The sequence below is a fragment of the Mytilus galloprovincialis genome, chromosome 14, assembly GCF_965363235.1.
Source record: "Mytilus galloprovincialis chromosome 14, xbMytGall1.hap1.1, whole genome shotgun sequence".
Lineage (NCBI taxonomy): Eukaryota > Metazoa > Mollusca > Bivalvia > Mytilida > Mytilidae > Mytilus > Mytilus galloprovincialis.
In genome coordinates this window covers 3,697,538-3,769,626 of record NC_134851.1, presented here as the reverse complement: position 1 = coordinate 3,769,626, position 72,089 = coordinate 3,697,538, and the positions used below count along the sequence as shown (strand labels likewise).

General features: G+C 32.8%; 2 long non-coding RNA genes across 2 annotated transcripts; both read left to right on the top strand.

Annotated features, from left to right (window-relative positions):
- The first annotated feature begins 17,439 nt into the window (after window positions 1-17,439).
- LOC143059688 (uncharacterized) lies at window positions 17,440-21,149 on the top strand. The gene is made up of 4 exons (XR_012973557.1): window positions 17,440-17,721; window positions 19,267-19,560; window positions 20,424-20,582; window positions 21,074-21,149. It is a non-coding gene; the product is annotated as an uncharacterized LOC143059688 (long non-coding RNA).
- A 46,999-nt stretch (window positions 21,150-68,148) lies between these two features.
- On the top strand, window positions 68,149-69,741 carry LOC143059136 (uncharacterized). The gene is made up of 3 exons (XR_012973397.1): window positions 68,149-68,510; window positions 68,894-69,025; window positions 69,537-69,741. It is a non-coding gene; the product is annotated as an uncharacterized LOC143059136 (long non-coding RNA).
- The last annotated feature ends 2,348 nt before the right edge of the window (window positions 69,742-72,089 follow it).

The window sequence follows — 72,089 nt, the reverse complement described above, 5'->3', positions numbered from 1 at the left end:
TATCTCCAGTGATAAACACGACACATCATGGTATAGTTCCTATGTGTTTTGCCGAACAATTGATACTCTCTGTGAGCAATCATTACGTCATGTGCAAATGCCTTTTACATTATGTGCAAACAACTTATACGTTTTGTGCAAACCTCGTTTACCTTATGGGCAAACATCGTTCCTATATGTGCAAACATCGTTTACTCTATATGCAAACAAAGTTTACCTTATGTGCAAACACCTATTACGTTATGTGCAAATACCTATTAAGTTATGTATAACAACTACATCATTATGTGCAAACACTATTACTTTATGTGCAAATACCGCTTACATTATATGCAAACACCGATAACGCTTTGTGCAAATGCCTGTTACATTATGTCCAAACATCTATTATGTTAGGTGCAAACTCCTATTACGTTATGTGCAAACACCTATTACGTTCTGGTAAACGCTTTTTTTGACACAGATTAAAACAAAACGCATCAGTGATAAACACTTAGAAAATTATAAGGTTTAGGTTTCTAAAAAGCTCTGAACTACTTCGCTGTATTCTTTTTCAAGGTAATATCTATTAGATGCTGAATGTGAACTGAAGATAATATATGTGCATCCGGTTGTTGATTTAGTATTGGAAATGTAGTATTTATATATATTGATTGATATAAAAATGTTATATAAATATTAAGTTTTTTGTTCTACTTAAAGGGTGTGTTCTACATCCATTCTTTTTTATATTTTGTTCACTTTACTTGTTGAAAATTATAATATTTACAAATATATAGACACGTCTTGAGGTGTGTCTCTCTGGAGGTGTGCCTAGATTGACAAAAGTCATAAAATACATTTAATGCATTTTTGAAAACATTACACAAGAACATTTTTTAGCAAACAAATCGTGCATATTGCAGACAAGTTAGCAATGCAAATAAAGACATATTAATGATTGATATTTCAATTTTCAATTTCAGTGTGTAATATATGCATAATAAAACGACCATGAATTAATAACATTTGATCTGAAATGTAATACATATAGTTAATTTTCCGACATTTGATTGCTTTTAAAATATCCTCAGAAGAGAACAGTCTGTAATTATTTATCTCATTTAAGCCAGTAGTTGTTGCTGAATATCAACCACATCATGAAGCAAACAAACAGAATGTATATGTGACTAATTATTCAAGATGGCGTGTATATCGACTGAAACTAAAAGTTTGCTCTGTTATTCGAAGCAAAAAGAAAGCTACATGTAAAAAAATTGCAACCTCATTTCTTAACGGAAAATGTGAACGGAAAATAAGTTGACATAAAAAAAGAAGACGTGGTATTATTGTCAATGAGACAACTCTCCACAAGTGACCAAAATGACGCAGAAATTAAAAACTTTAGGTCACCGTACGGCCTTCAACAATGAGCAAAGCCCATACTGCATCGTCAACAATAAAAGGCACCGAAAAGATTATGTAAAACAATTCAAACGAGAGCACTCACGGCCTTATTTATGTTATGTTCTCTTTTATCTGCACCAAGCGGGTCATTTCATAGGTGGTCATTGAATGAGAAAACAAAAAGAGAAAAAAAATAGGTCCGTGTGTTTGTTTATCTAATGATATTTTAATGAACAACTTCTCTATTCATTTTACATCGGATGACCATGAGGGCATTCATGTGTCTTGCTGTCGCCTAAATTTCTATTACGTAACCTTCGTTTTGAGATTGTCACCGATCTGTAAACACGATAATAATAAATACACGGACATTATCGAGTGCAAAATTACATTCCTTATCACTCGTTCTTAATTCATTTCAAATGGATACTCCTAAAAATATATCTTTTTGAACATAAATTAATGATATGAAATTGTCGTTAAACTCGTTAGAAACATAAATAAAGTAAAACATCTTTAATGTTTATACACACGTACAGAAAAAGTGTGTTACCCCATGCGGAAGAATATCTCAAGAACGTTTGCAATTTCCTATGCAGAGTTATCTGTCTTTGCTCCCTCTCTCTTCGTGGGACATTGAATGTTTTGCTGGAAAATATGAATGCCCAGTCAAATTCAATCTATCAGAAAAATCGAATTATTACAGAAGAGTGTCCACCATGCACTTGCACAGCACTATAATTAATATAGTACAATAGAATGATATACAAATGGATAAAATTATATATACCTGTAACTGCAATTTACAAATATCAAAATAATGTATAAAAAAAAACAAAGTTTACTGATTTGTATCACTTCTACGATGAGGTTGAATTTATCATCAACGCACAGAAAACATATATATCTGTACTTTAACGTCACTTTTAGGTAAAGAGATGTGATTTGGTTTCTGAAACAAGTGCTTGTGACCGTCCACAAGAACTTGCGGTCATCCGATGTTCAGTACTTCAGTACTTTGATTAATATCTTTAACATAAAGATATTCTCAAAAATTAATAAAACATAACAAGGGTTTTACATTTTTTTTAAATGTTTTATTATCCTTATTTTATTTTGATTCATTTTGAGAAATCAAATCGTATCAATGACATACTGCACATTTAAAGATTTTTGAAAACTGGGAGTTAGCTGGCAATTGTTTCATGGTGCTTTAAACGGTAGAACAAGAGGGTTCCGAAATTCCAACAATACAAAACATGACAAGTGAACTTTCTTAATTTATAATCAGAAGCAGCAAAATTGCAGAAGAATTTAAGCCTTCCCTTTCTTGTTAAAGTCTGTCACAGTTTTCTTTTCGTTATATAGGTGATTTTTTTAAAGAATTTTGACTAAATATGTTACGTCGATTTCAAGGCGAACAAGATTGCATCAATTCAAGATTGTTTCCGCACTTTGAGGATAATTTGGATTGAATCAAATGAACTTCATGCCTCGCTAGCTATTAATAAAAAAACCGTCTCGCTTTAACAGAAGCCGAGAAAGGGGGACCGATATATCTAAAAATGGCAATATTTAACGGAAACTGTCAAAATATATTTTAGAATGATAACAGTCAGATCCAAAAGAATATATTAGTATGAAATTTTATATTTTTTAAAATAAGATTTCTCAAAATAATGATGTGCAGCAAATCCCTTTTATGAACATCTGGCTTAATTGTGTATTTAGCTATATTTATCGAACCATTCGCGTTAATAACTAAACGCATCGAAGCTTATCGTTTATACCGTATACGTATATCCCGCAATAATATTCATTGAATTTATGACTCTCCGTTCGGAAAATAGGTTGATGTTTCTAATTTATACGACGATATTCGTTGAAATATTGAACAAAAAGATAAATTCATATCAACAACTGTGGAATAATGTATTGATAATAAATGTACTTTGTCGGTAAACGTGAAATTCATTTGTACGAGCTATAGAAACAGGACGAAAAGCGAGGCTTACCGAATTTTCTCCTGTTTCGCGGCGAGAACTAATCATTTTATATTTCTGACAATGTATTTATATTGTTTACAATTTACACCTGGGATTTGAGCATAAGTTGTTTAAATCTTAACCATTGTCTCTGATTTTTACATTTATTGAAACGCGGACTCGGAGAATACCCCAAAATGAACTATATTACCCAGAAAGAAATATCCATATTACCGATTGATCAACATAGAAGCGGGTAGCAGGAAAATTTATTTGTACATGTACAAACAAAGCAAAAAAAATGTTGTTTATCCGTTATTTGTATACAGTAACTTGCTAATTGCAGAATAAAAGCGAATTACTTAACTGTTACCAGTTTTTTTTTAAACTGGTGAAAAATTAAATGGAGTAGAAAAATAAATAGATTAGATGACTATGCGGTATGGGTGTTTTGTTAAAGGCCATAAGAAGATCTATTGTTATTTATTTCTTTGTCATTTGGTCTCTCGTGGAGAATTGTCTCATAGGCATTCATACCACATCTTTTTTTTTTTTGAAAATCAAAGGGAAAATTATGTTATGATGACCATTTTAGCAACGAAATTGTTTATTTATTCTTATAGACAACAAAATAAACAATATGCATATCACTTATACAAAAAATAATAGAAGAAAACAATTACAATTTACAAGAATATATATTTTTTTGTATCGTTCTTGATGACACGGTTCGAAAAGTAACCGGACCAAATACGGATAAATGAAAGTCATTATCTGTAGTTTCAAGTTGCGGGACTTAATTTCGAGTATGGCCAGTGATAGTGAAATAAGGCTGATAGCCCTTTCATTCAGAAAAAAATATGTGTATGCGTCATTTTTGTGGATTACAGGATAATGCAGTTTTTAATATGAAAATAATAGTTTTTCTTTGAGAAATTGCAGCTTTTTGTTACACCCTTCTACCTGTCTGATCCAAAATCGGATCATTTTTTTCCAACATCCCTATTAGTTTAAAAAAAAATTGTCAGATAAGAGGGGAGGGTCACCTGACCACCCCTTTTCAGGGACGGAGGAAATAATAAGTCTTAGGAAAGTTATTCAGAATAATATTCACAACTGTTAAAGGAAATGAACGCAAATAAAATCATTTTGTAGGATACCTTAGCTGCTACATGAATCGTTGGAGACGTCATTACATTTGTAGCATTAATCTAGTACACGTTTCTCGCTAGACAAAAACCCTACTGGGAGGGTAATAACAAATCATCCTGGTCTCTTGTGAAGAGTTGTCACATTGGCATTCGTACCACATCTTCCTTTTTATATCGTATTGTTCTTTTCCGTTGCACCTCTTGTAAACTAAAGTCGTGTTTGTATATTTGTTACAATTTTCAACAAGTAAAGTGAACAAATTTTCAAAGCATTGATGCATAACGCACACTCTTAAAGTAGAGCAAAATACTTTCCCATAAAACTAGATACATTGTATGTATATAGCATTTTTACACCAATCAATATAATTGATATAAAATCCACAGTTTGGTCAAACTTTTAATTTTCTTCATTTTCAAAATGCATATCATTGATGCGTTTTGGTTTAATCTGTGTCAAAAAAGCGTTTACCAGAGCGTAATAGGTGTTTGCACATAACGTAATAGGTGTTTGGACATAACGAAATAGGTGTTTGCACATAACGTAATAAATGTTTGGACATAATGTAATAGGCATTTGAACATAACTTACATGGTGTTTGCACATAATGTAAGCGGTATTTGCACATAACGTAATAGTGTTTGCACATAATGATGTATTTTTTATACATAACTTAATAAGTATTTGCACATAACGTAATAGGTGTTTGCACATAAGGTAAACGATGTTTGCACACAGGGTGAACGATGTTTGCACATAAGGTAAACGAGGTTTGCACAAAACGTATTAGTTGTTTGCACATAATGTAAAAGGCATTTGCACATGACGTAATGAATGCTCACAGAGAGTATCAATTGTTCGGCAAAACGTATATGAATTATTCCATGATGTATTGTGTTTTTCACTGGAGATACATATGTATAAACACAACATAACGCCAAAAGACTATAATATCATGAGATTGACATAGAACAAAGGTGTATCAAAACAAAACCTTTAGAACATTTGACATAACAATAACACTTGAGACAGGACGCAATTATTAACTGACTTACGTAAAAGAAGAATAGACAAAGCATAGATAAAATATGAGAGAATATAAATGTGGTTGATCATAAAGTTTCGAAGTATTCACAGAATATATAGTAGTTACAGCATAATGTAATGCATATTTTACACAACAAAGTTTAGCAATGACATATTATACAATTGTTTGACCAAACAAATAACTTATTTAACATAACAAAGAGATGCCGTGTCAGGAAATAAAGGTATCTGCACATAACATAAAGAAGAAATGATAGGACGTAAAGGCAAATCGACAAAACACATTAAATATATACACTATAAGACAGTTCCGGCGTTCCATTTGCAACACCTTGAAAAATAACTGTTTAATACAAAGCACGAACTATCTTCAATGCAAATTCGAAAATTTATAATGGGCCTGGGTATATGCATATCTGCCTAAAATATACCGATTAAATGAATCGCAATTAGTAAAAATCAATAAATATGGATTTAATATTGATAACATAATGCCGCCATGTCGGCCAATCATATTTCAGATTGGTACTGTCACAGAATTTATTGCACGCTATATCAATTATTTTTTAGTACCTATGGTACAAAAACAACACACGTATATAAAGGATACGTCTGATCTAATATACAAGTTAGAAAGAATTAAGCCTAATGCAGATTTCTGGCCGTGTACTTCTGATGTAGTATATCAATGTACACTAATTGCCCGATTGATGAATTATTATCAGCAGTTAGAATTTCAGATGATCAGTTTGATAAATCAGATTACAAAATTAAATGCCCACCGACGGATGTTTTAATCTATCTCCTAAGATCAATTTTAGAGAACAACATTTTTGATTTTAATGGACAGCTATATAAGCAAACAATAGGCGCCGCAAAAGGAGCCGTGGCTAGCCCGGAAATCTGTGATATACTCATGTATAAAATTATGAAAGAAATTCTTACTTAGTTTGAAGATAGAAAAAATATACTTTTTTTTGGAAGGTATCGTGATGATATTATATTAATATATCACGGTGATTCGAAGGAAATAAAGGATTTGCTAGGGTTAGCAAATAATCATCATCCGTTCCTGAAATTCAAACTAGAATTCTCATCTAAAGAAATAACATTTTTTTATGTTAATATTTTCAAAGGAAGTAGATTTTTTAATGAAAATATTTTGGACATGAAAACACACTTCAAACCGACGAACGCCTTCCTTTATCTAGATCGTTAAAGCTGTCACAGTAAACATGTGTTTGCCGGGTTTATCAATGGCGAAGTAATTGGTCGGGCTGTTGACTCTTTGACACATTTTTTTTATGTTCGCTAGTTATTATAACTAAACATTCTTTCCGTACCAGACCTGAAAGACAATTTGTCTCTCTGTTGAATAAATTGTGTTTTCAAAGATAATGAACGTAATTAATAAACTGAACAATTGATAGGTCAAATTAATTAACATGAAAATAAATATGTATGATTTCAAAACAAATATATAACAAATTAACTAGTATTGAATACAATTTCCGGTAAACTGGTAGGTTTTTGTGGTATTCGATATTTGGTCTTTTTGACGGTTAACTGCTTGACCGATTAACGGTTGACAACACTAAAAATAGAAAATTGATGGTAAACTGAGAAAATCTGCACCCGGAGGTGTACTTCAGGTGAACCCAAAACCCTTAAGATTAAAAAAAAACAACAGTGGAGACTTCAGTTTAAAATGTATAGCTCGACGTTAGAATAAACGACCCATTCTTTATAAAAAAAACAACATTTAAATGCAAAACTTACAAAAAGTAATCAATTATTTGATCAAAACATATTCCTCAATGATAAAGAACAGACTAGGAAAACATATGCTTATTTAACGATTGTAATACGTAGTTTTGTTGAAAGAAATGACAGTTACCTATAATATAAAACAGAGGATGAGGAATGATTGCCAATGAGACAACTCTCCACAAAAAACCAAAATGACACAGACATTAACAACTATAGGTCACCGTACGGCCTTCAACAATGAACAAAGCCCATACTGCATAGTCAGCTATAAAAGGCCCCGATAAGACAATGTCAAACAATTCAAACGAGAAAACTAACGGCCTTATTTATGTAAAAAATAAATGAACGAAAAATAAATATGTAACACATAAACAAACGACAACCACTGAATTACAGGCTCCTGACTTGGGACTGGCACATACATAAATAATGTGGCAGGGTTAAACATGTTAGCGGGATCCCAACCCTCCCCTAACCTGGGACAGTGGTATAACAGTACAACATAAGAACGAACTTTAAAAATTAGTTGAAAAAGGCTTAACTCATCAGATGGACAAAAATACAAGTATAAGTCCATATACTAGAGGCAAGTTTAAATACAATAGTCTTATTTCCATCTATTTCAATATGTTAAATGATTTAAAAGTTATAAGGTGTCAGCGAATTTGTAAAATAATAGAAAAAAAAAGAATGTGGGATATCTATTCACTATCTTAAAATCAATACGTGTACAACAACAACAAAAAATTAAACCGGAAAAAAAGAAACTGCGCTTTTATTGCTGTTCTTCATCTGAAATTATAATTAGGCCTTCAAACCGGTGCTACAAATATTTTCACCTCACTGCAAGTTTAAGATGGCATCTAGCACCGGCTTGAGTGGATTTATTTGCACAAAACATTGGTTATTCTTTACGAGACTTTTAATGCATTTCCTATAATTTAATATTAATGAACGTTAATTTTATTCAATGCACTATTGAAAAATCAAATAATATCAAAACATTATTTTCAGTAAGACATACGAAGAATTAAAAACATACAAATCGTTTGTATCAATTGTGTATACAATCGTCTATTCTCATTTTGATAATCTTAACTCTGCACTGGCATTTGGTCAAACTAAACAAGATGGTAAATGTATAGTATTACAGGCAAACGATGGAATCTCGACAATTAATGGTTTATTTACCACTCATTTAAAATGTGTGTAATAATACCATGTAGAGAGATGTTTAAAAATATGTACATGTATTTGGTGTTTAGGAAATGATCTATTGAACTATAAATACTTCATCCGCGTGTTCCATTTAATTCCGGCTTAAATCACTTTAAATCGATGAATAATTTCCGACATCAATGTTTTTTTTGATAATTCACTAACGGATATAATGTTCTATTGGTTAGGTTGGAACTTGTTTTATAAATTTTATGTGTACATCCTTTAATAACAAAACCAGGAAGATAGAGTAATCACCATAGCAACAAACATTCCATTTATGCTTATTTCGTTGTCATTTTATGGATATTCCAAAATATGTTATTTATTGTGACACGCAATTATCAAAGTAGTCTGGAAACAAACTCCGATCAAATCGGGTGAGTGATAATACAAGTAAATTATTGAAATTGAGTTTGTATGAAATAAAGTTTCAAATTGAAACTATCAGTTTTTGGTAGACGAAATGAATAAGAAAAACGTATTCACACAAATACATTGCTTAGAGGTTAATTCGAAGAGTAAAAACCATACAGCCGGACATAATAGAACAGTTGACCATACAAGTTAACCGAATTGAAAACAACTTTCAAATGCCTGCATAGGTACTGGCATTTCCCTAGTCAACGAATAAGCTCAAAATAATTCTGGGGTTAATTTAGCCTTCGATTTGTATGAAATTGTTTATGATTTGCTCCCTTTAAAAAAAAACCAAAACAAAAAACACATTTTGTACTTTGTTACTACAATTAGTTTACAGCAGCAAAATTATGTAAATACACAATAAAGACAAACAAAATTAAAACAAATCTGACTATGTCACTAACACATTAAATGGTCTGTAGTTGGTAGAGCATAGCAAATAGTACAACATTACATAATACTTTGCCGAAAAAAGCAAAACATATGTACATTATAAATACAAGGACATCCACGTAAAAACAGAATTGTAGAAAATTAATGCGTCTGAATCATACACATTAATCCACCAGCATCACGAACAACCTAAACCCATATCTTACCTCTTCTAATTATAATTTCATTACAGCAATGCATTTGATTCGCTATATTTTGACGTTTCTAGTAATATGCGTACTCTTTGCCTCGGGTAAGTTATATTATTTTTGAACATACTGTAATTATAACCCATAACGAAACCGTATTATACTTGAATCTGCAGTCATATAAACTGTTGAATTAAAGTAAAAGTACAAACATGTTCATTAGTAATCGCAATGTTAAACTGTTTGAGTTGGTATTAAACAAATCAAGACGTGTATTACTAATTCGTCACATGTGATCAACTGCTCATCTTTATGGAGAAAGTATTTCCATCTCGTTTTCAAGAGGGCGATGTTATCCCCGCGTACCTCATGTTCTTCATCAGTACAATCGTAATACATAGTTGAAAGTAATTTAAAAAAAAAGTAACTTACAGGAGTTTAGTACATAAGTTTCGTAAGGATTTGTAATCACTTTTCATTTGTGGTACTTTAAAATCTTCTTAACGCATGCTTTAATCCTTTTCGCGTCATAAATCAGTTAAACACTATCTTCTTGTCGTTAAACATTTAGCAATATGTTCCAAATCATTTCTGTTTTTTTATATATCATAATTGGTTCTATATTATTAGTGTCACTATCAACATCTTCAAAGATAACAGTACAAGGAGCAATTATCAGAAACGGAGAGAAAGTTGTTCGCGCAATAGAAGGCGATGATTTTAATATCGTTTACAATACTGTTAGTGTTATACCAACAATCAAATCATTTATGAATATCAATGGATTACAATTTACAATATTTGGTAATGGTAGCCTTACGTATCATTTTAAACCATCGAAGAAAGACAACAGGAAATCATTTCTATGTTCTGCCTACAGTCCCTTACTAGATAAACCTCTGTCATCTAAAGTATTGTTGGATATTCAGTGTAAGTACCATTTATAAATTGACTTTTAACCGTTACACTTATAACAAAACACATATTTAAAAGGGATGAAGTAGTTTGTCTCATACACATTGCCTGCTTCTTTCATTATACATGTTATATAAATCATGCGGTGTCCATTGTTATACATTTAATGTTGTAAACCTTTTTTTTAAATATCTATAAATTCGTTAATCACCGGTATATTTTTTTCTGATACAGTTCAAAATAAAAAATATCAAAAAATACCTAAATCTGAGGAAAACTCTAAGCGGAATGTCCCTAACCACATTGCAAAATCAACACATCAAAACATCAACGAATTGACAACAAATAAAGAAACGCAAAGGCAGCTTGATATCGGTATTGTTAAGGTCAGAAATCACCTTTAGATTGTAGCCAACAAAAGACACAAGTCAATTATAAGATTTCACAAGATTTATTATACAAAATTAAATTGAGAATGGAAATGGGGAATGTGTCAAAGAGACAACAACCCGACCATAAAAAACAACAACAGAAGGTCATCAACAGGTCTTCAATGTAGCGAGAAATTCCCGGACCCGGAAGCGTTCCTGTGCTGGCTCCTGAACAAATTTATACTAGTTCAGTGATAATGAACGCCATACTACACAAGAAACTAAAATTAAAATAATACAAGACTAACAAAGACCAAAGGCTCCTGAATTGGGATAGGTGCAAAAATGCGGCGGGGTTAAACATGTTTATGAGATCTCAACCCTCCCCTATTCCTCTAGCCAATGTAAAAAAGTAAACGCATAAAAATACGCACATTTAAAATTCAGTTCAATAGAAGTCCGAGTCTCATGTCAGAAGATGTAACCAAAGAAAATAAACAAAACAATAATAATACAGAAATAACAACAGACTACCAGCAGTTAACTGACATGTCAGCTCCAGACTTCAATTAAACTGATTGAAAAATTATGATTTCATCATATGAATATCAGGTTCAATTCTTCTCGTTAGGGGTTTATATCATACAACCATAACATAAATGAGAAAAACATAACCTGTGTCATGCCAATAACTGGTTTTTGAATACATGTGTTTAGTTCCGATGCAAAGATCCTATAAGTGAATCAATATTAACGCCAAAATATGCAATCATTAATGACCTGACAACAGCATCGTAACTATATCCCTTCTTAATAAGTCTATGTAAAGGCTTTGTTAGTTTCTGAGGTGAATACTGGCATTTTTGTGCTTTATAAAGAATATTTCCATAAAAAAAATGGATGTGGAATACCTGAACGTATAAGATGTTTGCATGTTGAGCTATATTTACGAATGATGTCCTTATACCGATGATCAAATTTAGTAAATGTTTTGACAAGTTTGTAATATCGAAAACTCTGGTGTAATAATTTTTCAGTAATACATAAATTTGTCCCGTTAATATCTAAATCATTGTTACATACACGAGCGAATTGTACAAGTTGAGATATTTAAACACCGTACGACGTAATGATATAGATATCTAGATCGAGGAAAGGGAAAGGGAAAGGGTAGTAGTCATTGTTAGTATAAAATTTATTTTAAGTAAGTTCAACAGAATAATTTCTTTAGTATCCATACTGAAGTCGTCATTATTGAGAGCCAAAATATCATCCAAATATCTTAAAGTATTATTAAATTTGTTTATCAGATGTTGTTTCGATGGGTCTTTGCTGATTTTTGTCATAAATTGTAACTCATAGCAATAGGGTCCGTAATAAACGGTGCACAGTCAGTCCCCTTTGGAAATCAGATAACCTGACGATATACGAACTCAAAAGCGAACAAAAATGTTATCTAGTAGAAATTCAAGGGTATATATAGTATCAAAGCATATCCAATTGACATAGTTTATTGTGTATTGCTACTAAAAAATGACATAAAAGAGTTTGAACATATATATTTTCATTCTGAGTTTTTAAATGTCCATTTAATTAGGTGTGTGAATTTTTCTTAATGAGAATGTGAGGCAATGTGGTATACAGAGTAGAAAAATCAAAACTTTGAACTGATTCAAAATCACCAATATAAGCATGCAATTTATCAAGTACTACCAACGAGTTCCTGACACTCCAAAAGTAATTAATTCCACTATTTTCGAAGGCTTTATTTGAACAATTTATTATTAGGTTTTTGATTGTACCAAGTGTACTGGTAAGAAGAATAGACACTTTAGTATAGAACAATGGCTTGAAGACGAAATACCTCTATATTTGCAAGGTGGTTTGTGTAGCTTTGGAAGCCAATACATAGTTGGGACTTTCATTGTATTTGGTTCTGCTTGTAAAATGGTAGCTAAAAGTTTATGTTTGTTACAGATGTCGTTTTCTGAAAATGGAGTCAGTTGGAATGTTGGTGAACTGTTTTTTTTAGAACTTCAATGTAAAAGTTACGTCAAACAATAATAATATTATTAGCAGCTTTATCGGACTGGACAAAAACAAATTCCTTGGCTAGTTCTCTTAGTTTATGTTTGCTACGAGACATAAGTTTATTGTGGTTATTGTTAATAGTAAAACGTTCTTTAAAATTTTGAATACGTATATCAACTATGTTCATTACTGAATTGAAAAAAGAGTCCATTGATTTTTGTCAGCTTTTCCCCGTGTTATCCATTTCATACCGTAAGTACAGAGTCAGTCGTGGATGATATTACGATACTCATTCCAATTAATAATTGACGGTGGACGATATTTAGGTCCTTTACTTAGGAATGATTTTAACCCTCGGTCTTAAACGATGTTAAGATCTCCTATTATAACATGGGAAATGGGTCCATAAATGTATTCGGAAAAAGTACAATTACATGAAGTAGGTGTATTTTCACTGATATTAACATCTTTACACAATTGGTTATAATTAAACGCAAATTTCCGGGTAGATATCTTGTAAATATAATAAATGAATGGGAGCTCAGTATTCTCAAAATATCCAGGAATTTGTTCTTCAACAGAATGTTCATTAAATATACCGGCAAAGTTTAGAATAACAATATGCCATAATAACTTGAAATATTTCATACTTAGGACTGTTACATGAAATTGTGTTGCAATCCTCTAACATTTTATTTAACCTATTAACCGGTATTAAACAGAGCTTTGCTATCAGTAAATTAAAAGCTAACAACATATTCCTAGTATGCTATATGTATATACATATTCATGGATCTACAATCTGTCGATACCTGTAACTTGGCATTGCATAGGGTCATGTTTTTTCTCTGGCTGTTTATGACGTCTTTACACTAAATTCATTGGATGTTGGATGTGTACGGATTGATAGGTTAGTCTTAGTTGTATGATTTTTTATTAGTGGTTAGTGGCTTTGAACTAGCTGTGAGATAACTGCAAGTACTCTCAGATCTGTTCATTGTGTCTTTTTCATGTACCGGGCCACGTGCACTTGTATTTTTGTCCATCTGATGAGTTAAGCCTTTTTCAACTGATTTTGATAGTTCGTTCTTATGTTGTACTGTTATACACTGTCCCAGGTTAGGGTGAGGGTTGAGATCCCGCTAACATGTTTAACCCTGCCTCATTATTTATGTATGTGCTTGTCCCAAGTCAGGAGCCTGTATTTCAGTGGTTGTCGTCTGTTTATGTGTTACATATTTGTTTATCGTTGATTTTTTACCTAAATAAAGCCGTTAGTTTTCTCGTTTGAATTGTTTTACATTGTCTTATCGGGGACTTTTATAGCTCACTATGTGGTATGGGCTTTGTTCATGTTGTAGGCCGTACGGTAAACTATAGTTGTTAATGTTTGTGTTATTTTGGTCTTTTGTGGATAGTTGTCTCATTGGCAATCATACCACATCTTCTTTTTTATATTTGTTAACAGATAAGGTCTGCCGTCGTTTTTTTAAATAGAAATTAAGTCCGAAATATTGGTATGATTGGTCCGAAATTTTCTATGTTTGCGATTTTTTCTACGACGTGAGAACGGTTTTCATGAACAGGTTAAGAAACTATATCCAAAATGTTAACGAAATCAGTTCTTGATACATTACCAATTCCCATGATATTATCATTAAGACCGAGAGGGTAGACTTAATTTTTTTAATCCAATTTAATCAACTATTTTCCGTGATCGTACAAGCTTTGAATGAGATTCACTAAGCTGCCTATTTACTACTTCTAAAGGTTAAACTGCTAAATATCTAATAGGATGATTGTGCTCCTTAAGGTAAATGATACTTTTGAATTTATTGGCTCTTTTAAAACGATACAAATGTTTTCGAGTGCGTTTAGATAAATATCGTCCAGTTTCACTTACGTACTGAATACCACATCCCGGTTTGTTTCATGTGAGTAAATAAATAAGACTGTTTGTTTTTCAAGTTATATCTGTTTCAAAATTTAAAGAAAATGTGCGACCATTAAACGTTGACCTTACCGTATTGTTGGTGGAAAGACGGGGACATGTAAGTCATTTTTTGCCATGACACTTATCGATAGAGTTTACAAGAAGTATTACACAAATATTACTGTCAACTTAACTGTCAAAACATGAGTCTAATCTTTTATCGTTATCTGTATCCGGAAATCTTCCCGAAATCCATTCTGAATATTACGTTCACTACTAAGGTCACAATCCAGTATGATGTTGTGTGAAGAATAAAAGTGTCAATCCAAATGCATTAAATACTAATGTCTATCGATGTCTTAGTCTAAGTCTAATTTTAGTGTCTATATATATTTAGTTATCACGGGAATACTGTGAAAACGGAAGGTCCTAGTAAACTACAACGGAAGCTTCTGGAAAAATGTAGAATTTTAAATCGCGCATCTTTTATTGGAAACATTCTAGAATCGTTTTGTAAGTCAAATGGAAAGTTCCAATCATTCTGTGATTGTTCCAGTGATTTCTTAACTGCACAGTTATAACATTATTTTGTAAACAACTATCAAACCACACAACACATATTAGGCCAACATAATAAAATATAATAATTACAATATCATAACAGTATTTTCAAAATAAACCCACAGAAAAAGTATGATCTGTATGATTTGTGACTCTCGTGTATATTTACTGACTGTACCCTCTTTAGATATTTTGATATTTTGATTGAGTGTGGACATGATTTTTGCTCAATATGAGACGTTTACATCTTTGACATATCAAATTTTGTGACTCCACCAATTTGGGATTTGATTTTATGTCATTGTATTGGGTGATGTAACACTGTATAATCTTTGGACCTAAATGAAATTAAACAAATTTTGACTGCATTAAGTCACGATGTTTAAAATCATCATTTATATTCTTTTATACGCAGTAAAACACCTGTTTTTACGAATCTGACTAATAAATATCTTTATTATTTTTTGCAGATGCACCAATTGTCAAGATAAGAAAAAAAGTTACAAGAAAAAAACTAAAACTCATTTGTATTCCAAGAGGAAATCCTCAAAGTTATACTTTTGACGATTGGGAACATTGGTCCGCATTCAAACAACATATTCGAAATGTTAAAGGAACAACTGACGGTAAATTAACCTTTCTGAAATATAACAACAACAACAGCTTTCATGAAAATGACGGTATTTACAAATGCAAAACATCAAACGGTATTAATGGTACAAATGGAAGATTGTACCAGACAGGATTAATTCTCTTCAACAATACAGGTAATATACTCACAACTCACATTTGTCGTTATATTTATCGTACGTATTCATATAAAAGTCTCCAAACATATGAAAGTTAATTCGAAATGCCCTTCAATTTATATCTTATAAGCTATTTGTATACATTTGTTTAAAATGGTTTAATAAAAAATATGCACTAAATTAACATGAAAAAAGGATGAATTTCCTTTTTGTAAGGAAACACTCTTTTGTGCTGTTAATCATCCATGTTCACAATTATAGGATAATCTTCAATGATAAACCTAAAATTGTCATGAACAAGACATGATACAAGTAATCGGAATATTTGGCAATTACTTAACGAATCGGTGAAGCATCGTCACGAGTTTATATTCATCCTTGACTTCATTCATTAAAGTCAGCATCAAATCCCAAACGCCATTATCATGATTATCTTATATTATTTAATTTTAGCGCCACCAATATTTGTGAGTGCAAATAAACCAATTCAATATGGTCGATTCGGTGAACAGACTAATTTGAGGGTGCATTTGTACACTACGAATGGCACAATACAAACAAATATTTCAAAACGAAACAAAATTTTGAAAATACATGGAAGACAGAAGAGGATTTTAACACACGACATGTTTCATGGTGTATACGTAACAGTATCTGGTATAAAGATAACATTCCAACTGAAGCTAGCTGACATAGACGATTTTACAGATTATACAATTGAGGCTTGTAACAACAAGGGTGTAATGTTTTTACGGTGAAGGTAACATCACATTGTAAGTTGGTAACAAGTATACGATAAAATAAAAATCTTTATCATTTGTTATTAGACTTGTTTAGGAATATATTATAGCTGAAAGCACCAACATAAAATCTTTACGTAACGGTATACTGCAAACTTGCTCATCCATCTTGAATTATGGCAGAGTCCTTTATGTTTTTTAAAATTAACATTCCTTATGATAAATTTTCAAACTGCTGGTATTTTACAAAATCGATATTAACCAAAAAAGCATTACCTTTTATTTCGAGATACGGTTGGTTTAAAAAGCACAAAAAATCTATCTAGTCATATAAGAATTCCTATTATTTTGTCACCAGTATAGTGTATACAATACTGACGCAATCATTACATTATTAACCACTTCTTTTGATAATTTCTTGTTTGTGTTTTTATGTAATGAGACTACGATTGACAGCTTGGTTAGTGTTTTAATTGGACGAATAGGTAACGTCTGATATTTTTAAATAGTTGGTTTAATTTTCATTTAACTTCATTGGTAACTTAAGTTATATTTTGTTTCAAAACAGGATGTCCTGAGCCTCCATCGAATGTGTCAGTATTTCCATATGCTAGATATATCGAAGTTGTGTGGAATCCTGGATTTGACGGGGGTTACAATCAGACATGTTTCGTCGAATATCAACAAGAAGGCGAAAGTATATGGAGACGCTCTGGACCAATTATTGATAACAGACAGGTTAAGATGATAACATTCATACATGAATTGAATCCAAAAACTCGATATCATGTTCGGGTAGTGTCAAACAATGACATTGGAGAAAGCAATACGACGGCTGTGACTTCTGTGATGACTTTAGGTGAGTAATATACATATTGTTTATCATATGAGCAAATTTTATTATTATTTATGTTAGATTATAGGTCGTAAATCGGGAGATGAGACTACGACAAATTACACAAATCCACTTCAAAATATTTGATACGATTATTTAGTAAAACGTAAACTAAACTATTTATGTGATAGAGTACCTGCGTAAAAGCTTTATACATTGTGTTTATTTTGTTCACAAAAGTGTTAAATTCACAGTTAAATACAGTACGTTCTTTATTTCGAATTCGGTTTGAAAATATATGAATAATGTCATTGCTTTAATTACTTGTCATCACTTGAGAGAACATCTATTTATTTTTCGAAGGTTATTTTTAGTCTACAATTTTTTACAAAACCCGGTTTGGATTGACCTTTGGTCCTTAATGCTGTAAACATCACTTCAACGTATGCTTTAAGCTTTGAGTACTTCGAAGATCACTGCAGAGACTCGCGTATCTGATGCAGTACCGGGATCCATATCTCTGTTTGGAGTTTATATGTATCTGAGTATAGCAAACCATGCAGTAGTCATGCATTCGGTTCTTGAATGCATAAACATACGGATAATTATTAACTTACACTATGGTGTATTACAGGATCTAAATATTCAGGAACATTGAGGAACGTATCTCCACTATAAACACCTCTAATTTCTGTGTTTGATGTTTGATTTATATGTTTGATCACATTTTGGTAACACTTATAGGATATGTATCACCCTCTGTACTGAAAAATCTACACGTTTTTATTTACAATGAAAACAATACATTTACAAATGTTTTCCTGTATAAGCCTTTATTAAGAACGCACGAACCTAAACATGTATAAGCATGTAATGAATAAATACGTAGAAGAGTTGGGAACTTTTTTAACCAAACATGAATTAATTCTATTTCTCCTTAACTACAAATTACATAGTAACATAATAGAATATAATGTATATGTATTAAAAAGTACATGTAAAAAAAAGACAAACATAAACATTTAATTAAAAATTAACCAGGAACAGTGATCCTCACATTTATAATTCTAATAAATCTAGATACGCGTTTTGTCTAAAAATGCTCTTATACAAAAAGTTCAAAAGGCAAATAAAGCACGAAGTCACAGAAGATAGCAGATCTAGACTTTCACAAATATTTTGAAAAGAACCTCACGGAAATGTCATCATTCATCTTAGGTCAAGTTTGTCTGAATGATTACGGACGACAAGTTGGGAGTTTGCGAAAATATATCAGAAATTTTGTCAGCACCATGATACGCAACTCTAAGAGCTTCGCAGGGTGTTACAGACAGTGGGACGACCGATAATAATCGTTTTAATGAATATTTACTATTTTCAACATTCCAGCGATCGGTATATTATAAAAGTTAAAATAAATATATGAAATAATTGACACCAAAAGAAAATTCCTCGAAAAACCGTGTTTTTTATTTGTCTCAACACGTTGATAACGTTCGAACTGAAACAATACTTAAAAAAACAGTGATTTACTGAATTACTTTAGTATGTGCTAATTTTTCTACATAGCGGACCGCCCAGAATCTCCTACAAATTTGTCAATAATTCCATATGAAAGACATCTAACAGTATCATGGTGTCCTGAATATAATGGGGGAGACTCTCAGACATTTTTCATAGAATATCAACAAGAAGCCGATGAAATGTGGACACGGTCAGGACCCATTATTGATAACATGCAAGTTATGATGTCAAATCTTCTGAATAACATGACTCCAAATACTCGATATTTAGTTCAAATGTTCTCAAGAAATAAAATTGGTGAAAGTAACAAGACGGCTGTCACTTCTGAGATGACGTTAGGTGAGTAATTGTACAATGTTAAGTGATTCAACACATCATTCATACCATGAACTACAAAGTTTCTAAGTGGTATTCGTTCATAACACTTCGTCTACATTTATGTTACCTTGAGATAAACATACGTTATTTCAACTCTTTATGCAGATACGATCGTCAAAAACATAACGTTTTTTAACAATATCATGTCAAGGTCATATTCGTCTGTGTTATAAGGAGGGACTCCGAGTTGTTCAACATCCCCAATTGTTTAAGGATGCCTCTTGAATGTTTCTTAATTTATTAGATATATAGTTCCCATAGTTAAGACAATACTTTTATAGTCGTTTGGTCTTTTATTTTCCAATGGTATCCTTCTTTCTATAATGACTTGTCTTATATCTGAACCTACATTATTCAGTAGTATTGCGGGCATAGTATTAGACAAATTATCAATAGGTAGCCAGTTTTTGTTTTGCGTTTACACGGCGTTCTCGGGTTTTTACATTTGGTTTTGTTTAATCATGATTTATTAGTTTGAATATACCTCTAGTATCTTTCGTCCCTATTTTACAATAATTGTCAGCATTAACCTACTAAAGTCAATTGAATATATAACAAATAGTTATCGTTGAAATGAAGAAATTCTTCAGATTTACATAAACAAAGAAAGATGTCTTTGAGATTTAGGTTTTGCAATCTGATAACCGACTTTTCCGTTTATTATTTATTGTAGAGTTTTTTTATGTTGTTTTACTTTTAGTTATAGTTAACAACAGCTTTGCGACTGTGATACCAAGGATTTAGAATCTTTGTTTTGGTTTTGAATCCGTACATTTTTATGAGCTAAATTCTTTTTTGACTGTATATTTGTATCTTTTTAACAGAGCCAACGATTAACATGCATCGTGTAAAGACTGTGTTGGTAGTTGTACTGTTCGTTATAGCAGCTGTTCTATCCAAAGATGTTTTTGTAGTTGCAGTGCTGGTTTTATCAGTCACTTTAGCTGTTTACGGACTGATTACTTTTTTCTGTCTAAGAAAAGGTTAGATATGTAAAGTATATTGTAAAATAAAAAATACAAAAGTAACTTTTGTCCGTTTTTCTCTCTACTCCGTATCGAAGATATCACTATTTCATTATTAATTGGTGTTTGCCTTACGCGGTCTTAGCACACAAAGGTGAGTTTAATTTCATCCTGAACTAGAAACAATTGTTTTCAAATGAAAATATATATTAAAATATAACAGCGAGTTGTTGTCACAAGTTCTCAGGTATATCAATATATAAATTGTTTTGCTTTTATCATATAATTCATAACCTTTGCATAATTCGTAAATCATGTCCAATATATTCGTTATTTATTTATTTTTTCAACTCGTCAGGAACAAGAAAATGTATGCTGCTAGTAAAATAAAACTTTCTGCTTTTTTATTTTTTTTGTTTGTGGTTGCGCATTATATTCCATATTTTCTTAATAATGATGATATGTAGTTTTCCTTTCTCAGTTTTATTTTATATTTTTATTTATGGCAGATAAAGATGCATCTGACAAGTGTAATCCGTATGTATATTTGTTTCCCACTCTGATATATATATATGTGCTACGTCAAATAGAACTTGACTTTATGATAATGAGTAAACTTATTTTACGAAAAGTCTGTTACTGTTCGAAAATTGAGCTATTATAAGAAAATCTTCAAAACAATCCAACACTAATAATTTATTTCGTTTTCAAATGTTCAAAAATCAATCAATGTTTTGTTCGCAGCTCATTTTTTCGAAATCCAATATCCTTTTCTGTTACTTTTGACCTCGCCAGATATCAGTAAATTTAATTTATGTCTTGAAGCTCAAATTTTCCTTTAAATTGATGTCATTATTACCCGCTTGAGAATCAAGGCACATTAAAAAAGCGCTTTTTGTTTACCTTAACGAAAATCAATTGGTAAAATGGTATGTGTAAACAAAACATAAAATGTACTATTTATGCCATGGTGTTCTTTACACTATAACAGACATAGTAAATCTAAATAAAGTTCATAACGCAAATAGTTCTAGAAATGTTATACCCGCCATTGTAAAAAAAAATGACTGACAGTGATAGACACACGAATCAAATCCTGCAAGTCTGATGATACACTGTTATACTGTCGTCACTTGTGTTCTGAGCAAACAAGTAAGAAATTTTAGTATAAATTCAGTTTTTTCACAAGAAACAGACGAAAAAGCAACATGAATACTTAAAAAACATGCACAAATTAAAGTGTAAAAACTCTAAGTAAGGCAAGGATCGCGATGTCTAAGGTGTTTTCCATCAGTCTTAAGGGGGCTCCTGGGTATAAATAATTATTTTTTTTTCTAATATAGGATTTCGCTATATTTTTTAATAAATGAACTTTATCATATACTTAAAAGAAAAATGAAATAAAAAAATGGGGTCACCGTCCATTTAAGCTAAAATCTGCCTCTGGAAGAAGCATACATTTTTGTTAATGTCCTTTTTTTCTGTTGAACTAATAGGAGAAAAAGAGGAAATATCGAAATAAAAAATAACCTAATATAAGAAATCGCTTAAAATTTACAATTATTTAGTTTATGTAAAGCTTATTTGAAAACAATAATAAAAAATATAGGTCACCGATGAGTTAAAAAAGATATTTTAAATTTAAGGCCAAAAAATGGCATTTTTGCACCAAAGGGAGAAAATTTGGAGCTTTTTCAATTTTTAAAGTCATCTGGGGCCAAACCAAATCATTTTTTGGGGTTGTTTTTTGTACCATATCATAAAGTAACAACTAATAGTGTAATAAATAAAATTTGTAATGAAAAAAATTAAGGTTTAATTTTTTGCTAAAATGTTTGTACCCACGAGCCACCTTAATAAAAAAAACATTTTATTCTATAGGGTAGAGGAAGAAGTTAGGGGAAATTTTCAAGGTAACCCTTTTTAATCATTCATTATAATTAATATATACTGAAGTAGTTCCAATTATCTTTAGTTAAGAGATATTTCAGTAATTTAATAAATAGCATAAGATACGAGGCGGGGCATTGGTAAAATAGTTAATAAAAATAAAACCACAAGACATCAACATGTTAAATTAACAGTTTGCTATTATACAGTATTTAAGTGCATATTAAACTAGTAATATTTCAATAAATCGTTGTCAAAGCCTATCCCAGCACCCGAATATCTATTTAGACCAATTAAAATTAACTAATTGACCATGGCCATGTCCATCGTCAGGAACCCGAGCCATTGCATGTAGAAATGATTATTGAAACTGGGATAGGCTTTGACAACGATGTATTGAAATAGTCACGTCATTTTTAAAAGTGATTTGTACTTAAACAAACATTCAAGGATATGCCATGAACATCCAACTACTAAATGACATAAAACACATATATACTTGTACATGTATACGATATAGATCAAACATGCAAACGACGGTGTTGCTGATTATGTAATGTATTCTGCATGTACATTTGGAAAGATTAACGTAGCTTATCAATATCACAGGTATCCCTGTCTATAATATAAACTATTCAACATTTACATTAAAATATAAATAGTTTCATAGTTTCATATCAACATATATTAATTTTAATTACAAATTTGTGATAACAGGGGTTTGAAAAATTCTAAATATGTTTAATACTCTCCTATGTGTCCTTTGCCTGGCAAATGAAATTGGTGTACTATCAGGTGTCCTTATGCCGTTTAAGGTAAATATACATGAGGTGTTATGAATTAAAGTGCGTTACCCATTTTAAAGGAAGACAACAATTTCCACTAGTTTTAAGTAGTATACACTTTTTTTTTTAAATGACATGCAATCTAAAAAGACAAAAAAACCGCCTCACTCAGAAAATTAAACAAACACATTATAAATATAGTCCGAAGAGTTTTTCTGTTTTACATCGATCAGTCATGAACACAGTCTAGTATGTATAAGAACCAAAACATTTGGTGAGTTGTATGCCCAAACAGACTAACGGGTACCATCGACAACAATAACATACAGTACCGGAAAATAATCACAGTTAGAAATGTACTTTAAAAAGTATTAATTTCATATTGATATGAAATCATGGTCCATCATTCAAGTATCAATTTGCCATTTTTCCTAGATAGTTTGAATTGCACTGTATTTAGACATTTAAATATTAGGTTTTGTTTTGTAGGTAGTAACACAAGTCCTTTGTTGCATAATGCAATTAGTAATATTATTTTAAAAATAACCAAAAATTACTTATTTGTCAAATTGTTTTACGTTTCCTATGTAAGACTATCACACGTTTACTCATTTTTTATTATTTTGCTGTCAATCAATTTATTTGCTCTAGTTAAACCAGTAGACAACCAGCTTTATATTTCATCAGATGACCTAACTTTAGCTCGTGTACATAACTTACACAATCAAAGCGTATTAGATACATCTTTGCCATCAACATCTCGTGATAACCAACCTTACCAGATGCAAGTCCTTAACGATGGTGGAGGTAAAGTGTATTTGTATAAGACGGCAACGCTATTTTTGCTCAGGTTTGAGTACAGCACATTAAAGGGAAATGTAATAACATAATTTATCATATACTTAACATTGATATGATAGCTTTTGCATATGTGTAATGAGCGGAAGTACACAAGCCATAATTTCCCACCCGGGCTGATAACCCATATCAGGTGCATCTCGTGCACAAAACCCATAATAGTGCCTCTCGTGCAAGTTACTTCCGGTGTTTCAAGTATAGGTTGTTTACTTTTCCATTGTGACGTCAGATGTTTTTTATGATGACGTCAAAATTTACGGGAACTTTTGTGGGAATAGTTTAATACTTGCTAACAAATGCCATTGACAATTATAAATCATTTTATAGTACAACAAACATTGAGTTGTAATGATCGTAAAACTCTTCCAAATTTTCAATGTTTCAAAATGCCTCTATAGGAAATGTTACTATAAATATATAAGGAGTTAATGATGCTGTTGTTGGACAACTATAGTATATTCGATTCATAATTTTAATTTTCTTTATAAAGTGTTTGACTGTTTTAGTTATTGCATTAGTTTATTTGCCTTACATAAAACTATTGTCGGAAGTATATGATAAAGCGATTAATACATGGCCTTTTCCATATCAGCCTGGGTATCATCCCTCGACCCATATCAGCACCTCGACTCCGTCTCGGGCTGATATGGGGGTCTCGGGATGATACCCAGGCTGATATGGAAAAGGCCATGTATTAATCTCTATCTATTAAATACAAGTATTCATTAACAATTAATTGTCCATGTTAATATATGTTGTATTCTAATGCTCATTATTGACAATAAAGCAATCTTTTTCACGAATGTGACAGTACCACTTATGTTATGTTTGACTGTCCCTTTGGTCTCTTTCATCCCTCTTTTATGGCTAGCTGTGAACTTATATATGTAAAACGTGTATTGTCAAATGTTTATCATTATCTACCTACCTTTCATCAGATATCTTCTATGTTTAAAAGTTGATCGTGTTGATCTTTTTGCCTTAGTTTAAAGTGTTTGTCTTGTGATGTTTAATTGTCAATGTCTATATTGTTCATGTTGTTTATACACTGAAAATCTTGTATCTTCTTTTGTCATAATCAACCTTTTTCATTCGATCAAGTTTCAGAAATAGCTGTTTCTCTGCAAAACTATAACACTTGTTAAGCTATAAATACCTTTTTAATCCATCATCAGTTTTACATACATAAACAAATTCAGGATTTTGATAACTATTTTGTATTTGTTAAATGAGTTTGAGCTTTTAAATATGTCATTATTTACATGCCTTTCCGTGTTTGAGTTCCGTGTTTTGGTTAATGCACATTTTGTTGATTGTGATTTTGACTGAATGTGAATTCGTATTGATATGTGAACCATTCATAGCAATGATCTGGTTTGTAATTTGATCCGTCATCTGAATCTTTTCATGAGATTCTAACACCGGATACCTATGTTTGCCTCTATACTTGCTCATTTAATAAAGAAAACATTAGGACAAGATTAACGCACACATTTACATTATTGACGTTAAATAGGCAACCGCACTAGAGAACAATTATGTTTGTTAGCATAACCTTTCTCTTTGATATTTTAGAAAGTTTTTTTCTCATAGATTCTTTGTTGAAACATATAATGAAATGAATCACCTAACCTCAGAAAATCGATATGTAATCATTTATATAATGTTATAACGATTTGAAATTATTTCACTTTAGCGAATGGTCGAAGATCGTGTACTTATATAACCAGGGGCATGGGCTCGTCAGTGCACAACTCTCAGGTAACTATAATAACGACTTGTTCTGAATGGTCAACTCGGCTCAAAAGCAAACATCACTAATACAACCTATCAACTGAATCACACACGAACTTTAGGCAAACGTGTCAAATTTCTTACTTTCTATCTAGAAAAAAAAACCCGATAAGAATGAGTCTTTGGTATATGATCATTGTTTGCTTATGATTGTCAAGACAATTGTTTATGCACAGTCAGGACGATAAAACAATAAAAGATTAAAAGACTGTTCTGCAAGGTTTGTCTGTCAGTATAGTGGCTATGATATCAGGATTGACTGTAGGAAAAAAATATTGTTCGGTTAAACCAGTGCATTTGCGTTACTGTAGTAAACATATATCTCCTTTCTGTTCAAAAGTTATGAAAATGCTTGATGTTTTCCATTTGTTTGATATGTTTAAACTTCAGATTTTGCAATTTGTTCCAGGACTTTCCGTTTAAAATTTCCTAATTTTTTTTCTTATTTTACTTTCCTCGTAACCTTCGTATTTTTACATGATTAGGCCGCCTTTTTTCATGACTTGTATTTTTTCCCTTCATTTCAGATTAATGATCCAAGTCTTCACTATTCGGAAATCACATTCAACACAGCACCTACGATACAAGATGCCGTCATACATGGAAGTGTAAACAGAACCATTTATTCTGAAATAGATTTAATGGCGGAACCTGTAGCTCCACTTTCCAGTAGCGAAAGTGAATACGACGAAATCGATGATATTGATATTTGACCTCTGCATATGTATAAATGTTGATAGTTTATACATGCATGTTGTGTAGAGAAAAGAACGAAGCACATTCATCCATATATACAGTCAACCCTGTAAAGAGACCATACGAGAGATAAAAAATGTGGTCTTTTATTACAGGTCCAATCTACATGAAAAGAACTTCAGTGGGAATTAAAATCTTATAACACAGGTGTTTGCGTAAATACATGTGGTCTCTTGAGCAGGTTTGACTGTATTTCCTTCGACTAACGTTGTTCTTAATAGTATGGTAATGTATCTTTTATTAGTTAATATTAACATCATTTTTAGTGTATATTTTTTTTTGTTATATCTAGTTATAGTACCACATTCCTTTTTCGTATATTTTTATTTTAGTTTTTCTTGTTTGCTAAAATGCTTTGTCTATATGCCTTTTTGTGTTTCCTTGTTTCATGTGACTATTATGCATCCCATCACTGTGTTTTAGGGATACGGTTATTTTTTTGTATTTTTTGTACCAAATCAAGAATATCATATTAGTTACATATATACATTTGTTTGTATTTGATTTTGTCATTTGCTTATTGACTTTCCGTTTAGCATTTTCTCTACATTTAGGTAATTTTTGTTATTTTTTTTTCTATATTCATTATATACAAATATCATGAATAAAAACTGTAAGCATGCTAAGAATATATTTCTTGGCATTATAAAGCCACTGACGGTAGCATGGGAGTGTAAATTAAAAATGATAGAATGTGTTCATACTTTGCCAAAACGTAGTATATTATATGTTATTCAGGTCTCAGAAAGAGTACATAATGTGATATTTCCGGCTAAAAGTATATATTCTTTGGCCCGTAGGCGAAAGAAATAGGTACCCTCAGCCTGGAATGTGACATTATATATCATGTTTGAGATATTAAAGAGGGACGAAAGATACCAAAGGGACAGTCAAACTCATAAATCTAAAACAAACTGACAACGTCATTGCTAAAAATGAAAAAGACAAACAAACAACAGCACACTTGACGCAACTTAGAAAACTAAAGAATAAACAACACGAACCCCACATAAATTACACATATATTACGGATAACCCCGCATTAATTTGTTTTGTAGTACAATATATTTGTTAAACATTCACAATACATTATACATATTCATTAACATGTTAGCTTTACACTATGAAACATAGTAACATATTTGTTTAATTATAACGGGGTTTAAGTTCTATCTGGGTAAAGCCGTCGAATATTCCCCAGCAATTTCCTGATTGTATACTGTAATTTCTGTGTTGTTATTTGACACATTGATTATCCGTAAAGTTATATGTTTTTCAGGTCTCAGACAGGGTATACACTGACTTTCTCGGCTTAGAGTTTAATAGTTCTAAGTCGGGAATTGCACGGTATATACCCGGTTGAGACCGTATTTACAAATGTATAATGGATTCCACCTGACTTTATCTGTTTTACCGCAGATATTTGTTAAATAGTCACACTACAGCATGTATGTCAACACCATGTATATTGTTTCTTACTATTTTGTGTTAACTATTTAAGTTCAACTTTATTCTTTTTGGTCAATTTGTTTTTTAGAAAATATTTTGAATAAAGGTTTTAGATTTCAAGTTTTGTGTGTGTATGTGCGTGTGCCTTTGTTTTTAAAAAACAACATATATTGAGAGAAAAAAAAACTGATGGGTTCTGCATACGTAAAGGATTTTGTAATTTGCTATGATAATAATCTTATCGTGTATGCAATCCTTTATTATTACACTTTATTAAACAAGTACATTATTGCCAGAAATGACTGTTTATTAAAACCCTAACTAGGCTAAGTACAGACAAACTGGGCATTAATACAGTTCTATTACAGAAAAAAACAAATATAATAAATTTAACATGGCAGTCGATTTTCAAAACGGATCGTCTCGCGAAACAAAAGGCATCGTTATTTCATTCAAGTACGGTAATGCAATGGTGTTCGTAAAATCAATATTTCTAAAACCAGCAACCAACATTAAAGGAACCTTATATACGGATCACTGTTCATCCTGTTTTTCAGCACACAACTTCTGTCAACTTTTAAATATTTTGGATATTTTATATATCAAAATCTTAATTATGGTGAAGTACAAATTATTTTTTTCAAACTAAGCTGTCATTAAAAGAGTAGTGAATATATCAAGTTGGCAGCAACACATACACTTTTGTTCAGTTGGTTAATATATGTATTAAAAAATGGTTGTTTTTTTATAATGGCCCTGTTATATGACCTCGGTCAGTAATAATGGCATTGGATGTCTTGCCGCAGGTCATTACTGACTTCCTCGATGGTTACTACAGACCATGGACAGACTATAGTGACATCTTCTTGTTGTTGTTCAATCACAAAAATAGACACATGTGTTATTCGTAATATACTGGTCAACAAAATAAACGATACACGACTTTTTTTGTCAAATTACAGACGAATTTTTCCGTTTATAGAACCAATATTGAAGGTAGTATATTTTATGACCATGGAAATATAAACCCGTTTAACAACATTTTTTCTTTTGCTTTCATGACGTCATTTGGCAAAATTTACATAAAACGACTATTTTAAAAGCAACCAATAATGTCAATCTCTCATTCAAAGATACAGACAATGTTTGCCATCAATTCCTTTTTAAAAATCGTACAGTTTATTTGTTGATTTTGTTAAGCAAAATGCGGCCCACAAGTAGTTGTTAACATGTATATATTATAAATTGATTAACCATATAGTAGGGTGCCAATTATCGAAAAAAACGTCTAGTTAACGAGTTTAAGTTAACGGATAACACACGGATATATTTATATGCAAACTATTGGAAAATCATTATATTTTCCAATGTCACGTTTTTCAAAATTTTATGGTTTCTTAGGGTACCCGAGCATACGAAAAATAAAATTATTGCTTTCTGTTTTATTTGTTCAAATTACACTTATCATTTAGCTTAAAACTTAAATTTATCATATAACGAAAGCTGAAAAGATTTATATAATTAAAGTATCACTATTTCATGATTTTAGTAAGACTATTTTTTAGCTGAAATTTACCACATTTGAACGAAAGAAAATTAATTGCGAGTTACTTTCACTGGTTTTTTTACTCTGATTACATCAATAAGACATGGTTCATATGTGTGTCAAATATTTGTCGTGTATTGTTAATCGGTGAGAAGTAAAAAGCAATTTCAAACACAAATTTAGTTATAATTCTGCCTTGATTCAAACACGCCTTTTCTCATGCTGTTAATCGTTTTGTAGCTTACACTATCAGGTCATTAACTAGGACAGTTATCACTAACTTCATTTCTCTTTTTTGCTTGTTGTATGGTCGATGTGTATATTTGGAATGGTCCAGTTAGTTTGAAGATCGTTGTTTTGTAATTGTAAATATTATTTTGTTGGTTTTTATAACTTTTATTGTTTTTTTTTATTGATAGTTTTGTTATAACTGTAATATACAAATAACAACCTTCGGTCAAGTTTCAGAGCCGGAATATGGCACACATTCACAGTCCTATTTAACTATGCACACCAAGCCCAAAACGAAGTAGGTATGAAATACAATGGGATAAGTGTGTTATATATCAGGGTTCTTCTACTGAATTGCTGATTAATATGCGAATAATTAGCACAAACAAAAGCTTTATCGAGGCTATGGGAACACGGAAAGATATTAGTTTATTGCATTGTGCTTCTGTCGGACTTTTACCATCCTCGTACTGATGATTACAAAATGGTGTACCACCTTTCTTGCTATAAATCTTACACAAGCAGACACAACTGCAGTTATTTCAAAGCTGAATCAAGTTCTTGTTCGTCTTTAAAAGTGTTTCATATATAGAAGGTCCTCAAATTCCTGACTGGAAAAAGTTTCTTTGAGTCAGTGAGAACCAGCAAACCTTAATCAGATTTCTTGGCGAACCGAAGTCATATTCTAGCTAGCACTTCCAAGGACCCTCAATCAGTTCTGTGTATTCAGATTTTAACGATTATTATGTACGCCCGATGAAGTAGATACTTGCATGAATTTACATGTTATTAATGAAGACAAATAGTTCGGTGTGGAAAGAATCAAGGGTAGAATAATAATTAATTCGTTCATTACTTCCCGGCTCCATGCAGCATAACTCTATAGATGCAGCTCGAGATCTTGTTGTTAGGCTGAATTTAATGATCTCAAGTCAAATCTAAAAATAGATCATTGTGACCTAAACAAATTGAGATTAAACTTGGCTACAATTTAAAATTCCTCCCTTGTCAAACTTCCACCTTTTGAATCGTCTTTAAACTAATATGTAATAAGAGCAGACTGCTTCACTCCACACGTAAAATTTGATGTCTTCCAATATAGGAAAACTACCCCAATATTCTCCTCTTGAGTTCGAATTCTTTCAATAATTAGTTTGTACTTGTAAGGAGCAATCTGTGTTTTCAAAGGGATGCATTTGCTTAGAACACAATCTATCATATACAGATTTATGCCCATGCAAGGCAAATGACATATGTCAAAATGTAAATATTCGACTGGTTGCAGTTAGAAACATTAATAACACGAACATGACGATATATAAGATTTCATTTTTTTTTGTACCTTATAAATCATTGTTAGCTATCGAATGGAAATTAAGCAGTCCATTATATTTTCTGAACAATAAATAAAACATCTACTCAATTTTAAAATCGTGGGAAATATGGTGATAATCTATCTAGTGGGGATATCAAAAGCATATTAACAAAGTCACGTTTTTCTCTGACATTTTATGACCTCTTTACACTAAATCCATTGGATGTTGGATGTGAACGGAATTATCATTTTGTCTTAGATTCATGATTATTTTAGTGGCTTTGAACTTGGTGTCAGTTAACTGTGAGTTTTCTCATATCTGTTGCTAGTGTCTTTTTGTTGTTGGAATGTACAAGCTCCCGTCCACATCCACATATATTTTATCCATCTTATGAGATCAGTCTTTTTTCAACTGATTTTGATAGTTCGTTCTTATATTATACTGTTATACCACTGTCCCAGGTTAGGGAAGGGTTGGAATCCCGCTAACATGATTAACCCCGCCACATTATATATGTATGTGCCCAATTCAGGAGCCTGTAATTCAGTGGTTGTCGTTTGTTAATGTTACATATTTGTTTTTCGTTCATTTTTTTTTAATATAAATGAGGCCGTTAGTTTTCTCGTTTGAATTGTTTTTACCTTGTCATTTCGGTGTATTTTATAGCTGACTATGCGGTATGAGCTTTGCTTATTGTCGAAGGCTGTACTGTGACCTATAGTTGTTAATCTCTGTGTCATTTGGTCTATTGTTGAGATTTGTCTCTTTGGCAATCATACCACAAATTTTTTTTTTTATATTAGTCAGTTAAAGAAGAAATATGTACGTGTTTCTGTTAACATCAATGTAATATAACTCGATTTTACGATTGTAGGCAATGAAAATTCGATTATTTCAACGGTCAATGCAATGAGTGTTGAAAATACAGATACAGCTTTGCAGTCTTCTGAACATTCAGCATCCTCATCCGACAATGACACAAATACTGCAGAAAGTGATGATGATGGGTATGAACAACCGTACAAAACACTGATGGTACACCACTGTGCTGACGACGAAAATGTTTATCTCAATACCAATACATTCTATGAAAATGCAACACCTTTTGAGAAAGCATATCGTGGACATTTTTTTTGAGTTTGCAAAAACAAGATACTTCACAGATTGAAACAAACCAAATGATTATGAAAATGGCGATTAAGAAAATACAAATATGAATTATATAGATAACGACGTCGAAACAAATGACAAAGATTTTAACCGGTCACATATTGAATAACCAAAATATAAGGCAGAATATATTAACTTGATACGGAAATGATTAGAAAAAAATCAGACTCGATTTAGTAGTCAGCACTTCGATATTGGTATCAATAATAATTATATAATATTTTTTATGAATTTACTGTTTGCAATATGATGAATTAAACGAAGTACTAAGGATTTACTCATCCCAGGCATATATTACCTATGCCGTATTTGGCACATTTTTTTCTAAATAACGGGTGATCAATTGCAAGGCTCTTCAACTTTATACTTGTTTGGTTTTCTTATTATTTTAATCTGAGCGTCACTGATGAGTCTTATCTAGACTAAACTCATGTCAGTCGTTTCAATTTATTAGCTTGGTATCTTTGGTAACAATAAACTTGCCTGTAGACTTGTACAAACATAAAAACGGTTATCAAATGGGGTCCTTGTATTTTTTAAATGAAAAACATTTGTATTCGTTCGTTCCAACTGTTAATGACTCTGCATGGCCGATGACCAATGCAGTTGGTGATATATTTGAGTTAAACGAAAACAAATAATGTTCCGTTACTTATATGTAGGATAATTTATCGCTTAGCTTAATGTCACAAATCAACGAATCTCAACTGGAGTAACATGCATGTAATTACAGATGGACCAAGAGCTGCTAATCTATCTGGAGCACCTACATTTTACAAGGCTTTAAGAAGTGTTTCGTTTGTTTCATTACATGTTTATTTGATACTTTCTAAAAGGTATATTGTTTTTCTTTCAGTCGTTCTGAGTTATCAATGTGTTGGAGTTTTTTAAGGAGTAGTTTATGACTGATTGAGGATCGCCAGAGTGAATTGTTAGTACATTTTCAGATCACTGCTTGATACAATATCTCAAACAAAAGCATATTTGACCCTCAATGCTCTTCAAATTCATACTTTATTTGGCCTTTTTAACTTTTTATTATTCCTGCATCGCTGATGATTGTTTTTTAAGACGACAGGCGCGTCTGTCGCAAATATAATGGTTTTAATCTATGTTGAGTTTATTGAAAGCAAACCAGAAATTCACTTTTCTGTATATTTTCATCTACAATTTTAACATCTCGAGCTATAGTGTTCAAATACTCTACCTATGACCATGATAACTATTTGTAAACAGCAGTTTTCACGAATTAACAACAACGATCTTATATATCTTAATGAAACATTATTATTCTTTTGACAATCTTTAAAAGAATCCAAAATTAACGTTGCGAGTATCATTCAATGACCATAGTCCAAACACAGACATATAGTTGTTAATGTCTGTGTCATTTTGGTCTCTTGTGTACAGTTGTCTCATTGGCAATCATACCACATCTTCTTTTTCATATCATGAAATATCATATTACAATTAATATCATGTCTTGTGTCTGTTCTTTCATTATTGAATAAAGGCAAAAGTAGTATACCGCTGTTCAATAGACATAAATCGATTGAGAAAAAAATCCGAGTTACAAATTAAAACCGTTGGAACCCATCAACCTTAACTTCATGCAGGAATTTCTTAGGAAGAAAAATAAGAAGTTCGCAATATCCTTTAACTCTACTTTCCGCTATATACATGATATAAATAATATTCTTTAACTAAAAAATTCAAAATTTGGTGACTATGTGGAACGCATCTATCCCATCAGACTAAAATTTCCACCGATAAATACTGGATAGTGTTTCAGTACAAATTGTGTACTCCTTGTACCGATTAAAATTTCAAAATTGGATACCATTGACGAGTCACGAGTCTTGAAAAGACTGGGTAACTATGTGTACTCGACATCACACTACAAGGGCCCACAAATTATTTGAAATAGATTTATATTTGATAAATCGACCATTATTATGTAATTCCTTAACATTGACTTAGTTTATAAATCTTAGAGTAGACTAGCTGTTTCAATAAAATTTCTACTCTTTCACGTTTTATGTACCATCAAGATCACGGGGTTTTCTAATTTTGTAAATCCACGTCCACATGGTGAAAATACACATCATATTAATATGCACTTGTGCAAATTTGCCTATCTATATAATAGCAATATAATATATTAGTCTGATTTCCATACACATTGGCCATACAAATATACGTTTCAAAAATTAAAATTTTGATAGTCGAATCAGAAAGTATAATGAACACTTTTCGATGAAGGAGAATATTAAAATATATTTTCATCAAAGATCTCATTTTATATTTGAAATATTTGAACTCTAAATGGAGTATGGAATGAACAAAAAGGGGGAGGGTCTTCTGGCGAAATATATTTCTTTGAGCATTTGACATCAAGTTCTTGCATATGCACGATAAATATCTTTGTCTTTATGCATATATATCGTTTAGGCAAGAAAGAGATCATTTGTGCATGTGAGCAGAGTTTAATTAGTGATCGTATACTTTGAGCGAGCATGGCTGGCTGGATAACAAAAATATATATGCTAATTTTAATTCATTTATATGTTTCAGAGTTTAGTGAGACGTCGATATACAATTATGTACCAGTACGTGTACATATAGTTGTGTTTATGGTCCAGTTGAAGCCCGCCACCGGTATTTTCTCGTTGTGTTGAAGATCCGTTGGTGGTCTTTGGTTGTTTTTTGGTCTTTGGTTGTTTTTTGCTCTTTGGTCGGATTTTTGTGTCTTCCACAAATTTCCTTTTAAAATACTCAATTTCACTTTTGATTAATGTGTGTGCTTCTTCTGATCGACAAGACCATAATGCCTCGCCAAAGTGGATAGTCTGTTCGAAAGTGCGGAATGTAAACACGCGCAAACGCCCAAAAAAAAACAAGGGCCAATAGGACTTTAAATGATATTCCTCGCGTAGAAAGAGGGGCTAGAACACTGCATGATAAATACCCTTGCAACAACCATTTGAATTCCGATTCGTTTTTTGGGGGCTACCATAAAATAGTCAGTGAAAAAAAAAACACGTTTAAGTCTTTAATAGAATATTCGTTATACGGAAATGCATCTGAAGAATAATTTTTTAAGTATGCAGTGTTAAATGACTGTACTTTTTTTGACAATTAATACCATTAAATCATTTGCATGCATGTTTGACCTAATAAATCAAAATATAAAAAACTCTGTATGTCAAATAATTTCTATCGGCTTATACAATGTACATATATATCTTTATACAAAACGTAGTCTTCAACCGTTGGTTCACAAACAGTGTTGAAATTGGACTCCGACCTTTAGCCATAAATAATTTTTAAAAACTAAACGAAACAACAATATAAACAAACATCATTAATACGTTAAAAAATAATAATAGCGCACATAATATTTACTCACCTCTGTCTTCTGACTTTGGAATGGCCTCTTCCTCGTGAAAAATGTAGACGTCTATTCCTGCCATGACCTAAAATATTGAATTTGAATTTTGAACCAATGACAGCATAGAGATAAATGCGCAATTTTTCAAATTTTGAATCATATTCAACAATCGTCCAGCTTTTAATGATGGATATTCATATTGGAATATAAGTTACTGTTACTCAAAAATACTAATATACAACAGAAAGGTAAATATATATATATATTGAATACGCGTTTTGGACTTATAATGATTTAACGAAAACAATATGATGTGTGATATTAAGTTTATTTACTTTAATTCAAAAACTTGATTATTTTTGAATTTTGTATGACATTTTATTTTGAACACAGTTAGTGAACAACTGGCAAAACTAACTATCTTTGTTAATGTTTTGGACATATATTTTAACAGCATGTTGGAAAACTTTTTTTATAACACTTTTGTGAAAAAACAACATACGACAGAGAGAATTCCACATTGGAGCATGGACATAGAGAACAAATATGGCGGAATGAACAAGTTGACTGTGGGATAGCTCCCGAAAAAAATGCAAGTAAAGGTGTCTAAAAGTAATTAACTTAACCAAATTGTTAATGATGGTGAACTTAAATGAACAATTGAACGAATGATATGATTTTTGATGGAAGGAAAGAAGCGAAAAAATAGTAATAATACGAAATCAGGTCTGACTCCACCTTATAAAACAGGTTCCAAGATGACGACGAACCAAAACAATCAAAACAATATGAACATATCTCAAGTTCTGACACAAGCCCATGAATCTCTACATGGATCCTATACTGAAGTCCCTATAAACAACACTGTGAACAATAATCAGACATTTACATGCAGTCCAAATCAGACTTACCAACTTCAACAAAATTGTACTCGACCAGTTCTGCAGAGCACGCCCCTACCAGTTCAATCTTCTGTTAATTACCAACAATCGGCACCTGTTCCAATGCAGTTTTTACCACCCTCTGTTCCATCATCCGTCCAAACTGAAAGCCTTATGCCTATCCCGAACATCACACCACAAATGATATACAGCAATATCAACGACACAAACCACAGATTACAACGTCTAGAACACGTAATGAACGAAAAACTGTCTAAATTAGATCTGCTTGATAGGTTTGCTAAGAAATTTGAAAAATTTGAAAACCACACATCCAAATTGAGCAATGAAATAAATAATATCAGAAATGTTCAGCAGAAACACTCACAAACAATAAGTAAACAAGAAAATCATCATCAATAGATCGAAGATAGAGTGAGGAATCTTGAAAGATCAAACAGAAAATTGGAAAGTGAAAATTTCGAGTTGAAAGAAAAATTTCAAGAACTACAATCTCATTCCATGAAGTACAACTTAATTTTTGGTGGTATACGAAATCAAGATGGTTATGATGAAAATACAGAAGATGTATTGAGGTCTTTTCTTTCGGAAGAAATGGAAATTCCTAATGTTAAAGATATACAATTCCAAAATGTGCACCGATTTGGTGAGCGGTCCGACGGCAAGGAACGAAGCATTATTGCCCGTTTTACTAGATTCAGTGACCACGAACGTGTTAACAGAGCAGCTGCGAGTAAATTAAAGAACAAACCACAATTTTCTATATACCAGCAATACCCGCGTGAAATAAATGAGAGGCGTAAAAAACTCATTCCGAAAATGAAGGAATTCAAAAGGCAAAGACGACACGCAAAGCTAGTGTACGATAAACTCCTGGTATATGGTGAAGTATACAACCCTGACGCCCGTCGAGAACCCCCGCCTACAATTCCAGGTCAACCGTTACCCAATAATGATGGAGATTATTAGGACAACGCATCAGACATTGATAACGGTCATTTTACTGACATTCATAATACTTTGAAAATAACCTTTTTAAATGTATGTGGTATCAAATCAAAACTTTTAAATCCAGATTTTGATGTATTGATTAAAAATTATGATATTCTGATATTTGTTGAAACTAAAATTGATAAGTTTGACGAGTTGAAATTACCAGATGGTTACAGCTACTTTGCAAAAAATAGAACAAAATTTGAGAAAAAATCAGGGGGTATAGTCGTTGTATTTAAAAAAAATCACTTTCTGACTGCCTGAAATTTTTGAAGTCAGACTCAGAATTTGTTCAGTGGTTGGAATTTTCATTAAATTGTACTAAAACTTTGATGAGCAATAAATTTCTATTTGGATGTATTAACATCCCTCCTGAAAATTCGAAGCATTCTTCAGAAGAAACATTCACTGAGATAGAAGACGAACTTCTATTTTTTTCTCATGATATAAATAATATTGCTCTTATTGGTGATTTTAACTCAAGAACCGGACATATGAGTGATATTGTAGAAATAGACGAGAATCTGTTCGATATGTTAGATATTGTTAATGCATCTGAAATTATGAATGAAAATACATTGTGTAAATAACTTTATTAAAAAGGGTATTCCCCTTGAAAGGTATAGTAAGGACAAAATTATTATTAACAATTATGGCAGAAAATTAATAGAGTTATGCAAACGATGTTCATTATGTTTTGCAAATGGTAGATTGCATCAGGATAAATTTATTGGAAAAAACACTTGTAAAGACGCAAGTCTTGTTGATTACCTTATTTTGTCACCTGATATGTTTGACCTAGTTATGGAATTTGAAATATTTGACTTTGACCCTACACTATCTGATGTTCATAATCAGATGCATTTTTCTTTATGCATTACACACAAAAATTACACTGATCAACAAAATAAGAAAAACAACACTTACGTTCGATGGAACACAAACAAGGCACACGAGTTTACACAGGTTCTCAGCGATGACACGGATGCATTGAATTTAATCAAACACACCCTCGAAAATTTTCAAACGGAATCCGTTACACCACTACAGGCCAATGACCTAATTAGTAAACTCGGAAATGTACTCTTAGATACGGCTTCAACTGCATTTGGACCAGCGGGCAAACAGCGTCAAAGATCAACTCAAAACAAACCATGGTTTAAAAAAGAATGCAAAATTATGCGTGATGAGTTTCACAAAGCAAGAAGGAAATACAAAAAAATAAGACTGCTGATAACAAAACACTGATGAATATGAAGGCTAAAAAATACCGACAACTCCTTAATAAGAGTTATAAAAAATACCAAGAAAATTGCGCAAACGAGCTTCGATCACTATCAAAAACAAACACAAAAGCATTTGGGATACACTTCACAAATTTTCAAGTAAAAGAAAAGATAACCCACAGGTAGAGATTGACACTTTTTTTGAATATTTTTAAAATTTAAATGCAAGTAAAGATGATGAGGGAGATTTTAGTTTGAATATTGATAGTATTTGTGAAAATTCTGTATATGATAATGTTATTAAATGGAAAAATAACAGAATTAGAAATATCTGATGCAATAAAGGAGCTGAAAAATAACAAAGCTCCAGGTACAGATAAAATTTAAATGAATATTTGAAATATTCAACTCCATTGTTAATTTCTATATATTGTGAGCTTTTTAATGTAGTGTTAGATACTGGTATTATTCCAGAAAGCTGGACCAGTGGAATTATAAAACCTGTTTTTAAAAACAAGGGTAACCCGTCTGATCCTGATAATTTCCGGGCAATCACACTTATCAGTTGCCTAGGGAAATTATTTACGTCTGTTATAAATTCTAGATTAAATATTTTTGCTAACGAGTTGAGTCTCATTTCCGAAAACCAAGCTGGTTTCAGGAAAGGATATTCAACAGTTGACAACATTTTTGTACTGCATACTCTAATTGAGCTATATTTTTCGTTTGGCAAGAAGCTTTATTGTACTTTCGTCGACTTTCGGAAGGCGTTCGACACTGTCTGGCCCGCCTGATTATGTCCCTTTAGTGAAGGACGTGCTGTTAATGTGCTCTTGTTATTATTCTAGAAGAGGACAGTTTTCATACATCTTCAAAGATCAAGAATTTGGTGAGATCATTCCATACATTCAACAACACCATATTGATAAAAAAGAATTTAAATACATTTACAGATATTACTTCATAAACATGACTGTATTGATTTTCAAAATCAGATCACTGTGAACTGTTTTCAGCGATTCACAACATGTATAATATATCATGAACAATCTAACGGAACTTAGACCTAGCGATTTACTTGTTCACTCGAGTTTTATAGATAGCCAATTTGATCCTTTTGATGATCTTCTTTCGTCACAAAGACAAACTAACATTACAATAGATGTTCCTTCCAACACAAGCAACATAAGCAACGATACAAGCATAACAGAATCGATAATAAAATTTATCCAAGAAGAACTTTTATCTTTACCTAAAGACAGCTTTGTGTCTAAATTAATTGATAAATGCCAAAACGCTCACTGTGAAATTGACGACATTCGCTACGCACTTCTGGAAATTGCAAAATGTCAACATAACTTTCCATATCTGAATGCAACTCTTAAAAAGCGTCTTTGTCCTAGAAAACCAAACGGTGAATCAGTTGAAAACAAACTTGGTAGCGATTGCTATGCGCTTTATTTAGCATCACTCGGAGAATATACGGAAGATTTAAGATTAACACTTAATACTCGTTCGCATACGGAAAGTGCCCGAATAATGTCTACAGGAGATGAAAATAACCAAACACATTCCAGCGAATTTTCTCAGAACTTGTGTCTGAAAGAGTCTCTCGTGCGCATAGAAAGAGAAATTAATACATTGAAAGGCGACTACACTCAGGAAATCGAATATCTTAATAAAACAGTATCTGTATTAGTACGAGAAAACAAGCAACTGGTCAACGCTAACCAGAAAAACAATGACCGGTTACGGAACTTTCAGAATCAAATTTCATCCTTACGAGAAAACAACGAAAACTTAGCTAAAACAGTAAACAACATGAGTGTCGTTACACATGAAGCGGAAATGACATGCAAATCAAATAAATTAGCATTTGAAAAAAGTTCAGGAACTTTCCGAAACAAACTGGATGAATACGAAAACAGCATTCAACAGTTAACAACAGATGTAAACAAAATAAAAAACGACTTTAAAACAGTAAAACTAGACGTTAATGAACTACGTTCAAGCGTGAAATCTGAGTCATGTAGAATTAACCAGCTAAGTGATACAAGAGCGCAAGGCGTTGTAAGTCTGAAAACAAAGACAAACATCATGAGTGATAAACTGAAAGAATTTGACGATGAACTCAAAAAAGTAAATATTGATTGTTGTTCTCATGCGAAGTCAATTAGTGATTTGCGAAAGCGTATCATAAACACCGAGAAAGATGTCAAAGTCCTTGACAAGTCTACGCAGACATTCTAAAATCTAAATCTGAACAAGTTAAAGCTTCGGCGGAAGCATTAGATAATTGCAATGTGATCGAATCCGATTTGAGTCAGTCCAAAGAGCCAATTCAAAGGAATTCCATTAATGAACATTCCAATTCTCTAGTTGACTCACACACAAAACACGTCAGATCCTCTGATGTTACGAATCTGTCCGTTTTAGTCAAAGACATACATGCACAAAGTAATATTGTTAATCCAGCTCCGTCTACTTCAATAGAAAATAAAATCAAGAACACCAACAACAATATAACTGGAAATGAACAAAATACAAATATACAAGTGCATTTTCCAACTTCCATGTGTAATCCCACAACCGTTGACAATTTTCGTGGATTTGTTAAAAAAACAAGACACCGTGTATCCAGATTCTACGTAGGTGGTATCGACAAACACAATTCATGTGAAGAATCTATGCGTGAATATCTCGCTGCAAGAGGTGTTAATTTAACACATTTAAGATATTTTGATAAACAAAATCGACGAACAGCTTCTGCACAACTTAATATCGATGCTCAATGTGAAACCTTAATACGGGATCCGTCTTTTTGGCCTGAAGGCATTTTTCTAAAAGAATGGCTTCCATGGTCAGTTTTTCTATCTACAAAGACCGAACATCCATAAATGTCTTTAAACATAGCATGTTGGAACTGTCGCAGAATAATGTCCGCAGTACCATATCTACTAGAATTCTTAAATGATAATAAGATTGATATTATTTGTTTATCTGAACACTGGCTTAGAAAATCACAATTCCACTTCCTTAATTCAATCGATAAACAAAACTATTTAGTATTTGGAAAATGCGCCGATGAACACTGCCCTGAAAAATACAGTTATAGCGCCCGTGGAGGTGTTGCGATTATGGTCTCTAAAACTTTATCTCCGTATGTCACAGAATTAGTAATTGATAGCAATAGGATATGTGGTATCGAACTTAAACTTCCTAATTTTCCTAGTATATTTTTTCTGTCTATATACTTACCAGCAATTACACAACCCAACGAAGCATTCGTTAATGAACTTGAATACTTAATGGACACATACAAATCGTATTCGAACCACGGGACGGTGTATATTCTTGGTGATTTCAATTGCAAGATTGGTGGACCCCGATATTCGTTTACTCAAGATCGTCGTAGTCAACTTCTTGAAAGTCTCCTTATTGACAATAACAGTATATCATTACATGTTCAGGACTTTGCCAAAGGTCCGGTATGTACATTTCAATCTTATGAGGATGGTCCTAAAACAGGGATAGATCACATAGTCACAAATAACGAAAATACACGAGATATTTACAATGTGTTTGTCCCAGACGAAAGCATATTTAACGTTTCTGATCACAAGCCTATCGCGTGTACTTTACTAATCGAACAATGTCGTGCTGATAGTGACAACTTATACGAAAGTGTTATGGCTGACAAAGTATCGTGGACCAAAGCGTTAGAAATGAATTCAGTTAATGACTATTCATTTGCAGTCTCACAATTTTTATGGTCTGTTCAAATGCCGTCACTACCAGCGACCAAAGAAGATATCGAGCTCTACTATAAGACTATTATAGTTGCTGTTCAAAAAGCTGACAAAGAAACACTCCCACATAAGCAATTTGTGAAACATATAAAGCCTTATTGGACGAAAGTCGTAGATCTATCACACAAAACAATGCTAAATAAGCGCAGTTTATGGATACTGAACGGAAAAGTTCACGATAGAAGCGATCAGTTCTTTGCTGATTACAAACATGCAAAACGGACTTTCAGAAATGAAATGTATAAAGCTTACAACGAACATATTATGAACATTGCCAACAGAATGGAAGAGTCTATCGACAGTGATCAAAGATATGTATGGTCGGTCTTAAAAAGCAGACGTAAACAGAAAACTGTTTGTCGTGAACTAAATTTAAATGGAATAACTCATACAAACGAAAGTGAAATATGCGAAGCATGGGCGGACCATTTTGAATCCATTTTTCAGTTTGATAGCAAGCTAACAAATTCAGCAAACATAAATTTGGTAAAACATGAAGTGAATAAAATACGACAAACGCAGAAGGAAATCAAAGCTCCAATCAACCCATTTGAGTTTGAAGAAATTTCCAACATTTGTAAAAGTTTATGTAACAACAAATCTACAGTTTTAGACAACGTTTCATATGAGCATATAAAATATGGTGGTAAAACATTGCAAAACACTTATGCAATCTATTCAACCTAATAATACAAACACGTTATACTCCTCTAGATTGGAAAACAAGTGTAATTATACCGTTATTCAAAGGTGGAAATAAAAACAAAACTGATCCCAATTCGTACCGCGGTATATCGTTAACAAGTTGTATCGACAAGATATTCGAAAAGTCTCTTTATCCTCGATTCGACTCCTTGCACATAAAGTTTCCACATCAATCTCAGATGGCATACGAAAAGGAATTATCAAGTATTCATGCTTCATTTAACTTACAAGAACCGATTCGTCATTATATTGAACGTAACAGTGATGTTATTGTTGTGCTGTTAGATAGCACGAAAGCTTTCGACACCGTATGGCATGATGCATTGTTATATAAACTACATAAATATGGAGTTACCGGTGATTTATGGCTGCTCATAGATGAAATATACAGTGACATGCGTAGTTCTGTACTGTTCAATGGTAGGCTATCTCGTTGGTTTGAACTGAAACGAGGCGTTCGCCAAGGTGGCGTCTTATCCGCCCTGTTATATTTAGTATACATAAACGATCTTTTGTGCGACATTGAAGACTCTAAATTTGGATGCGTTCTTCTAGATATCAGTGTAAGCAGCTCTGTTCAAGCCGACGACATTGCGTTACTCTCAACAACAGAAAAAGGAATGCAACAACTTATTAACATTTGTCAGACATATAGCGAGAAGTGGGCATTCACGTTTTCTCCGACTAAAAGCAACGTCTTACGTTATTCAAAGAAGAACAAGAATGTTACAAGCAATCTAACTTTGTATAATGACATCATACCACTCGTGACGTCTGCCAAACATGTCGGTATTCTTCTGAACTGTAAATTTAGATAAATGGACCAGACGTTGAATGCTTGTAGAGTGTTGCGATCAACTGCTCTTTCAGTTCTAAATTCTGGAATTCATCCATCAATTTTAAACCCTTTGACGTGTTCCAAGATAATACTTCAAATATGTTACAGCAAAGCTCTATATGGTTGTGAGTTATGGAACAATTTGACTCAAACAGAACTTACGATGTTAGAAAGATCTCACAGATTTGTGTGTAAAATTATTCAAGGGCTTCCAAAACGAACCCGTTCTGACAAGTGTACAAGTCTTCTAGGTTGGTTTTCAGTTGAAAGCATTATCAACAGATGTAAACTTTCATTTTTTGGTAGACTATGTAGGTTAAAGTTTTCTGCGTTACCAAAACGAATAATGATAAGCAGACTTATGGAATTCAAACATAAATGTGTTCCAGAACAACTTGGTTTTATACCTGACATCTATAAAGCAGCCGAAAAATATAACATTACAGATTATATTGTTAATTTTGCAAATACTGGTTCTTTCCCATCAAAAAAACTTTGGTCAATTATTGTAAATCAGAATATAAATGCAAGTGAAGAAACATGGTGGTCTTACCGAATTTCATGCGATAATGACTTTTATATGTTTAGACATATTCATTCTGCAATCAAACCGCATAAAGCATGGACAATTGCGAAACAGTTTCCCGAACTTCGTGTCTCCGCCAAGTATGTGATTGACTTATGTTCTATAGTACGCTACGAAGATGAACATTTACTTTGCGACAAATGTGGAAAGTTCTTCTTGAATATCGTTGAACACTTACTGGTATCCTGTGATTTTATTCAAGACAAAAGAGATGATCTATGGGAAGACATTATTAACATTAATCCCATTCAGTTCAGTGTTTATATGGACAGTCTTTCGGCACAACAACAATTCTCTCTTGCAATACGTCATATGAATTAGAAAATGATGAATTAACTTTTTTCTCTACGACTTGTGTTCGTCACGTTGAAACAATCTGCAGAGATTTCTACAATCGATAGAAGATGTGTCCGTGACCGATATTATAGACAGTGCTAATTTTTTTTCTCATATTAACTTTAAACGGTGACTTTAATTCTTTGTTTTTTGTAATTTTCTGATTTATATATTTCATGTACACCAAATCTCTATAATAGAGGAAATAAAGTTATATATTGGTGATGAGTATCATGTATTATTTATTTGTAAAAATGCAGAGATAGTAGACGTGAGAAACAAATATTTACCACAGTATTATAGAAATAATCCAAACATTGTAAAAATGGAAGGTCTTTTGTCACTTTGCAATATTGAATTATATAAGAAATTGTCAATGTTTATCAGAAAACTGTCTTCTCTTCAGTAAATTTTGTTTGTATTAATTTGTTAATCACTTGTTCATTTCTGTCATATTTAATGTATATATGTTATCAATAATGACCTCTTGTAAAAAGTAAAATCACAAAAATGTAAATGTGTCTGAGTGTTTTCCTAATAAATCTTGAAATCTTGAAATCGGTGAGTATTACATTTTCTTTTCTTTAAATGTAGATAAATTCTTATTCTTATTTAACAAAATTGATTTGTGGCAAATAGACAAATACCAAGATAAATATGAATCCATTGCATACAGTAAAATAATCAGTTATCCATTAAATATATATTTATCAGAAGTTTTTATAATCTTTCCCAAATAAGGATAGGAATTAAAATTCTCCAACAAAAAAATGCGAATAAAAAATAGCACACGTACGTAGCATTCAAATGAAACGAATATCCAATGTAATTCACGTAGTGCACATGATACCAGTACTAGTACTAATAATTAAAAAAAAAACATGTGAAAGAAATAAAGGTAAAAATGAAATATATGACTTTCTTATGAACTTTAAAAAAATTGATGAGACTGTATATACTTTTGAATCTATTTACAGGGGTGCCATTGTTTTAAAAATTTAATTCGAAAAAGATATTTCAAGCATATTGTAAACGAAATATATAATAATAAGACCATAAATTACATGTATTGGGTGCTATTAGAAAAAAAGTCAAGTAATTTATCAAAACTCAAGAAGTCACACATTCTCTGAACAAACTTTAAATTCAGAAACGAACAGAAACCCGTAAATTTAATTTATATATAACATTGACGATTTTAACTTTAAAAAAATAGTACAAATGAACATGTGTTCTTCATCATCATTATCAATACTACTTTGTATATATATTTAGCAGTATTAATATATGATATTAATAATATTTATAACCATCATAATGTTATGATTATAACCACATATCTAATATATTTCAAAGTTTTTTTACTATGATAATTTCATTATCATTATCATATTGTATTTTTATTTTTAACCTTATTATTATTATCATAATTAATATCATTATTATTATTATTATTATTATTATTATTATTATTATTATTATTATTATTATTATTATTATTATTATAATTATAATTATTATTATTATTATTATTATTATTATTATTATTATTATTATTATTATTATTATTATGATTTTTATAAAATACATATAATTGTTTATTTTTATGTCTAGAAATTCATTCAAATTTTAATTATCTAAATCTTGAAATATCACTTTTAATATCATTATTTTTATGAATGCGAATCCTACTACACATACTTAGCTTAAATACATACCTTCAAGAAAATAAACTGTAGAAATCCGAGTGAAAGTTAAGATGTGTACAGGGTTAACAAAATGAACCGTGTGCTATACTATGGCGGGATACAAACGCTAAATACATAAATAAACCGCCGCGTGAGACAGCAAGTAACCCGTATGGTCCATAATCTGGATTAAGATATATCTTCGAGATGTAAAGCATCCAACTGTGTAGTGTTACAACGATAATTATACTCTTGGCATTTCTTATCAGATGAAAGACGTGTTCTTCGGTTAGAAAAGCAGACCCTATTTTGTTTGACAGTTTTCAATTAGTTATCATCTTTTTCAATTGTAATTTGAAATACTTGCTAAATACATACTCCGTTTGATTTCCGTTTCAGTCAGTCTAACTTAAAAGAAAGAGTATCTGTTCTCACATCACAAGACAAAAAGGTCAATGTCAATGACCCAAAATAACAATGCCATGTTCCCTTATGATTTATATTTTATAATTTTATTTAAAAACAATCAGAAACAGGGGCAGATTCAGAATTTTGGAAAGTGGGCGAAGTTTTTTAAAGATCGGCGAGCGGAGCAAGCCGAAAAATTTGGGACCTTTTTTTGGGCTAAAAAACATAAAATAAGTGTAACGTGTAATTTTTCAACGGTTCCTGTCGTGGGGCATGTTTATTTTGTAGTTGACATTTTCGATCCTGTATTCTCCATATTAATTGTCTTTAATAAAATGATAGTATGGATCCAAAGCTATGTACTGATAATTTTGATGTGGGACTTTTCTCGCCAGTTTATACATGTTGTAAGTTAAGTTATCGTAAACAAGATATACGCCTGGCTATTCGATGGAATTTACAAGACAAGAGTTTAAAGAGACGAACAAGCAATTTTAATCCATATAAAATTGAGAATGGAAATGGGGAATGTGTCAAAGAGACAACAACCCGACCATAGAAAGAACAACAACAGAAGGTCACCAATAGGTCTTCAATGTAGCGAGAAATTCCCCGGAGGCGTCCTTCAGCTGGCCCCTACAAAAAATATAAACTAGTTCAGTGATAATGATCAGCGTTTTGCATTTGCGCCGATCTGCATTTCATTTGCGCCGATTTTTTTCTTTCATTTGCGCCGATTTATTCTTTCATTTGCGCCGATTTTTTTTTTTCATTTGCGCCGATTTTTTTAAAGGTAAATAACAGGTAAATTACAGGTGAAATGATATAAGAAGATGTGGTATGAGTGCCAATGAGACAACTCTCCATACCAGTAATGTTATTTTCATTTATCATTAAAGACCTCTTCCGTTAGCCAGTTGTACATATGTTATGAATTGTCAATCATAACATGTATATAACTGTTGTCTCCTGCTTAAAATCAAGAAGTAAAAACCTAAGATAAAAGCACTTTTTTATACTAAAATGACGAATTAAAAATATATGTACAGCATTCAAATCCATAAAAACGGAATACATTTAAATCATAAATCTGTTCTTGCCGAGTATGGATAGGCAACACATCTAATATATTCCTTTCTTATGATTTCGTCTCTTCTATATTTGGCGTAATTGTCGATAACGAAGGCCATGTTTTCTTTGTCTGGCATACGTACTGGTGGGGGCATTTCTAGAGTTCGCATTTTCTCACAAGGAAGCTATTAAAGCAAGAGTTTCAAATGGTGAAGTTGAAATCATCTCTTCTTTATTTTTATGGACGTCATCACGAATTGGTTGACGGTTATGGAATGTGTACTTGTACGTTGTCTAAAAATGTATGACATTTGTCACCAGATGGAGCGGAGCGTCAGACACTGTCAAACGTGAAGCAGTCATCAATTTCATTTAGGGAAAGGAATGGTTACCCAAAACATTGGGATAACCATTAACCAATTGCAAGGTTACTTGATTTGTCTTTATGCTCTGTGCTCAGCCAATGTAAAAGTATTAACTTACCTGTAATTACCTGTAAATCCAATTAGGAAAAAATATAAAATCGGCGCAAATGAAAAAATGAAATCGGCGCAAATGAAAGAATGAAAATTTTCAAAATCGGCGCAATTGTCATACGCCCATAATGATGCCATACTAATTTTCAAATTAATGTACACAAGAAACTAAAATTAAAATAATACAAGACTAACAAAGGCCAGAGGCTCCTGACTTGGGACAGGCGCAAAAATGCGGCGGAGTGAAACATGTTTGTGAGATCTCAACCCTCCCCTATACCTCTAGCCAATGAAGAAAAGTAAAAAACATGTTTGGTTGATTTGTTTTGTTTCACCCAACAAAATTAAGGGAAGTGAGGGGTTCCAAATCAACCAAAGGCTACGAATGATTCTTATGACATCGAATTTATGAATAAGTCTGGTCTTGAAAAAAGTATTCAATATATCAGCTCGGCGAAACAGACATTCCGGTCAGACATGCAAAACCCGGCCACAAAAAAAAACACGCCCGTTTTTATTCATTTTGTTTATTTAATACTAAATAATTCTGTTGGAAATTTGTGTTCCTAATAGCAACAAAGTGGACAAGATTATTGTTTTCAATCCAGTTCCGGTCAGAACTTGTTTAAGGCAAAAAAATGTTTCTCTCAAATATCTAAGACTGCCAAATGGTTCGTACCTTAGACTTGAAATATATCTAGAGCTTATATTATAGAGAGATTTTCATTAAATATACTTCAAAGTTTGAGGTATAATGTAATCATAGTTTAGTTGCACTTGTCCAGATAAATGACCATGTATAAAATTTTATTGACCATGTACAAATTTAGCCAGTGGGGTTTATGATGTGAATAAACACTATATTCAGATAACTGAATGACCTTGTTACATAAACACCATGACACATGTTACTTTTAAGTGTATTGGGGGAGTTAAGACTTTTAATAAGGGTAATTCATCGGTCACTTCAAAGTTGCAAAAGTTAAGTACCGACATTTATGACTTTATTTGAATAATGGGATAATTTCTCCGGGACTATATAAACAAGTTTGTTCAGTTGGAATACTATCTGTAAATTCCAGCTGAACAGAACTTTGTGTTTTTATTTAAAGGTACTATTTCTGAAACCCTTGTGGTATGATCAAGTCCTAAACACGAACAGCATAAAAAGTACTGGTTATCTAAATATACAAAGTTTCATCCAACCTCTAGCTAAACCAAGTCGAGTTAGTCAAACCCCAAAACAACACCAAAACCAACTATAAAAAGTGGTGGAGGAAAAGAAACGATTTCCGTTGGATGAAGCTTAAAAGTAGCAGAAAATCCAAAACAACAAAGAAGATAATATTTAGCGTACGAGTGTTCTTGACATTGGAAAAGAAAGATTTGTGGAAAATATATTTTGAAGACGAACGGCGAAAAAAAAAAGGATAATGGAGAACGGAGAAAGTTTAACAAAGTATGGTGAAAGGAGAACAGAGACAGGAGAACGGAAAAAAGGAGTACGGAGAAGGATGGCCCAGGACGGAACATAATTTCGGACTTGTATTATAAACAATGGATTTTAAATTTAACTGTTGTTTCACGATATGTGTATGTATAGTATGTTCTATGGTAAAAATATTGTAGTTATAAATAGCAAGTAGGTTAACATTAATATAAGAAATATTTTGAATAGCAAACAAAAAGTTAAAGTTAAAATTAAGGTAGATAAATAAGCGATTAGGTGAAAAAAAGATAGAAGATAAATTTAAGTGTGTTTAAAAATATATGTAGGAATAAGGCTAAATTGAAAATTGAGTCATTGATAAAGGTAATTTTGAAAGGAATCTCTAAATTGAAGTAAACGGAATACTAGTATGAATTATGATATATAAGTGCTGAAACAGCTTCATTTAAAGTGTTGATAAAAAATCATTTAATTTTGAAAACTGTCAATGGCAAATAAGATACTAAATAATGATAATTGATGTAAAAGATAATGAAAAAAAAAGAAATATGAGATGACCAGAAAATATTGTTAGTTTACTTAATAGAAAAAAAAACCAGAAAGTAACTTACAATAACTATTATATTAAAATGCAATATGTCTTAGAAGCTTAAGTTCAGGCGGTTCAAATTCATTATACGTAAAAAGGAAAGAAAGAACTATCCTTGTTTATATGAGAACTTTTAAATAATGCCATGAACTTTAACCTCCTTTAAAAGATAAAAGTACAAAAGAAAAATTAAATCTATAAGAAGAGGTTGTTTGTTTAAGGACTTAAAAACTTGATATTATTTAGAATAAAATGTCTACATTAAAAAATGTCGAGATAAGGTACAGTGTCCTATAAGGAACAAATAAAGATTAATAGATAAATAGTAATTTTAAGAGAAATGCACGTGAAAAAATGAATTATAAACTTGGTTGATTGTTAAAGTGTTTCATGGTTCTAAAGCGATTACGATAAAAATGTTGAGTAAAACATGTGTTTTATGGTTCCTGTGTGCAAGAATTTAATGTTAGTTTAATCATAAGAATTTAATTTTGTTGATCACCTAATTAAATTATTGTTAAATATGTTGACCTAGCTAGTCTTCATGTAAAACCTTGATTAAAGCAAACATAAAATTATCCTAGCATAGGCAATTCCTTATCCATGTAATGCAAAATCTTAACTGTAATCAGAGGTTTTTAGTAAACTAACCATATCGCGTGGTAAAACAGACAACATATTTGACTAAAGTGATATAATATGAAATGAGCTTATGTCTTGCAGTAGTTCTGCAGTCGGAGCAAAATATCCAGGAAAATGAGCATACTCCAAAGAGAGAGCAAATGACTCGGGTATGTTCGGAGTTCGAGCAGACTACCACGAAAAGAGGGCTTACTACAAAAGTAATAAAGAAACGATAATTAAATAATATTGATTAAAAAAAAACACCAACGCTCTTATGAAAAAGAATAAAGATATTTGTAAATGAAAAATATTTAAGACTCAAATTAGGTTGGGTTTTATTTTTTATATAAAAAAAAAGAATAAGCTACAAATAAAATACTACATGTAAATGGTCATATAAAGTCATGAATACGAACAATTAGAACGCAATCAGTCATCTAATATATATATGAGACAATATCTGAAAAAGTCTAATTTTTGAAAATAAGAAAAAACAAACATTTTTTTTTTAGACCCAATATTTTAATAGCACAAATCGAAGAACACACATTGGGGATCTAGGAACTGTTGTCTGTAATTCAAACAATTGTTTGATAAGGAAACAATGGCTATTTTAAAAATGGTACAAAAAAATCCAGTTCTTTCCTGTTACCAAAGTGAATCAATTTTAAAAAAGTTTCTAATGGGAATAAGGAATAAGTTTATGACAATATTTGTGGTTTACTAGTATATCCTGCAATAGTTTATCAAATGCCGATTATTGATTTTAGCATTTACAATACAAAAGGTTTAGAAATATACTTTAATATAGTTAGATATGTCGGTAACATGAAAGAATCTTGAGTAACAGCACAACGGTAACAGGACAGAGTTTAATTTTCTGCTTTATTTACAGCACAACAGTAACAGAAAGGATTTTTCTGCTTTATTTTAAAGTTTAAGAAAAATACAACATTTTAAATTGGTCACAATTGGAAGATAACAGCAAACAATGTCATTTATCCTTTGAAACTGTATTTGCAAGATGAAAAATCTGTCTAGGTAATGACAAATTCTAAAATAAATTCTTTTCTGTTACACGTTACACTTATTTTATGCTTTTTAGCCCAAAAAAGACTAAGCAACACGAACCTCACAAAAAACTGGGGTTGATTTGAGGTGCTCCGGAAGGGTAAGCAGATCCTGCTCCACATGTGGCAACCGTCGTGTTGCTTATTTGTATATGTGTGTATGTAGTTATGATATTCTATGTACTGTGTTAATTTAAGTATGTTTGTTAATTTGTATTTATTGTTTGAGGAAGAATATGTGTATATATAACTACTGAGGTATTTTTTATCTCTTTAGAAGAAGATTATTTATTTATACCATTTTGTGATATTTTAAGAGATGACAAAACTATATTTTTACAGACATCCGATGATTATAATTTGTCAGTAAATGAAACAACTTAATTAAATTGAATCTGAATTAAGCCAATGAAGCTAAATATGTTTACTATAAACATTACATACTTTAATTTTTATGTCACCATAATGTTCTTTTCATCCAAATTTGTCTACAACCTTGACAATTTCAACCAATGTCAAATATATTTTCTTAATATTGATGTTAATAAAATTATGACTAAGAGTCCAAGGATTGAGAAATACAATTGTAAAGTCCTTAAACTTTTTAGGTTGCGTAAAAAGCTTTCATAATCAACTGAAGTCCAACGCATCTTGCCTGTATACTGAAAACCAACTTATTTTCGCGAACGATTTATTTTCATGACTTTTGCGATTTTATAGAATGAGGATCAGTATATAGAAGACGATTCCAATAAAGAAGTGTCTTTTTATATTAAATACGGGATAGAATGAGGATCAGTATATAAGACGATTTCAATAAAGAAGTGTCTTTTAATATTAAATACGGGATAGAATGAGGATCAGTATATATAAGACGATTTCAATAAAGAAGTGTTTTTTTTATATTAAAAAATTGTCATTCTATATCAAATACAGGATAGAATGAGGATCAGTATATAGAAGACGATTTCAATAAAGAAGTGTCTTTTTATATTAAATACGGGATAGAATGAGGACCACTATATACGACGATTTCAATAAAGAAGTGTCTTTTTATATTTAATACGGGATAGAATGAGGATCAGTATATAGAAGACGATTTCAATAAAGAAGTGTCTTTTTATATTAAATACGGGATAGAATGAGGATCAGTATATAGAAGACGATTTCAATAAAGAAGTGTCTTTTTATATTAAATACAGGATAGAATGAGGATCAGTATATAAGACGATTTCAATAAAAAAACGTGTCTTTTAATATAAAATACGGGATAGAATGAGGATCAGTATATATAAGACGATTTCAATAAAGAAGTGTGTCTTTTTATATTAAAAAATTGTCATTCTATATCAAATACGGGATAGAATGAGGATCAGTATATCGAAGACGATTTCAATAAAGAAGTGTCTTTTTACATCAGAGGCCCCTGAGGGGAACAAGTAGATTTATCTCTTGGACACACACACGGAACTATTTTCTGTTTTTTAAGATACTGTTTCGGATTTTCGCTCGTTCTCCGACTAAGTTTGTTGCATTTGTTGTGATCCCGAGTATATCTCAAGATCGATATATACCTTAGATGGTCGTTTCTGCAGTCAGGAACGGCCGATTGCTCTTCTAGTCAGAATAGTCGTCTGTATTAGCCATTGTATTCAACCGGAAGAGGATGGTTTCTGGGTAGTTCTTCGGACATCTCTTGATGGTCTGTCTGATGACCTAAAACTAACCCCCTGGATACTACACTCCCCCCAGTTTTATTAATAAGGCCCCCTCTACTGAGGGGGGCCCTGTGATTGTCGCCCAAAATCAATAAAATACGGAAATAATACAAAATGTAGAGAAAATATGCATCCATTTAAAAAAGTATATACCCTATCCCCCTAACAATTTTTTAAAAAGTGTAAAACCTATCCCCCCAAAACGGACCCTTTGTATCCATGGGTCTACTGATTAACTAAAAGATACTACAATGGGTTCCCAACAAATTGGGAACCCAGACAACTGTGAATTGTTCTTGTCTGGATCGTATGCCAACTCTTCCCCGTCTTTATACAAACTAGAACCGGTCCATTTAGTGGTTGCATGTCCACTATATAGTTGGACCCAGGAGGTTGTACTGATCCATTCTCTGTCGTGAAGAGCCTGTTCTCATTTTTCCTCACTTGCACTGTATTTATACCTTTGTTTAGATAAGGAATTCCAGGGTCCCACTGTCTTCTGTTGGGACCCGATCTAACTGTGCTCACACACAAGACTGACGTTCCACTGTCTACTGGTGGCGGCTGCTGCTGATTGAAATTCCTAGTGCCAACATTATCTGTTTTGAAAAGTAGCCCCAATCCCAAATCGGGGCTTTCTGGATTAATGTATACAGATTCCTGGTTGACAGGAGATTTGAAAGTTATAATTTTTTTATTGTTGAGCACACTGTTGCTTTCTGTTGCTGCTTTTCTGTCAGTTTCTTCCGTTGAGGAAGGGTCCTCGAAAGTGAGTGATGTATGACTGTTTTCAGTATTGTCAGTCATTCCTCCGTCAACAACAGGAGTAGGAAACACTGTGACTATTTTCTCATCACTGGCCCCTTCTACCAAAGTGGTATGTGCCTCACTGTCTGAGGTGGAGTTCCAACTTTCTTGGGCCTCCTCATCACTTGCCAAAGTTGTCTCTGTTGTGGCAGCAACCTTTTGAATGCTACTGTGATTCTCAACTGCCAAAATAGCTCCTATGGGTTTCCTCATAATATTGGCTACTGAACCCTCCTTATCGCCTGTGAGCAATGCTGCAGTAACTAAGTTGCCTTGGGGCACCTCACATTTCTCTACTAACGGTATGGCTGGGGTATCCACCATCAAGGAATACCCCTGGTTGGCCCTTATTTTCCAACAACCACTGTCAGAGTCCTTTATAAAAGTGAACCTCCTGTCCACATCAACCTTGATCAGTTTATGAATATCAGGTAAGGAGTACCCGTCAAAGCCTGGGTCCCTTTTAAGGATTTCCTCAACCAACAAATACCCACCTGGGAGAAGGCTGTGGTCCAACTCCGGTGCACCATGTCCCAATATGTTCCAGAGACATTTTAACACCTCTTTGTCAGAATTGGAGCATTGCTCTGACTTACTCTCTGCTCTAACCTTAACCATGACTCTGGGTTCTCTGTTCCCCTCTCTGTCCCTGGCACCTACCTCTGGGCCAACTATAGCTACCTCCGCTACTCTGCCTTGGGGTACAGACTCAACTACTGAGAGGCCTAACTTCATTTGCGGGGACTCACTCCGGCCTCCTGAGTAGTCCCGTTTAAGTTTAATGGATTTGTTGCTGTTCTGCTTGACTGAATTATGGAGGTAACAGTTCTATCCCTCTCCTGTAAATCCAGACAGTCCTTAACATGTCCAGGCTTAAGACAATGGTAGCACACTCCCTCCCATGGAGGGTCTCTATCAGTGGAGGGACACCCTGAGACGGATATACCTCCATTTGGGCATTCCATTTTGGAATGGCCCCTTCCCCCACAGTGGTGGCAACTTTCTGTCCCTGTCTGTCTGCCAGGTAGGCAGCTTCCTGCAATAGGGCTTGTGAGGAGTTGCTTGAATTGGTCCATCATGTCGTCTAATTTTTCATGGACTTGACCAAGTTTGTTTTCAAACTTCTTATTAGACTTTTCTAACTCCATTTTCCATGTACTGACTGGGGCCCTCTCAAGGGCCATGGTATCCCTTACATGGGACCCCTGATACGGAAGGCCTCATGGTGGTCTCCATACTGCCCATCAGTTACCTGTCTAACCTCACGCCTATTTGGCTTACCATATATTGCCTGTGTGCTATGTTGGAAAAGCCGTATTTTATCTATGGCCTCCTCAATACTTTGGGGCTGAAGGTTAGAGATTTGCACTCCCAACTGTTTGTTTTCAATGCCCTGGCACAGTCGCATTACGGCTTGCTCGTACATGTAATCGTCAGGGAGGTTTCTAAATGCCCTGGTGGACAAGGACAACACCCGATAAGCCCAGTCCTCGAGAGACTCCTCAGGGGCTTGCCGGGCATTGTTAAACTGGACATGGACAGTCTCAGGGGGCGCCTTGAAACCAAACCGCTTGTGAAGCTTCTCCACAAGCTCCCTATAACTCACCTCCCTGTCTTTTTCTGTTATGAGGGCATAATATTCACTGGCTTTTCCCTCAAGACACCAGCAAAGTTGGTCCTTGCATTCCTGGGGACCCCATTCACAAACTTCCGCATACCTTGCAAATTTTGTGAAAAAGGCCTGCCAGTTGCCCTTCCCGTCATACTTAATATTTTTTGGGGCATTGGTAACTTTAGAGATGCCACCTAAAGTTCCTCGTGCCCCACCCCTGTTGTCAGGTCCCCTTGTGTTTTCTATAGGCCTATCCTCATTATTTGGTACTGGGTAGGCCTGTTGTCCATAGCCCACCCCTGCGGTGACCCCTTGTGGGAGCACAGCTGTATACCCTTGATTATACTGGTTCTTGGGTTGCAATCCCCATTGTCATAAGATGGGGTCTGCCTTGTGTCCGCACCCCTATTGTCTTGCCCCTTGCCATACTTACTGCAGGCCATCTTGTACTGTCCCCCACCAGTGTAAGCTGGTTGGGTACATGGTGCTGACCTCTGACCTGCATAGTTGCTTGCGTGACCAATGGGGTGTGAAGGTGTGCCCCAATAGTTCGGGGTAAGTTTGTCCCACGCACTGTCTTTACCTGGCCGAAACGGCTTGTTCCCAATACTACCCCTGTACATGTGGTGAGAGGGACTACCTTGGTTTGGGTCACCAATATCATGGTGACTCCACTCTTTTTTTCTGTAAGTGTTCCCTGTAGCCCCCATCCCAATTCCCTGTGGGTTCAGGTCTAGCATTAGCATCCCCGGGGTTTGAACTATATTCAAGGAAGGCAGAGTCCATCTGGCTGGGCCCTTCCAAGGGCCCCGGACTTTGCCCCTGGTGCCATGCTTCTTGCCTAAATGCAGCTTGGCCTTGTACTTGGAATGGTGTGCCCTGTGGGGCAATGTGTCCCATGTCTAACATCTCACCATGCCTGCCTTGGGCCTGAGGTGGTGGCCAAATATTTTGGCCACCTCCATTTGGGCTGAAGTCCAGCCTGGATAAGAGCCCCCTTGTTACTCGTAGGTGGGAGATAGTGGACAAGTCTGACTCGGTCACAAAGCCCTTGCTCTCCCTAATGTCCATTATTTGCTCCCCAGTTTTTATGCCTATACCTGGGAGCTGGAGTAACTCTTGAAAGCTACAAGTGTTTAGGTTTACAACCGACATTTGTAACTGTAAATCACTGAACAACAATGTATAACAAAGTTTATTTATTTAAAGAATAAACAGCAACAAGCAACACACTCAATACCACAATTTATTTATTTAATAACAGAAATACTACTGCTTCGGGTAACCCGTCCTTCTGGTCTGCGGTTAACAAAAGTAAACAAAACAATAACAATAACAATACGACTGGTAACCCGTCCTTCTGGTCTGCGGTTATCAGAAGTAAACAAAACAATAACTATAACAATACGACTGGTACCCCGTCCTTCTGGTCTGCGGTTATCAGAAGTAAACAAAACAATAACTTGTCGACTGGTAACTCGTCCTTCTGGTCTGCAGTTACCGGTGGCTGGTACCCAGCTGTCCCTTCAGGGTCAGCAAGGTAACCTGACGTCTACTTGCACAATCCTTTAGTTTAAACATATTTTATTGTCTAAATATACAATAGGATTGGATACAAGTTATAACAACTTAAGAAAATCCTCTCCATATAAGTACAATATACAAAATTTCAAGATGACAGCAATTAAATATTTCAGTACAATATGAAAAATATATACAATTTTATATTATGTTTAAACAGTATAACAGTTGGATACGAGTACATTTTAAGATACAGCAATATTAATCAAAGAATCTTTTTGTATGGCGTATATAACTATGTACATTTCTGAAAAGGATTGTGTTTTGTTCAACAGTAATTTCGTCTGTTCCAAATAAAATATGTTCTATAGATATATCAGCTAAGTGTTGAATGTTTTTAAAGAGCTGATTTCTAAAGTTTATGTAGAGTGGACATTCTAAGAAAAAATGAATCGAATCTTCTAATGGACACCCACATTCACAACTGGGGTCATTTACTAAATTAACTCTGTATAAATCAGCTTTTAAAGGACTACATCTGTGTCGTAATTTTGTATGTAGTATATTTTCTATCCTGTTTCCAATGAAATAATATTTAGGTACCAAAAAAGAAATATCATTTCTCCGGATAGTGTTTTTGAAATTTGGAGATGATTGTATGGATCTAATATCTAATGGTAATAAATTCCATGTTCGAATTGAAGAAGGGAAAAAAGATTTAGAAAATATGTCCAATCTACATCTTGGTACTCTATAGTGAGAACGGTTTCTAGTATTATAATAATTATCATCTGTATAATTCGAGATACAATCCATAAGATATTCTGGAACATTATTGTTGTGTATTTTATGCAATAAACATAATTTACGTCTATTTCTTCTAGAACTCAAAGTTTCCCATCCAGTTTCAAAAAGTAGGGATTCTATACTTGCAAATTGCGGAAGTCCAGTAATAATTCTGGCTGCCTCAAACTGCAAGCGCTCAATTTTTTCAGAATCTCTAACACAACATCCATCCCATAGCTCACATGCATATTCTAAAAGTGGAAGTATGTATGCAAGATATATCTTATTAAGATTGTTTCTGTTAAGAATATATTTCAATTTTCTCAGAACAAAAATTTGTTTAGTGGCACTACAGCAAATGTTATCTATATGTACTGACCACTTACAATTATCAGAAAAAGTAACACCCAAATGTTTATGGTCATCAACCTTTTTAATCAATTCTCCATTAAATTTCAAATAAATAGGCTGTGCATCCTTACGGAAATTAAAAACCATATATTCTGTTTTCTGAGGATTAAAATCTACAAGCCATTGTTTTGACCAATCATTTAATGTTTGTAGATCCTCATTTAATCTCCTTTCAATATCTAAAGCATTGTTTGAAGAATACATAAGTGAACTATCATCGGCAAAAAGTCTAACTAAACACTGAATTTCATCTGCTATGTCATTTATAAACATCAGAAATAATAAAGGCCCAAGTACTGAGCCTTGGGGCACACCTGCTTTTAATGTTCCAAATGCAGAGTCTGAATTTTTTAGAAGTACTTTCTGTCTCCTATTACTCAAATAATTTTCAATCCAACCCAATAAGTTGCCTTTTATGCCATAAGTTTTGATTTTTTCTAATAGACCTTTATGCCAAAGTCGGTCAAAAGCCTTTGATATATCACAAAAAATCATACACATAATTTCTTTATCTTCCATAGCTAAACAAATTCTGTGATAAATCTCAATCATTTGATGAAATGTTGAATGACCAGGAACGAAACCTGACTGGAATTTATACAATAGCTTATGTTCAAAAATGAAATTAAAAATATGTTTATAAACTATTCTTTCAAAAACTTTACCCACACAACTTAACAATGCAATAGGACGATAGTTTGAAACCATCGATTTATCCCCTTTTTTGAAAAAAGCTAAAACATTAGCATCTTTCCAGCAACTTGGAAATTTGGAGGTTCTCATTGAACAATTAAATATAAATAATAAAGGTACACACACACTATTAGCAGTATATTTCAGCATTTGATGACTAATACAATCTTCACCGGATGCTTTACCAATTTCCAAAGATTTGAGTATGTCTTTAATCTCATCCTCCGTTATTTCCTCAATATCTAAGCTATGTTGGGTACGAAGTGGTAATTCTGGAGGTGTAACTCCATCATCCGAAGATGTAGAAATATTACAAAAATATGAGTTAAGCAAATCTGCTTTTTCTTTTTCACCAACAGAAATTTCATTAGTTTTTGGATTTATCAACGGAGGAATCGACGTAGAACGGCATTTACCCATAACTTTTTTAACGAGAGACCAGAATGCTTTCGGGTTTTTGTTTGACTTTTCGTCCAAGAGACCATTAGCGTTTAAGTAAAACTGTTCCTTTGCATGAATAATCATGTTATTTACTTTGTTACGTTGAACTTTGAATTTTATAGTATTTTGTACAGTTCTAAATTTCCGTAATTTTTTATGAAGTCTATCACGTAGTCTAATCTCTTTTCGAATTTCCGAGTTAAACCACGGTTTATCTGATGATCGAATAGTGACAGTTTTAGTAGGTATAGAATTTCTAGCAATTTCTAAATATTTATCTGTGAAAAAAACTGCCATTCCGTCTATATCGTCTCCAAAAGCAGTCAAAGTAGTTTGCCAATCAAAATTCTGAATATCATGATTAAATCTAGTAAAATCTGCATGTTTATACAACCAAATAGTTCGTGTAAAATTTTTTTCGCTAAAATTCGGAATTCTTAAATATACTTTTGTAGCATTATGGTCACTCATTTGTCTATTTATATCAATAACTTCAGTAAAGGTAGCACAACAATCTTCAGAAATTAAAATTGGATCTAATAAAGTAGCTCTCCCAGATCTGTGATCAAATCTGGTCGCTTCTTTAACAACATTTTGTAAACAAAAAATATTCATTAAATCATTTAAAACATGATTGTGTTCAGTAAATAAGTCAACATTTAAATCACCTGTAATTATAATCTTAGTTGTATAATTATATGCTTGTTCAATTGAATGTTTAAAATTTTGCCAGAAGGGATGACTTGAACCTGGTGATCGATAAATAGCACAAAGTAAAATTTTGTGTTGAGGAAAATCAATTTCTAGCCATATAAGTTCACCGTTTTCGAATTCTAAATCGAATCGTCTCTTAGTTTTTAGTATTTCCGATACATAAACCAAAACACCCCCGCCAAAACAGTTTCGATCATTTCTATATAATTCCTGATGGTACCCATCCATATGTATATCTTCACTAGAAACATTTTCATCAAGATGACTTTCTGTGATACAAACTATGGAAGAGCCTAAGGCTAGAGTTTCAATGTATTCAACTTTTGTTCGGACACTTCTGGCATTCAAATGAAATATCGAAATTTCGTTTTCATAGGGGCCGGGGTTTTCAGCTACATCATTACAAAGCAATATCAAAAGTAACATGATAAAGGTAAAACTAATATCTACGCAAAAGTTACAAAAAGCAAACTTGTAGATATAATCTAAGCTTATTTTAACACTATATAAAACAAATTGAACAAACTGTGAAAACAGCGAAAATGTTTTCACATAATACAACATTTTCTTTTTCAGAACTGAATAACACTTATAATAAAATGTGCCTATTGAGATCCTGTATTGAATTAAATCATTACCCATTGTCTATGATACACACATCTTTTATTGATTTATATGTAGGATCTCTAATAGGTACATGAAGATGAACAAGTATGTGTAATAACACACCATAAATACAAGATTCTATAATTAATCAAATTTGTACTCGACAATGAAAGAAAAATGAACAAAACAAACAAACATAAGCAAAAACTGTATTTACATAAAGACATTGCGGAAATGTATGAGTAAATTGGTATTAGGCGTACCTTTTTCGAAAAAAAAATTAAAAAAAATAATAAATTGATCTTATCGCATAAGAGTAGTGTCGTTTAAAAAAACAAAAACAAAAAACAAAAAAAATAATTGAAAACATTGGTGGTACTCCAGAAACCAAAACAATTAAATTATCACACCAATCGAGTAGACCCTAGCACACAAACCCAATGACCTAGTTATAGGTAAACACATAAACTGTGTATTAAATGTTATTTAAACTGGAGTAAGTATTATATTAATATCTCATTTAAGGTAAGTCTACATTTTTTACTTGATAGTATTCTAATATGTTCGTTACAAGTATTTAATAATGTTATAATCTGAAATAAGTTAACATATGCATATAATTAATATTCTGGATTCATTTTATAACATAGTCAATACAAAAAATACGTTTTTTGAAAATGTATACTTTATTAGTCAGAAAAAAATAATTCACTTAAGTCCTCCATTCCTCCAATAAACTTTTTGGTAGCTTCGGGTGTCTTTTTAGCAAATATACGTCCATCCATCGTCCAGAACGAGTCGATTTCATGTCTTTTCCTGGCATCATTTAACTTTTTCATCAAGTACTGCCGATATTGTGTGAGATCTTCAGTAATAACTGTTTTATCCGGATTATTCTTAAGCTTTCTCTTCTTTTGAAATATAGAGTTCTTAATTTTCCAATTCCTAAATCGACAGATTAACTGGGCATTGCCATATTTGTTTATAGATCCTATTATGTGTGACCTGTCAATATCATCAACTGTTATATCAACATCAAGAAGAGATTTGCATAAACCAACTATCTTATCATCTGTTGAACCAAGCTCGGTTTTCTTTAATGGAACATTATGAAAACGCAGAGAATTTCGCCTCCCATATTGCTGTAGTTCCTCTAGATCAATTTCAATTGAGTTGACTCTACCATTCATTTGCTTATTGCTTTCTTTAAGTTCTGAATTTTGAACCATTAAATCGGAAATTGTTTGCTCTTGTTTCTCTATTTTGGCTTCGAGATTGGAAACATAATTTGACAAAGCACTGTGTACACTAGCTTTAACGACATTAGCAATTAATGGACCGATACATTCAACAAAATCTGGACTAGCAATGGTATGTTTAATAACTTCTGATAGATTTCTCCTAAAACAACCGTGAAGTATTCCTCCAAAATACTCCACGAGTACCTGAAATGACTTATTCCCGCGCTGGAATAAATCAAATCACCTTTCCCCTCCTGTCTTACTATTTTTTGCCGTACACTACCTGCACGGCAAAAACATAAAAAAATACTCAATAATACGCAAAAATCAGGGGTTCTACCGCGCTGCAAAACACCTGAAATGTTATGTAATATTCTCTACCAGAGTATTACACAACAAAAAACGATCGGCAAAGGTTTCCCCCGAATCCTTTTCCGCTGGAAACACTGTCGAAGCGAACGTCGCCTCAAATCACAAAATGAGCCCTTAATTGCAATGCTCTACGCAAATAAGTGCTCGCAGCGCCAATGTTGTGATCCCGAGTATATCTCAAGATCGATATATACCTTAGATGGTCGTTCCTCTAGTCAGAATAGTCGTCTGTATTAGCCATATTGTATTCAACCGGAAGAGGATGGTTTCTGGGTAGTTCTTCGGACATCTCTTGATGGTCTGTCTGTTGACCTAAAACTAACCCCCCGGATACTACACATTAGTATATTAGTATATATTTGATTATTTATGTCCCTTGACTGGAAAAAACGCGGATTTTGTTAATGAATTTGTAAGTAATTCTAATATATAATTATTGGTTGAAATTATTGTATTTTATGTAATATTCAGAGTATCTTCGACTTCTTATATTCTTCCAATAGAGTTGGACTCTTTTTATAAGTGTGTATAATAACTCTTGCTCGTAAAATCAAGAGTCTTATTTTACACTGAAATGTCAGAATTTGTGGCGTTGTCCGTACCATTTACAAGCCTATAGATGTATTGGGAGAATCCTTACAGTTTTGGAGATATAAATATAGAGTAGTCTAACTGTCCTGTTTTTTTTTAAGTCTTCCGTGTAGTATTGTATAATTTTGACCACAGGGGCGGATCCAGCAATTTTAAAAAGGAGGGTTCCTAACCCAGGACAAGGGGGGGGGGGGGGGGGGGGTTCCAACTACATGTCCCCATTCAAATGCATTGATCGTCAAAAAAAAAGGGGGTTCCAACCCCCGGAACCCCCCTCTGGATCCGCGCCTGGACCATACTGTACATGACATGTATTGCAAAATTATATGATAATTCTATGACATGTGCTAATCAGCATTATTTTTAAAAATTGTGTAATCATATCCATGTAAAATTTTAGTAATTTGAATTAGACATTTGTTCACGCATACATGCATGAGTACTTGAATTGAGCCATAGGTGGATCCTGGCGGGCCCGGGCCCCCCCTTTCGTGGGAAAAATTTGGTTGATTATATAGGGAATCATTGAAGAATGACTGGAGCGGGCCCCCTCTTAGGTCAGTCAGCGGGCCCCCCCTTAGGAAAAGTTCTGGATCCGCCACTGTGAGCAAATACAATCAGTTAACTTTCACTACGAGCACCCATGCAGATCTTAAATTGAGCAAATATGATCACTTACATGTATGAGTAAAATTTGAGCTAGATCTACTCAATTGAGTTAGATATATTAATATTGAGACTAATCTAAATGGTTATTTGAGCACACATGAGGCTATTTATACTAATGAGAGCGATATAGGGATTCTGCATGAGCAAACTTAGCAAATCTTTATTGAGACAAACCTATGAGCGCTATGCAGTGCATATGACTGCAAGAGATATTTTAAAGGTTTTCCAGAACCCCAGATTAAAAGTTGAACTGCAACATTGCAAAGGGTTAGTGTATTATTTTATTTTATCAAAATGTTAAATGTTAAATGTTTAAAATGTTTAATGTTTTTTGTTTATTTATTATTCTGTGGAAATTTAAATCTCCAGAATCTTTCTGTGAGTTTGCATGAATAATTCCATGTTTTTTAAAATTTGTATCAGAAGCCCAAGTCACGCATAAGTTAACAGGGATTTAAAATGTCCACGATTAAAACCACATGTACATGTATATATTCTAGATAATTTAAACAAAATGTTCAGCAACATTTAAAGGAACCTATCTACAGTGGAGATCAGTTCTAACCTCTCATAAATTCTGTCAGAATCTGTCAGGAGAACTGTTCTAGAACAGTATGTAGAACTGTCAGCCTGACACCTTTTAGTCAGTTCTAGGTTAGAACTGTTCTAGCTAGAACTGATTTGGTCAGTTCTACCTAGAACTGATTTGGACAGTTCTAGCTAGAACTGATCCTGACAGTTCTACCCTAGAACAGTTTTAGACAGTTCTAGCTAGAACTGACCAAATCTTTGGTCAGTTCTACTTCTAGAACAGTTCTACGGTTAGAATTGATTTCAAATTCTACGGCTAGAATTGATTTATAAATTCTACGGCCAGAATTGATTACAAATTCTACGGCCAGAATTGATTTAATATTATAAATTCTACGACTAGAATTGATTTATAAATTTTACGGCTAGAATTGATTTATAAATCCTACAGCTAAAATTGATTTATAAATTCTACGGCTAGAATTGATTTGGTTTAAATTTAAGAACTCTTTGTCTAAATATAAAGGCTTCGGCAAAATAGCGATTAATATTATAAAGAGTTTTGCTATTTTGGCGGTTTTAACCCCGCCATATTCTGCATGTATGTGACTGTTCCAAGTCAGGAGCCTGTTATTCAGTGATTTTCTTTTGTTGATGTGTTACATAAATTATTTGTTTTTCTTTCATTTTTTTAACATAAATTAAGCCGTTAATATTGGGGGGGGGGGGGGGGGGGGGCATTATTATTTCATTTATTTTACATTTCTCATTCGGGTAGTCAGGATGACTCGTTTTACATAACAAAATTATCTGACCTTAATGTAATACGTTATTCCGGCCCAAACCACCAGGGACGGATCCAGCAGTTTAAAAAAAAAGGGGGGGGGGGGTCCAACTAAAATTTATTGTCCTCATTCAAATGCATTGATCGTCCATAAAAAGGGTGCTGTACAGTGATTCAGTTATAATTTTAGGTCAAGAGGGACTGTAATATATACAAGTTAAAGCAATATTGGAAAACAATGACCTCAAAATTTTGTTCGCATGAATTTATAGTGCCAGGATATCCTCTTTTTATTCAAAGTATTGAATCGTAAACAAATATCAGTAGTTTTCATACTTCAGACAGTCGTGTAATAAAATCTTTTGACAGCATCAATCTTAACTGACTGTATTTGATCTTTCTTTCTGCAAATCTATATAGCTGTACAGCAATTCAGTTATAATTTTAGGTCAAGAGGGACTGTAATATACAAGTTACAGCAATATTGGAAAACAATGACCTAAAAATTTTGTTCGCATGAATTTATAGTGCCAGCATCTCCTCTTTTTATTCAAAGTAATGAATTGTAAACAAATATCAGTAGTTTTCATACTTCAGACAGTCGTGTAATAAAATCTTTTGACCGCATCAATCTAGACTGACCGTATTTGCTCTTTCTTTCTGCAAATCTATATAGCTGTACAGTAATTCAGTTATAATTTTAGGTCAAGGGGGACTGTAATATATACAAGTTATAGCAATATTGGATAACAATGACCTCAAAATTTTGTTCGCATGAATTTATAGTGCCAGCATCTCCTCTTTTTATTCAAAGTATTGAATCGTAAACAAATATCAGTAGTTTTCATACTTCAGACTGAGTCGTGTAATAAAATCTTTTGACCGCATCAATCTAAACTGACCTTATTTGCTCTTTCTTTCTGCAAATCTATATAGCTGTACAGTAATTCAGTTATAATTTTAGGTCATGAGGGACTGTAATAATTACAAGTTACAGAAACATTGGAAAACAATGACCTAAAATTTTTGTTCGCATGAATTTATAGTGCCAACATGTCCTCTTTTTATTCAAAGTATTGAATCGTAAACAAATATATCAGTAGTTTGCATACTTCAGACTGAGTCGTGTAATAAAATCTTTTGACAGCATCTATCTAAACTGACCTTATTTGCTCTTTCTTTCTGCAAATCTATAAAGCTGCACAGTAATTCAGTTATAATTTTAGGTCAAGAGGGACTGTTATATACAAGTTACAGCAATATTGGAAAACAATGACCTCAAAATTTTGTTCGCATGAATTTATAGTGCCAGTATATCCTCTTTTTATTCAAAGTATTGAATCGTAAACAAATATCAGTAGTTTTCATACTTCAAACTGAGTTGTATAATAAAATCTTTTGACCGCATCAACCAAAACTGACCATATTTGCTTTTTTTTATGTGAGTCTATATAGTTGCACAGTACTTCAGTTATATTTTTTTTACTGTAGTATATATAAATAACTGCAATATTGGAAATTGAACAAACATCAGTAGTTTTCATACCTCAGACTCAGACTCATGTAACAAAAACATGTGGGTGCATCAATCAAAACTGACCATATTTGACAGCATCAACCAAATCTGACCATATCACGGTGTAGTACGTTGACGGTTGCTATTCGAAAAAAAACGCGTCCGCTGTTACTATCCGAAACTTTTACGGTTGCTATTCGAAATAAAATGGCAATTTAGGATGGAGCAGCCCAAAGAAACGTCAACAGGCGCAGGTAATTTGTGTATATATATAATAAAACTGGTCTTACGGAATACTATAGATATTATCAACGAATACTGTCTACCCCTAACAAGGAAAATAGGTCTCGTCTTTGAAAGCGAGATGAATAAATTAGATCACACATGCCAAATACCCGTTATCGTTTGCACTGATTTATTCATTTTTAACGAAAAACTAATTGTTTTGAATGAAATAAAGATTTCAAAAGGGGCATTTATTGGTTTGCTAAGAGCTTTCAAAAGTATTAAGCGAAAGAGTGTTTTTTTATTTGTCACGGGACAATAATACGGGACTCTTCATGATTTGCTAGGGTTACGGTTACTATACAAACACATTATATATGGCACCGGTTATAAACTGAAAAAAGGCACCGGTTACTAGTAGTTTTTATATTGTTATTTTCAGCAAAAAAGAGAAAGTCAAAGGCATGTCTGTGGCTCAATCGTCCAAAAAAGAAATCAAAAATTGAAAATGCTATTGTTACACCTTTACAAAGCAAAGATGCCAATGAAAGACCTAAAAGTATCGAACTGAGAAAAGCCCCATTAAAAACGAGAGGAAATAGGCGGAAAATTAGGAGGAAGCTCTATAATGCTCACGCGGACGACAAAATAAATAAGGAAATTACAGAAATATTACCTACAGTCATAAGCAAGCTGAGAGCGGCAAATGTTTTAGGGGATTTCTGCAACTTCTTAAAAGTTATTCACAATGGTAAATTTCCTTTAACAAATATAGCGTTCCTCCTTTTTCTTGATGTTGTTATAAGCCTGGTACCTTATTTGCTCATTGTTGAAGACGTGTCAGCGAATTGCAAGATGAAAACAGGAATTTCGAGGTGTTCAATAGATATAATATGTACATATATGGCTGCCTTGAATTCATGATGTACATCTGTAAAAAATAACTATCAGATGCTAAATTTTTAAATACTACATACAGTACATAGATGAAACACCTAACATTTCAAAATCTTTAATATCCATATATACATGTTCTGAACAATCGATTTTTATATGTCCATCTCTTGTTTAGTTAACTTATAAAAGTAGCTTTTATATATTTTGAAATTTATTTTATTTTCCCGCACTTTTCAGGGCATTTAATATAAACACATCAAGAAGGCCGGTGTATCCACAACACAGTCTTCTTCCAGTGACCGATAAAACAGAAATATGCGTAGCTACATATACAGAATGTAATCACCAGATTCCTCAAATATATCCAAGGTATGTTTAAAAAGTACGAAGAATAACACCACTTTTATACATTCTTAACCCTAATGAATATTTAGAAGTGACTGTGTCTGTCACTCCGCATGTCAGTGCAGATCCATGACCTATTGCAAAAAGAACAACCTCATCTCGATTTTAACACTCAGCGGTTGTGGTCCTTCGTATGCCTGTGAACATTTCCCAAAAATCTCGGAAACCTGGCATTTATGGATTGAAATAGTATTCGTGTATCATGTTTAAATACGGGCGTGTGTAACACAATAATATAACCAACCGGTATCAATTTTGATTAATATGTTAAATAAAATAGCCCAATTACTAGTGTCACAAAGCTCTATCGACTTTGTTGTCGTCGAATCAAACATGACTACTTTAAAGTTGCTTTAAAATGGTTCTTATAAAGTTTGGGTTCATATTCCAAAATATGAAATAGTTGATGATGAGACACATTCAACATGTGTTCAATGTTCTAAATTACTTGGTAATATTTACATATATTTTGCAGAAACCACACATTTGATTCGCCCTCCCGGCTTAACAAAAAACAGAGAAAGTCAAAGCGGTCTGATGTTTCGAAACCAAATGCTGTTTCAAGAGGTTGTCTTCCAATACGACAGCATCACAAGTGTGATGAATCAAAGGTGTTACCAACAACTCGGCTTGGAATTGAACTGCAGGACTGAAGATTCATCTTTGAACATTACCTAGTACGTTTTGAATAAATTCGTTCACTCCTACGTTCCCAATTGAATATCTAGATTGTTTTATTTATTATTTGGAAAAGTAATTCATATAAAATATCAAACTGAACTGAAATCGTTAGACAAATATGTCTTATATTCCGTGAAGACGATATCATACAAGATCAAAGTTTTTTTAATACATAATATTGATGAAATTCAAACACTTACCATGTTTACTCGTGGGTTTTTTCGGATAGCAACCGTAAAAGTTTCGGATAGCAACAGTGGACGCGTTTTTTTTTTCGAATAGCAACCGTCAACGTACTACACCGTGCATATATGACTGGGCGCTGATAACACAATAACGACAGAAGACCCGTTACATCCAAACTTAAATTATTAAATAATGAACCGTCACAAAAAGTGACTTTTTCAGTCAGTAGTTGATGAAGGTTTTTTTAAACAAAACTATTTAACGGCATCATCCAACACTCACATCACTGATTCATATACTTTATTTTAAAATGAAAAGTACATGTATGAGAAGTTCTCTTCTTGGAAAGGTATACTGACTATACTGTTAATATAATTTGAAGAAGGCAAATGATTGGTTTTGTTTGTAGCCTTACGTCCAGTGGCAAATATTTCATTCATGTTCAGATCGAGTATATTTTTCTGACGTTCCAGACTCCAGATATCATTCATTATCGTTATGGATAAGTTTGACAACGAGATAATGCAAATCTGAGACCTCAGTGCAAATGTACATAGTTTTCTTGCGTTTAACAACACTGTGTTCATTACTATGATATCCAATAATTCCGGCATCCACTGTACAATTTTCGTTTGAACATTTGTCAAAACAGAATCTTAAATCATGAATGTAAATCCAAGGCAACCAAGGTAAATTAAGCGGATTAAATTTACTTGAATTAAACTGTTAAATGCAAGTTATATTTACGAGGAGACTGTTAAAAACGGGGAACGAAGAAACGTAAACAATGATGTTTCATTTGCAATCTCATAAAAATATTTCTCCGATGAGTTGGATAACCTCCTATATCCACTTCGATATTTGTATATGCAACTTTTGATCAGTAAAAATATAGAAACATCTGCTATTATATATAGTAAAGTAATTGGAACTGATTTTTTTCTTCTAAATTCTAAATTGCCCTTTCTGCAGTGACGTCATTTAGAACTGTTCTACAGTCCTGACTGATTTAGTCAGTTCTGCTGACAGTTCTACGGTTAGAACTGATTTGGTCAGTTCTACCTAGAACAGTTTTAGACAGTTCTACCCTAGAACTGATCCTGACAGTTCTACCTAGAACTGATTTAGTCAGTTCTACCTAGAACTGATCCTGACAGTTCTACCTAGAACAGTTCTAGGGTAGAACTGTTCTAGCTAGAACTGTTCTAGGACAGGTTAGAACAGTTCTATGACAGAATATTCTGACAGTTCTAATGAGAGGTTAGAAGTGATCTCCACTGTATTTGTAATTCCCAAACATAATTGTTATTACTTAAGCAACCTTGTTAACAGTTTAGATTTCTATCAAATCGGATGAGAATCCAGGAGTTTTAAAGGGGGAGGGGTCTAGCAAGTCAACATTTTGGGTAAAACTATATAAAAAAAGGACTACGCATTTACCATACATGAAGTTCCTTGAAAAGGGCGTGCCTTCAGCTCCCTCCTCCCCCAAAAAATCTGCCTCAGCAACTTTAAACCCTCTTGCGCTGTATATTCATGTAGCTGTACAGTTGAGCCTATGGGACTACAATCACATCTGAATCACCGAAAATCAATCTATATTTTCATGTATAATTTGATAATTAAATTTTAACACATTTATACATTTTTTTAAAAATTTGTTCTTGACAATTTTTTGTTCATTTAAAAATATAGGGACAACAGAGTTGGTGTATGTGGGTTCGATTCCCACCCTAGGCATTCATTTATATTGGCTGGTGCAAAGCGGGCAGTTTAGCTTAGTGGCCCCACACTGACTCTGTTGTTCATATGTCACTTAAAAAAATCAGGCAGCCTCCTTCAGGTCTTGCCATCTTTATTTTTCTATTTGTAAATCATACACAACAAAACCATTGAATAATTGTGAAAATTATACCACAGATAACTATGGTAAAACTTTAATTGTTTTTGGCATAACTAACCTTGGCTGCCATCCAAGATCCAAAAACGTTTTTATATTCAGGGTTCTCACTAAGGATTTTTGAAGGCGAGTCCTGGGATCGTCATTTTTGGCCATGGTGAGTCCAACAGTAAGAAAAAGATAATTTATTTTAATATAATTTGTTATTTTGGTCTCCATGACATAATAGAGTAATGTACTGACATTACATTTAGATTACCT